Source organism: Mercenaria mercenaria, chromosome 4 (genome assembly GCF_021730395.1).
Source record: "Mercenaria mercenaria strain notata chromosome 4, MADL_Memer_1, whole genome shotgun sequence".
In the NCBI taxonomy this organism is placed as follows: Eukaryota; Metazoa; Mollusca; class Bivalvia; order Venerida; family Veneridae; genus Mercenaria; species Mercenaria mercenaria.
This window is the reverse complement of record NC_069364.1, coordinates 87,249,614-87,321,702: the sequence shown is the minus strand read 5'-3', so window position 1 is coordinate 87,321,702 and position 72,089 is coordinate 87,249,614. Positions and strand designations below refer to the sequence as shown.

The window sequence follows — 72,089 nt, the reverse complement described above, 5'->3', positions numbered from 1 at the left end:
TCAAGAAAGACATCTTTCATAAAATTTGGCTTTTTGTGAATATTTCCTAAAAAATCCACGAAGTTATCTCAAGTACTTTTAAAGTTTCAAGCTATTAAACTGAGGTGACACCTTTATGTCCATGATGCCAAGAACGTCATCGTAACGTCATTACTACGTAACCGTGATTTCATTTTAATAATATGGTATAAAAATAATAATCATATTATCGGACATATTAAATATATACACATAACTAAATGATTAAACAGTACTACCGATGACATGTTTATCAGACTGAATTCGTCATTATCAATGCCAATACCCTAAACCCCCTTTGCCTTTAGGCGGCTCATATCTAATATGTTGTTTAAGAAATAATATATCTCATCCAGTGATTTGTAAAATCATTGTTTGGAATTCAGATGCGAAGGAATAATATCACGAGGGTGCAGCCCGAATAATATGATAATACTTGTTTGCTTTTAATGTTTTACTTTTAGTCTCCTACCGGTTTCCCCGGGTCGGACTATAGGTTTGACTGTCTATCATGAAATTTGGTCCACAATATGTTGTTCAGATTGTGTAGCATTTGATATATGATTTTCCTTACTCAAATCCGTTCATAGGGAATTGCCTGTACAGTATTGTTTTCATTCAGTTGTTTTTTGTCATAAGGTTGTTTGTAAATACAAAGAAAATGTTTTCCTTGCATTTTACTTTTAGTCTTCTACCAGTTATGTCAGCGGAGCGGACCATAAGTTTGACTGTCTCTCATGAAAATGCGTCAAATATACGTTATTCAGGTTCATTTAAATTTATACATATATACAGTTTTTTTGTGGAGTTTCTGATGCAAGTGCCAAAACAAAACTCAAAAAGGTCGAATAACACTTCGTGGTAAACTAATAGTCTTTTTCTTAGTTTGTTATGCCTAATGGACTTTCAAATAGATTTTCAGATAACTAAATTTATTAATATCATTGTATTTAAATTAGAGCGTGTCCCAGTCGCGAGCTGTATTCCGTTGATACCTTCCTTTAAAGTCACAATTTAGGTATCAATGGTCTAATTATATAACGAAGAATTGTAAGATCTCATTTCACCGAAAACACATGTACGGTTTTGGAAACAGTTCATACTAATATTTCTAGGACTGACATGATTATGAACGTTTTGTTTTAGGAAATTCGATTATTCTTTTCGTAACAAGACTTAAAAAAGAACATCTGATTACATTATGCTCTGGCTCCATTGAAATTAATATGAGATATTACCGAATTTTGAACAAAGATACGTAAAATAAATTTAAAATTTCGGGCTCCGTTCTGGAGTTAAAGGTTTTATTCTGCCTGGTGCCCGTAACTCGGTGGTTAGAACGTCTTCCTCAAAATTATAATCGGGGTGTTGAGTGTTAGACCCTGGTGGAATCGCCAGGCCATATTGCAAACGCATATAATTACTATGCTTTAATATTTAAAGTATTTCTGTCTACACATACTGTCGATAGGGTAGAATTAATTGCCAAAACCGAGCAATGACGATTTTACATTATGAAGAAAATTGCCAATTTGCCACAGATCCAGAGTATATCAAAGAATAGTACTAGACGCCAAAGTCTGTAAGCAACTACCTACTTTCTCACATAAAAAAAATCCTAGTCGGTAGCAGGACTCGAACATTTGACGCTCCATCAGTGAGATGTTTCAGATTACAAGTACACGAATATATCTCCTACACTACGGACCCAGACTGTAAATGAACATAATTAGCGTCTAATATGCAACTGGAAGAAGCGATGTGCGCATATATATTACCGTTGTGGCGTAAAAACGATGAAGCATTCTGTAGACAATTACCAGTGTGTATGTACGTATGTATGTTCCATTTTAAAATTTTACTGCCGTAGTGTATAAATGTACACTATTTCAGTCTAGAAAAATCGTAAGTACTAAAAAGCGATTGCAGATCACAATCGATTACCACAATGCAATTTTGTATTTTACTGGAAAAAGTTCAGAATTTCCGTAGTACCACAGTGAAAGTAATAGGAGAGAAGTCTACAAAACGCATCAGTGGCAGATCTGTGGTTTTCAGACTCCTAGAATGCCGGAGCTGCATAATGCAGACGTAGTAAAATAGCTTTAAATACCGTAGCGTAGAAACGAGTAATTAATTAAGTTTTAAAAACTGAGTTTGGTAATTAACGCGACGAGCAACCTTCAGAACTAATTGGTATTTTTGGAGAGTAATGATCACTTAATTGCCTGAAAAGGATTATCTTTTCAACAGTTTGCGATAACAATGACTTTAGAACACTATTGCGCACGAGACGTTTGATATTGTTTTAAATTTTGTGGACACCTGTAATTTGTTGCGTAATACTATTTAATATGTTATATGAATGACTTAACTTATCAGTTTAACGGATTTCATACCGTTTTGTTAATAAAATAAATGAAAGTTTACACTTCAAATGAAATTCTGCAAAAAATAAAGCATTCAAATTCATCCCAAATACAAAGAAAAACTAAAAATTCCCGGTAGTCCTACGCTGTACGATGTCGGTAATGTTGACCTTCGTTTTAACGGTACGTTTTAAGCGTCTGCGGTAGTCGTTCGGTGTATGATAGCGGTAATAGCGACCCCCGTCTTTATGGTACGCATTAGTCAGCTATGGTAGCCGAAAGGCACTGATAAACATTGTTCCAGTTTTTAGTGGTTGTAAACATTGACAGCTATATATATTAAGCCTGTACTATTTTACACCTAATGCATAGTACTATTAATGTGTAAATTTTATGTTTACTTTACTATATGTGGTAACTGTTTAGATTTTCAAGGATGAAATATACCTATGTTAATAATAAGATTATCATTACATGGTATATTGCTTCTACTAAATAGACGTACTTTAAACTATTCGAGGAAGAAGATACGATTTAAAACCATCTTCACTGCACAAAAATATAAGAAAAAAAACGAACATTCAAATGCGTATTCCATATTTATACTTTTTCTTCCAGCTTAAATGTCTGATATATGTGCTTTTAAAATTGTCAAGTAAAAGCATACAATAAATATCCTAAGAATATATCATTTATTTCGAATAACTCATTTGGAATAATGATGAGACATAAATGTTATAAGTCATGTTTAAAACAAAAGAAATATATGAACATACAAAAGAATCAGAAGCAATATGTTTTCGTTACAATACTTAGAGTTTGTAACAACATCGCCAGTCGTAACTAAATATAACATTTTGTTGCTGTCAGTCATAATATGCTGAAGAAAGCTGATAACATCTAGTCAATATTTCGTCTTTGATGTTTCCCTAACTTGACCGGCATTGTGTTTTCATTATCAATTATTTATGACTGATCTATGTGTGAGGAAAGCACTTATGAGAATTTAATGGGTGTACTGTCTGCAAAAAAGCAATACAATGTTAATGAATGACAGCGATTACAGTGAGAAATGGGAAAATAAACTACTCAACATGAATAGAACAAAGGAAACTATTTGATATTAGTTTACCGTTGATAAAATACATGTGCTTGAATAATTTGGCGTGAAATGATTCTTCAAGACGGTAAAGACAGGATACGTCAAATTCGTAATAAAATGAAATACATTATTAGAAAGTTATATCTCCTGTCAGTTCAGTTAAAATTCGTTTTTTATGCAATGCCTCAGAAGTTATAAACGTCCTTTTTAAACTTTTGAATTGTATGTTCTCTAACGTCTCAGGGAACACTATTTCCGTATCAGGTTTCTTTATATGTAATTTCCCCATGTACGGTTCACGAAAAATGGATTAGATATACAGTATACGTACTTTCACTATATTTTGTAATTAAGTATTTTTATTCGACGCTCCTTTAGTAAAGATACTAGAAGAAACCAACATTGAATTGTTTGGAACGATTGTGATATGTCGTGATTCATATGCAACTAAAATACTTTAATGTGTAGAAGGAGGATCGGAAAAAAATAGACAAAGGTATTGAAAACTTGATGTTTAATGCTATGGTTATACTGACGCTTAATGAGGTAGCAAACCATGACATTTAAATGTTCGTATGCCCGACCGGAAGCTAAGGCGAGGATTTACGACAACGTGTACGACAATCTAAATGCGTGTATTCATTCTTGTGAAAAATAACTTTAACCCGTCTCCAACCTGATGCTTAATGTTTTAATAGTGCTGAAATAATAAATACATTACCACAGAAACGCTACAAAACATTGTTGCGTTAAAATGATGATATCGGCGTTATGACGTTACCTGTCAGTTACCTCGTAAAATAAATAGCTTTTATGTTGAAGGTACGTAGTTCTGAGTATTTTTGAGCTATTTCTAAACAGTCATTATTTGCCCGAGATATGATACCAAGATACATTGTAAGGTTGGATAAGAACTGCTCAAGTTAGAAAGCGGACAACTTTAGTGATCACATAATACGTCCCGTTTCGAAGCGGGGGTATGAAATGAGCTATTTCTAAACAGTCATTATTTGTCGAAATACTTGTATTAGTCTTTCACTTTGAATAATGACCAATACTTTGCGTCTTTTATGTACTTATATTTAAATGTCATGCGGATCGAATTTAAGAAAATGATGATGTTAACTGATGTTATTAGGAAAATAGTAAGGTGCAAGTAGTTTACTTTGCTGACTATTGTTAGTTATAATAGTAAAATCAGAATAAGTTCATTTTAGGAAAGAATGGCTAGCGGATTAGGTATTTGTCGAAGCCAAATATTTCATAGAATATTACTGAAAAAAAGTTAGGCGTCAATTTGATCATCGCATTTAGATTATGGCAGGAACTTGCACAATAACTTCTGAAACAAATTTCACGGAACATGATAATTGATAGACGACAAAGATAGGACACGACAGACAATCAGTAATTATTGAATTATTTTCTCGTTGTTATATTAAACATCTGTGGATTAATAAATGAATTACATAATACACGAGTTGTATATATTGCGAATAAGAGACATTTTACTGATCACTTCTGTGTTGTAAACATTTGCTGTCTGTCTGCGCTACTAATAAATCAATACTTGGACACGACAGTAATATAATCGCTTGTGTATAAGGGTTTGACAATGGACTTGTTTTGGTAAAATAAAATATAAATAACACTAAACGAAAATTAATTTTATGTTAACGTTTACTAAGTATGCCAAAAACTTGCTGTATTTAACCAACTGTAGGTGTAGCACCAAGAAAGTATATCTGTCCACAAGGCGGAAGATGTTCATCTTCGACGTCGAAATGGTTACACTCGTCTGACGTATTATTATCTTTATGTTTTGGACCAAGAAGATTAATTTGAGGTTTGACAATCCCAGGCACAACTTAGTAACATAGTATAACTAAGTTCGCGGTATTGCTCCGCTTTGCACTGCCGAGTTTGAAGTACGCGCTTTGAAAGTATTTTAGGTATGTTTTGTTAGCATTCATATTTCTTCAATAGATAGGCTGGTATAAAAAATCTGAACGTGGAAAATCTTCCTCAACTTTTATTCATACAGATTTATCTTTGATATTATGACTATTGTCTGAATTGTAAATACATGGTGTTTAACAAATCTTTACAATTTTGTATTTTTTTTACATGGCCTTACTACATCGTAAAAAATCACAAAGTTAATATTATTTACCTAACTTGAACTGATAAAACTTCCTAGATATATCAGTAAAAGCTATTTCAACACTGAAGATAAACATACATAGAAACTATTCATTGAAATAATAATTTGATTTAACGTAGTTCACGTTTTTCATACAGGGACATGTATTACATAGCGTAGACACAGTCTCGTTTTAATCGATCAATAAATTCATGTCATTGTCCACATGATTTTAAAAAACGAAATTTGGTTCATATTGAATGTTAAAAACAGTTCTGTTTCCAAAGACTATACTTTTTCTATTAAAATATAAAACAAAAGCATCAGCTTTCTATAAACACAGACACAGCGTAATTTTTATGTTTATTGTTTACCATGCAGGAAATAAGCAGCAGAAGCATTATCCTTTAGTTGATTTGTTTGTAATTCAAAACAGCAACCGCTACAGTTTAATCAATTATATATACCATTCAATAACTCAGTCTGACAAGAAGTTCACAGGTTCAGCTGCATTTGTATCATGTGCGGGCTACGGTGTTCCGTCTGGACAATCGTGACTTTTTATTGAATCCTAAACCGCGATGTACGATGGTACGATGACGAAAACGCGATGGTGCGATGGCTCGATGTTGAAACAACGATGGTACGATGGTGAAAACGCGATGGCACGATGATGCAATAGCGATGATGCGGTGGTACGATGGTGAAATGTCGATGTAATATCGCGTTTTCATCATCGTACCATCGCGTTTTCACCATCGTATCATCGCGTTTTCATCATCGTACCATCGCGTTTTCACTATCGTGCCATCGCGTTTTCACCATCGTGCCATCGCGTTTTCATCATCGTACCATTGCATTATCACCATCGTACCATCGCGTTTTCACCATCGTACCATCGCGTGATCACCATCGTACCATCGCATTTTCACCATCTTACCACCGCCTTTCGGTGGTCATGCGAAGCGGTATACTGCAGGCTTGATACAATCTTATTTTCATATTGCACTATGTACCTTCTACATCCTAACAAAAATAAGCTGTGTTTGAATGATATCATGTGACTATTACACCCAGCTTTTTATTTACTTTCATGCGTACATAAAATACAAAGGACGTGGCCTTGAAGATTTTACACATATTTTGTGAGCTGAGCACAGAACATTTTGTAAAACATTTTGCAAAACAGCAGAATCTAAATGGTAAATTTCTCACAAAATACATTGAGATACATTCATCTATTGTTAACAAAAATTCAAGTGCACGGAACTACGCATTTCTTACCGGAAGGCGATGGTACGATGGTGAAAACGCGAATGTACGATGGTGAAAACGCGACGGTACGATGGTGATAACCGCGATGGTACGATGGTGAAACGCGATGGTACGATGGTGATAACGCGATGGCACGATGGTGAAAACACGATGTTACGATAGTGATAACGCGAAGGCACGATGGTAAAAACGCCATGGTACGATGATGAAAACGCGATGGTACGATGATGAAAACGCGATGGCACGATGGTTAAAACGCGTTGGTACGATAATGAAAACGCGATATTACATCGACATTTCACCATCGTATCATCGCACCATCGTGATTTCATCATCGTGCCATCGCGTTCTCACCATCGTACCATCGTTGTTTCATCATCGTGCCATCGCGTTTTCGTCATCGTACCATCGTGCATCCGCGGTTTAGTATTAAATAAAAAGTCACGATTGTCCAAACGGAACACTGTAGCGGGCAGCATGTTTATCTATATATTGATATTTGCAAAGCATACAATGTGCACCTTATCTGATACATATGAAATACTGAGTAAAACGGCATTAATACGAAACAGGAAACATACACTGCACAATAATCATATTGTTTAAGTTTTAAAAGATTTAGTCAACCGAGTCTTCCGTGAGCAAAACTCATGTCGTATGACAACAGTGCTACATGCCTTTCTTTCAGGTTTGATAAATACAAAGCTGCTCAAATGAGGTTTTACATAAGAAACATTATTATATTATCATATCTGCTACATCTGACTACTATCGACATAGCCCTCAGATTTGGAGTGCTTATTTAAATTAGAATGAGATGAATTGCTATTAAACGCAATATAAGAACACACTTTGGAAGGTGTAAGATAGTTCTGAAGAACAATAATATAGTGGTGAAATATTCAAAGAATCACTCTTATGGTAGTGCGGATGAAATACTTATGGTGGTGAGGGGAAGAAGTACTTTAAATCGTTGTCATGCCCTGTACTAAGAATCGATGCATTTAGGTTTTCGTATGTCTTGTAGACAAGCGTAAATACGTTTAGAAACGCAATTTAAAGGAAGCATCCTTTGTTTGAAAAATCAGACCGAACAAACAAACGAAGTGTTTTCGTCATCAAATGGTCTGTCAGTTACCTGTGAAATTAGAACATTAACGTCAACCTCTTTCTGTAGAGAATAACAAATATTCTATATATTTTTATTCAGAAGTAAAATCTGGTATCAAGAGGGGCAAATGTGTTAATTTATAAGTTCTGAAAGAACCTATTAGCTACTCGAATTAAAAGCATCAAATCTATAGCTAGTATTATTTCACATTTATTTAGAACTCTTTTTATTATAAGTATATTTCTGCTGTGCTAAATAGAAATCAGGAAAGACTGATTTCTTTAAAACATACGACAGTTTCGATTTATTGTTTCTCTGGACGAAAATTATAGCTTAACAGGGTAATTTTAGTTTATTTTTTGTATGGTTTTGGAACTTTAAATTATTGAACTTCTAAATATAACGTATGTTTATTATTCTAATACAGTTTCTCTCCAGAAACATGTTGAGTAAATTTATCTGTCAAACATGTAAATAAGTTTATGCCACAGGGTTTTATAATGTTTATAATTCAATTTTATTTACGAGAAAAGACCCCGATATTTAAGATTATACCCAAACTTAGCTCTTAATAGACAGGAAGTTGGCGATATAATAAATTGATATTGCACAAGCCGAGTATTTCTTGTACATATAAACGTATACATTTTAGATGTAAGAAGGCAGAGAGAGGATAAGATAGGAGAGAAGAGAGATGGCTAGAGATAGGCTTATGTTACAGTCAAAATGAAATCAGATACCCTGTCAGTTATATAAAGATAAAAACTGTCGAAAGAACTGTTATAGTATACATAAATTAATGTTGAAACTTTGAAATTTGTGTTTGTGTTACCCTACAAAATATCCTGTTGTGTTTCAGAAAACTCCATTACCCAATTTTACTAATTTAACAAGAAATACCTGATGTAAGTGTTAAGTTTTCTTTGTTTAAAATTTACTAAGAGTCGTAGTTTATTTAGAAAAAGTTCATTATTTTTATTTAATTAATTGTGTCATTTATAAGAACAGATAAACCAGTAAAACTATTGCCAAAATCCACCAATTTGTTCTAACGGAATAGTGCATGTATTTATAATTATTTACTGTATTAATTAATCGCTTTATGAAGTCATTGATATTCCGGTTTTTAAAACATTTAACTATGTGCAAATACATTATTACGAATATGTGCGTCGTCCGTTTTGGTTTAATGTTAGATAAAATACTTGCCACAACTTTTTTTTTTTTTTTTTTTTTTTTTTTTTCTGTATCTAACAAGCAATATAATGTTGATGTATTGTACCATATGTGTTAGGAGATAAACATTCGAATGAAAAGTCATATTACATTCTAGCAAGACAAGTATAACTTAAGACCTTAAGACACTGGTACACTTATGGCAAGCCAATTGTCCAATAATTACATGAACCCCAGTTCACAGTCGAAAAACTAGGATCAACGATCGATAAACCAGGCCCTTCGAAGGTAAAACCAGGTTTTTCAAACACTAACCTATATTTTCGAATGAAAACATCAGATACCGGGCGTAAACCATAGTTTACGCTCGTGAACCCAGGTTTACGTTCGATAAACTAGGTTTCTCGATTGAACGAAGAATTTCGGTCGTTATCCTATGTTTACGACCGCAAACCTCGGCTCACGAACGTGAACCCACGTTTACGAGCGCGAACCATGGTTTACGACGTTATCCTATGTTTTCGCTCGAAAAAATAGGTTAATATTCAAAAAACCTGGTTTATCGAACGTAAACCTAAGTTCACGTTCGTAAACCCAAGTTCACGTTCGTAAACATAGGTTCACGCTCGAAAATACAGGTTCAGGTCCGCAAACCATGGTTCACGGTCGTAAACAACTTTTCATCCCACATTAACTTCGTGAAAATCATTTTGATAATACTGGTATAATACATCAATATTACAAGCTGACATATTGACAATTTAGGCCCTCCCTGAATTACTTCATGTGTACATTTATTCAGTCAATCTCTTTTCAGTATAGTTTCAAAAAATCGATAAAGAAATATATTTCGATAAATAAAGTTCTATCTTACGCCGTAGAAACAAAGTATGGTAAAACCTCTTAATTCAGTCTCTTCGATGTAGATCATATATCATGTATACACATACAGTAAACATCATTAACATGAAATACATTACAATCAATGAATTAGAAAAGACTATGCAATATGCAAAACAAATACAATTCATCCGTAAGTTTACAATTATCTAAAACAGAAAAACAAGGAGAAGCTGCTAGTCGTTGTTTTTTTTTTAAAATTAATTAAGACTTGAAATATATGGATAAAATTTCTAAAAGGAAAAAGGTCGCTAATGCACGATTAAAAAATGTTTTACAAAATCAAATATAAATATCTGCCACTGTCAATTTGTAACGTGAAACGAATTCTCAGTTTTTCCATACAAAGCATCAACAATTACCATCATAGAAATACAAAAGAATATAGTTGTTCTGTGACGCGTCTTTAAGGGTAAGTTTGAAAAGTCGTTAAAATAATCGAAAAATGTGTGTTAAGACTATAAGAAATAATATTGTGTGTTGTGCGTTATAAGAAACTAAATTTGCAATTTGAAAAAAAAATATGAATGAGTGTCATATGTGGTAAGTATTTTAGATAATAAAAAAGGATTATATAAACAACAGCCATTCCAGTCAAATGCAGTCTGAACACAAGCATTCGCTCAAGTTCACATGTATCATTTTCAGAATAAAGTGTCATTTATGTATAATCTAAAACCGAGAAGCGGTTAGGCATCTTTTTTTTTCTTGTCGACTTCTGTAGTCAGTTTGTTTTCCCAATGATTATAGATTAATTGTGTGGAATTGATTAATTACAGCCCAAAATAAGGCACCTTAATTATCTCATAATTACCAAAGTTTTGATAAAAGGGAAATCTTCCACCAGATATTTTTTTTGTCAATTTCATATCAGTAATGATATATAATGAACTTGATACAATGTATTATGTATGATCATTCTTTTTTATACCGTAACAGTAAGATATTAAACAAAATTACAGAGATGGAACAGGTCAGCGTTGGCGAATAAATTGATTTTTGCGCGCATTTAGCTTATTAAAAACTGTCAGTAACGGCAAAGAGTGTCTTTATTTACACGGAAGAAGAAACTAATGTATTTTTTCTTTCAATTCAAATGAAAGATTTTGCTGTTGTTATTTAACCTTTAGCTGCTAAATTTCTAAAATGGACTGGTCCATCTTTCAATTTGGGTAGTACCATTTATTATTCGAAGGGGTGTATGCTGAAAATTTACTGACTGAATAGCGAACAGTGCAGACCATGAAAAGGTCTGCACTGGTTGCAAAGGCAGAACCTCCTGCTACCAGCAGGCTAAAGGTTAACATCCAAATTGATCTGTTTGAAAGGAAATAGTGCTAATACTTAGTGCAAAGTGCACAAATACACTGCTCACACCACGTAAAACTGTATGTTTGTTTGGTAAGTAAAATAAATGGGGATGTGAGAGATTTTAAAAAGTTGACATGCCCTGTTCAAATGCTTTAAAATACACCAAGTTTTTTTTCTTTTAACACGAAACTCAACGATGTTGTTCTTGTAGCAGCATTCGCATATTAATATTTGAAATATATTTTTAACTTGATATCCAAAAAATACCTTACAGTAAATAATTCAACCGTATTATGAACACTTTTCAAATTAAGTGTAAATGAATAAATATCACGTTTTAGTCAGAGCAATACGAGTACAAATTTAATGTATAGAGTATGCAATTTTGAATATTTTATGTCCAAAGCAATACTGTTCTCGTTATCTGCGTTGCGTGCGTCATTTCTTTCTTTAATCTTTAATTATAAGGGGTAGCAGGCGAAAACCGTGTAGATTTGAACTATATACATGCACATTTTATCTAATATTTACACCGCATTCTTAGTATGGCACAGTTGCAGTAGTCCAACATGTGATTTGATACTCCATTTTCAACATGTTTAATATAAGTAAGTTTATAAACAACTTTTAAAACATAGTAGGATTTGTTTTATTATATTATCTTGTCCTTTGGGATCATAGAATCTATTCAACGGAAGTTGTTAACAGATTTTCCACTTCAGCAGATGCTAACGACTATGAGATGTGTTGCATACTTCGTAAAATTCTATGAACAGACTGACTTAATCAAAGCGAGACCAGTGTTTTGAAATGTTGCGTACCTCCGCTTTCATAGGATCGTGTCACCGATTTTAATACTTATCACAACACTAGTCTTCAGCTGCCGTAACATACAGCTTTTAAAAGCATCCCCATAATTTAATTTGGCGTATATATTATTTCTGATCATTTTGGATAATGGAGTTCCTTCCATGTTTTTCATGTTCTGCTTTAACTGGTGTAAGGGGTCTTTAGTGGTGCTGCATATTTCATTTCCTATAAAGGCAGGCCAAATCAAACCAGGTAACTATTTTTTTTTTTGCTAAGTTACGAACTAACCTTTCAAAGCGTTTTCTAACAGAATGTTTTGCAACCTTTATACACTTCCCGATTTATTCAGACTGGCAGTGATGCTTCAAATTCTCATCTGAGTTATTCATACAGGTGGTGACGCTTAAATGCTCGGTAAAGTGTTTTTGGAAACAAAGTCCTTCGGCGTTTAGTTATTATCTGTTTTAAGAGCAATTTAAGAGTATCCGGATAGTAAAATTAAATATTGCATTTGCACCTGTGATCAACACGCAGTCTAATCTATTGATGTAAGTTTTCACACTAATTCTGCACACTCTTGAACGTTAGCAGCCTTTACGGTCTGCACATGTTTTGCAATGAAGCATCTAAACATAATAAAGTACGGCTACACAAGTTTTTCCAAGACAGATGTTCCAGTTATAAAAGAAACGTACCAGCATTTGATTATGAAGTTTAGTTTTAGAACAAAATCTGGTGCATGTTTATGTTCATACTTTCCTGATATAAATAAGCTAAACATTGTAGTAAGCTTCATGTAAACTAGTACGTGGTGATTATGCTATCGACCGTTCTGAATCAATACCCTTGTTTGGATCGTCCTTAATCTTACATAATCTCTTGGAGGGTTTCGTTATAGCAAAAACACTCTAGAATATGTCTGATATCATTTAGAATGTAACCTGAATAAAGGGTTTATACTGTATCCCCAGTATATGTGTTTTAAACTATATAAGATAGAAGATTAATTCCAGACCCCTTCTAGCTACAATATTCCTTCTGTTTCAATAAAGTACATCTCAATCTAGAATGCTCTAGATTCCCTATCCAGAGTATGTTCAATTAAAAACCATACATGCACAATACCGCTTTGTACCAGATCCTCTTTTGAGTAATTGTATCAGAATGTACGATAGGTGAAATTGAATACAAGACGATCAAAAATGACAGGACGATTGAGAGGAGGAGGTCATAATTTAAGTACCCTTTCTTTTGCTTTGGGTTCAACACGTTATTTTTCGTCTTCTACGACAATTGAGTGATGTTGGTTTTTATCGCGTCAGTAAAGTGTTGACTTCATGAGCGAGCCTGCGACATTTTCGTTTTTGTTGTGTTGAGCAACCTGTGGAGTTTCCACTTTTTCTATTTCATAACGATGGCAAATTCATCACAACGATATTTTGAGTAAGATAAATATAACAACAAAAATCTTAAACTGACAAACCAAATGTATATTTATATATTACTCCACCTTGTCTATTTCAGTGTGAACATGTTGTAATAATTACAGGGGAATACATAGCATATTCTTACATTCAGCTGAATGCCAATTATACTTCAGATCACTGAATAAAAAACCAAAACTGAATTACCATTCTATAAAATACGTACAGCATATTATTTAAAAAATACTTTATTAATATTTTTACTTGAAAACATGTTTATAGTTTCTTATTTCGGTACAAAATGAACGTCCATGCATATCGTACAGTACATGATAAATATAAAGATGTCGCATTCCAAAACAGTCACACTTCCTAACATTTCTATGTTAAAGCCGTGTATATGTCCATTACGATCTTAAGTTTTGTTGTTAGCGTGCACTAATGATATAATGTAGTTATATTAAATGCATCTACTCAAGACTATGACTCGGATATGGTTTATAATAATATACATTATTGAACATTGCTACTGTTTAAATAATTTCAATCGCCAAACGAATGTTGTCTGCAGCTTGTTTTCATTAATGTCACTGCAATGATTGACATCTGTCTTGGGGTGTCAGTTACGAGCATTTTTCTGGCTCAGCCATGCTCAGTTTATCTTCTTTCATCTCATACACTGAAAACACATAAAAGTGTTTACACTGTTGTTGATTGAATGTATGCATCAAAACTTGGTGTATATATATATATAAATATTTTATGGTTTCCTGTTCACAGCTTGTTACATGTATTATGAGGGCGGTCATTAGATTCCTCTTGGTAATTCTTCCCACTGGTACGAGATCTTTACTATATCTTAACGCGTAGAACTGAACAACCAATTTTACCGGAAGCGATAAGGTAACATCAGACCAATACATATTTAGTGCATAAAGCATTTCTAGAAAATACATATAGACATGATTCGTGACCAAAGGTGACACTTGATTTTGTTTTCTAAATGAGGAATGTTTCTTTTGGCTGACAGGATGACTGAAAGTCAATAGCACTGATACTGCACAATAACGTAGATTTCACTTTCAATTCAATGCATATCAAATATCCTCTTCAATGACATATGAAAATAGAAATTGGCATTAATTTTAGTAATACGATGAATACTAGTAATATGGATTGTATCGCTTTTTACAAGTTAACGCAAAGCAAAAGTTCCTTCTAGGGCATATCTATATAAATATAAAATGATCATTTTGTAAAATTTTGGTTGCAATGTCTGTTTTATACTGCCAAAAACTTTTAAGTAAGTATTTACGCTAGTTATTTAACATAAATTGTTAAATCAAACAATAAATTAAATCTGTTACCACTTTCAGTAGAGTAAATATGGCAATAAGACATTGACCCGGTTAATCAGTTATGATGTGAATTTGTTGCGCATAATTAGAGGGTCACAATGGGGTTTGTTTTCATATATTAACTATGCATTTCAAGGTAACGATGATATTTAGTTGTTTACATTTAAATTTGCTGATATATGTCTATCTGGTCGACTGAATGTATGTTATGTTCCTCAAGAATGGAGGAAATAATATCCTCGGGTTTAGTAATATGTAATCCACGGAACGCGTTCAGTCAGAGAGTCGCCTCAATTAGAAAAGAATAGTCTAACGTCAGAGGTTATTTCTAAGGTCACAGAGTTTTATCGGCCAGCTTGTAATGACAACAGCTTTCGGTATCAGTAGCTCAGTCAAGTGTGACTTATTGAACTATATTATTCCTTCTCAAGAGAAGGAATAATTAAGTTTTCTATCGGAATAAAGCTTGTAATGAATAGTATTTACTAGTGCGATGTCATTCAAAATGTAGTAGACATTGAAACTGAAACGTAAAAATGTCATGAGCCGTTTTCTTTACGCTTATCTGTCTTTATTCTTAGCAGAAATGAGATGTGTATACATGTAGATTTTGATTATCACAGGAATGCAGTTATAGTCTTTCCCTGTAACTGCTTTTAGTTTATGACATCAATATTGTCATAGACGTTAGATATGTGTTTGTTTTGTTTTGAGTTTAACGCCTCAACAGTATTTCAGTTATGTAGCGGCGGGCAGTTACCTTAACCAGTGTTCCTGGATTCTGTACCAGTACAAACCTATTCTCCGAAAGTAACTTCCAACTTCCCATCATGAATCAGTGGTGGAGAACGTATGATATCAGACACTATGTCTTTTATTAAATCGTCAGGGAGAAAATACGCCCCGTCCGGGGATAGAACCCGCGATCCTTATATCGGCGCCCTCCCTACTGAGCTAAGCGGGAGGGCTTAGACGTTAGATGGAAAGAAACTTATATGTTTTACATGGGAAATAGATGGAAACAGAGGGTAAAGTATATAAAATATCTGGCGATCAGGTATAAAATAAAATCATTCTTATGTATTTTGATCGTCTTACTCGATACCTTTTATAAACAGTCTGCAAACACTTTTAAAGTTACAGTATGAAATACACAAAATAAAACTACTGGTTCCGAGGCATTGTGAAAATAATGTACTAGTATGTGATATTAATATCCTTTCTAGTAATTGTAGTATGCTTGGAAGCCCACAAACACAACTGTCCATTTTGACGTCTGTTTTATTAATATATACATGTATAATACATGTATAATACACTTCTTTAATCATTTCTACATTAATATTGTGTAAACCAATCCAAAGAAATGAATGAAAAGAGAACGTGTTTGGCTATTATATAAAAATCAAACTTTGTTTGACTTGTGCACATCTACCTCGATTAAAGGTTTTTATATCTCATGAATGAATTTCCTCAGTGTTGCATTTACGTACTTCGTTGATACCAGTCTAGTTGGCCTTCAACTCGTCAAATATTTATTCGGCAAAATCATTGTAACAGACAAGACAGATTAAAACGTTAAAATGCTGTATATGCAAGAATATCTCTGTCAAGGGACAGTTTTTGAAGTATATCATTATGTGATGTTTGTCTTAGATAAGATAATGATTTCCCAGATATTAATCTGACCATGACGTTGTACATAGGCACTTCAGCTAGCTTCAGTTGTTTCTAATCTGCATATTATATAGATTATTCAACAGTACTCTACCATTTTTATACTCCCCGAAGTGGAGGGGGTGGTGTGTGTGTGTGGCGGCATATAGTCGCCACCTTGTCCGTCAGTCCCTCTGTCCATCCGTCACACTTCTTGTATGGAGGATAACTAAAAAGTATTGAAGTTACCAAGTTGTAACGTCATTGAGAGAAGGTGCAAAACCATAACTCTAGATGGTCCCATTTTTTTAATTATCTCCCTTTCTTAAAACGAACCTTGTCCGGGTCATAACTCGAATACTATATAAGGTATTGGCTTAATACTTTACTTATTGATAGAGGTCAGTGAGTGGGAGTGTACTGACAAGGAACCATAGAGATGGTCTCGTTTTTTAATTATCTTCCTTTTTGGAAAACCTTGTCCAGGCCATAACTTGATTACTATGTGAGGTATTGACTTCATACATTATGTATTGATAGAAGTTAGTGAGAGGGAGTGAAGTGACAAGGAACCATAACTCTGCGTGGCCCTACTTTTGAAGTATCTCCCTTTTTTGAAAACCTTGTCTATACTATGTAAGGTATTGGCTTGATACTACATATTCATAGAAGTGCAGTGACAAGCAACCATAATCCTAGGTGGTCCTGTTTTTTTTTTTGTTTTTTTTAACCTCAGGGGCATAACTCTAATACTATGTAAGGTATTGGCATGATACTTTACATATTAATAGTGATCAGTGAGAGGGAGTCTAGTGTTAAAGAACCACAACTCTTGCTGACCACATTTCTCCTTATCATAATAACGCAACTTCCTTGACTGAAATTTCCTTTATGATACAGTACTTTCGGGGAGCATCCGTCGTGTTACCGATCGCTTTGTTCCTTAAGTTTCCATTTCTGATCATTGATATTTTTGCCAAAATACTTAATTTGCATTTTCTTAGTTGAGTGTATTTGTAAATCTTTATGTTCTTATTTTAAAATCAAATGGCCTTGACAGAAGTTGTGTAGACAGGTTTTACTGCTGCCCAATGGTTATTTAAACATTCGAATACCATATCAAATTAAAGAAAGAAAGCGTTGTTTCACATGAAATTAAAACAGCATATACAACATGTACATTACTCTACAAAGCAGTTGTCAGTATACTGATATATACATTTAATCCCGGAAAAGCGCTGCATAAAGGGGTCATACTTTCAGACAGTTCAACGCCTTAAACACTTAACATTCTCACTGGACTGTTACGTATCTTCATTGTGATGCATTTGCAATAATGTCCCTGTGCCTAAATTTCACATATTTAGGCGGAACGTAGTTTTCAGCATTTTTTTATTTTTATTTCTTTACAAAGGACATTCATTTTTTAAGGGAGACAACTTTATCAGAATATTTTAAGTATCGGCAGAACATATAATAGTCGGGTAGAGTTGATCATTTATCAAATGTCTGTGTTTTGGTGCTATACTACTAAACTTAAAGTACACAAGATTCATAATAGATAATGTAAAAATATCAAGGTTTAATTGGTTTATAAACTTCGTAAGATTTTTGGTCATGTTAATTTTCCAAATATATTTGTTAAAATTTTATTAAAAGGGGTTACAACCCAACTGTTTTGAGACACACTGATTTGTTTACAGTTGGACACTGCCCTTCCCTCTTTTGATTGTGTCTGACGGAGGAGGGGGAGGACTGATAAGCTGTTTTTAAATCTGAAATGAACTGTTTTGACTTCTGTCTTCTGGCCTGTTTCGTCGGGCCCTTAATGGTGTCTTTTTGATACTCTGCCTTCTGCATTGAGTACATACGTTTTTTTTATTATATAATTATACACGAGCATTTATGTGTTTTACATGTCATGCCTTCTGTTTCCATTGCGTGTGTTAGATATTCCACCTGGCTGGGATTATTTTTATTTACACTATCCCGTGACTTTTGAACATGGTGGGGTGGGGGTGTAAGAGTGAGGTTGGGTGCACACCGATTTAAGCTCCCGAGTGGTGTTTTTGCCGCTGACGGTCCAAGGCGGTGTTCCTATGCTTACAAATGTGTTGTTTCTGCTTTACGGGCCCGTATTACGTCTCCCCGTACATTTAATTAATATTGTTAGATTTTCTTTTTTCAGGGATTGTTATACATGTACATTCTGAACTCTCAACCTCAACCTCAACCGAAGATAATGAGTATGTAAAAGTTGTTTTTGCCACTAAATCTGTTGGCTATTGGACTTGTCTGTTGGATATTTATTTTTGTTTTTACAATTGTCAAAGGCTACAGTTGTTGAAGTCTAATTTGTGCGACCAAACAATGCCATTGATTTTATGACGTTTTCTGTACTTTTGTCGAAATGTGTCCTAAAATAAGCGTATATATTGGGCACCAGTTGGTATAAGAGAACAAATTGACCTGTATAATCTTTTTTACAACAAGGCGTGTCATTTGTTAACAATGAATTTAAACCAGACCTCCTAACTTCCGCACTTCTGACTTCCTCACTTTCGACTTCTAATTTCCAACTTCCACACTTCTTGACTTCTTACTTCCTTCTTCTAACTTCCACACTTCTGACTTCTAACTTCCGACTTCCGCACTTCTGACTTCTAACTTTCCCTCTTTGGAAGTCGGAAGTAAGAAGTGTGGAAGTCAGAAGTGCGGAAGTTAGAAGTCAAAAGTGCGAAAGTTAAAAGAAGGAAGTAAGAAGTCAAGAAGCCGTAAGTAAGAAGTGTGGAAATTGGAATTCAGAAGTCGAAAGTCAGGAAGTTGGAAGTCAGAAGTGCGGAAGTTAGAAGCCAGAAGTGTTGAAGTTAGAAGTAGGAAGTAGGAAGACAAGAAGTTTGAAAAGAGAAGTGCAAAAGTTAGATGTCAGAAGTGGGAAAATACGGAAATGTAAATACATGCTACTCATTAAGAAAGAAAACATAAGATATTTAAACAACTTTTTGGGAGTTCTTTTTTAGAACCAACGACCGAAATCGTCATAAATCCCAATAATAGAATTTGTTCAAACTTTGTATTTGAACACAGTGTCATGTTAGAAACAGAATTTCTGTATTAGATAAACCATCTTTCTGCGACAGAATACTAGAAGTGCTTTTTCCGCTATCGAGAATGCTTATACACATATTTTCATTTTAACCTACTTATAGACTTTTTAAAACAAACATACACTCTTCCCGGCGCTAAAATTACAGAACTGACTTTCCGGAAGTTTCAATTACAAGTATCACGTTTAAGAAATTTTATATTCCGAATCGAAAAATATGTAATACGATCACATGATCCCATATAATAACAATCTATAATATTCTAATTGATCTTTTAGAACAATAGATATATATCTATCCTAGGTTTGAAGAAATCGAGATGTTACTGTTATGAAAATTTACTGAAGTGTTCAACGCACGATTATTTCGTGCTATTTTCAGTTGATATATAGTTGAGTTGAATAGTCAAATAAGTCATTCGAGGTTGTCTGCAATGCTAACACAACACACACTACTTTCATGTACACACACTGGATCCCATCCCGACCACCCATTTTATGTCTGAAAATTGCATCATCTTTAATTGTCCAGTTCAGTAAGGCTTTATATTATGCGTGGTTACAGTGGTTTGAAGGGTACTCACTTGGGGGTTACACAGTTAGAGCCATAAAGTAGACATAGGAAAAAGAGATCAATATAATTGCACCTTTACTTATCCTACCAGGTGTTCTGTATTACAAAAGTGTTTCTATTGTGACATTTCGATACAAGCAAAACTGTATTGTCTGCACTATAAAATACTTACTGGTATTTCATTTTATTATCGGCTTGTTAAAAGTTATTTTTTTACCATAGGTAAGTTGACAAAATCATAGGAACCAGTGGTTCAGGGTTAAATCAACACATATTAATAAATCCTAAACGATTTTGTTGTGCAAAAATGTATATTATTGTGTTTTAAACCGTTTTTGTTTTCTACTCTATTGTGTAATTGCAAGGGAAGTAAACTAATAAATATCTCTGCTTTAAAGTACTAGCCCAAGGCAAGAGTTGACATTCTTTGCGGATCACAACTTTGAATTAAATATTAAAATTTCTGTTATTGATTTTAGCCAAACTATCATACATTGCACATTTGTGAAATCATTTTTGTTAATTTCAAGGACTTGGAAATCAATTTCTAGACTTTATTTAATGTATTTCTATCTATGAAAATGTTAGGGTATATCTCTACATAAAGGGAATTGGTCTAATAGAAAAAGTGGAACGTCTAAGATTGCCCATCACAACATAAAGAAAATCTTATTCATTCAATAATGCTTTCAAATACGTTGATCACTGTTCAGGCCTTTGGCAATTATTGGAGAAAAAAGTTATTGAAAGTAAATTTAGTGAGAAATTAGTGTTTTTTCATGTTCATGGCAGAAGTGTGGCAGCCGCATTGTGAACAAAGGCATTATGTGCCTTTACTGTTATTTCGTATATTAACAGTACATGGCGTCTGACTTGAGCACGACATTGGAATTTCCTGTATATTATATAATGATAAATTCTTCGAATATACATGGCATGTCAAGGAAAGAAATTGGTTATACTAGTGCATGTATCACACTTATACGTGCACTTCTTTTAAGGCGCAGTAGTGGTGCACAATATCTATTGTTTTCATTAAATATAAGCCGAAGTCAAACTAATTTATATGCATTAAAGCGACTAACCCACACATTGTGAATAGTGATTTTTAAAATAATTTATCATCGAAAGGCTAAATGCCGCCACTGTTTCATATATTTACATGAAACATAATGGTTGACCAGTTTATAGTTTCCGGAATTACGTGAACATTCGAGTTTTTGCAGATTTTTTCTCATGAACATTTATAAACCGTTGCAACGCTTTATTTTCATAAAAATTGATAAAAACAGAACAAGACGCGACAGTATTTTTAGACGCTATCATCACGTGGGCAGCAAACCAAAACTGAGCATGCAGTTTGAGGGTTCAATTTATAGACTCGTCTGTCGATTAGGGAAATCAGCATGAGTTTACTTTGCCTTATTTAGGTAAGAACTACTGAACAGCATTACCTAAACAACGGACCGTTCCATTATTAAAAGCAGAAGAACATCACTGGCCTCAAAACCAAACTATAGGTAGAGCAAAGCATTATGGCGTTTTACGATTTAGTCAGTGATTCCTCGTCGGTCGAGCGGTTACGGTATTCGTATTATACCTTTTCGACGGGAATTCGATCTCCATTTTTTTTTCAGTTTTGCATTACATACTTTTTTGTAAGTTTGTTTGTCTCGGGTTTCTAATTTATTGTTTTGTTTCTTATTTTCGTATAAAATTGGTAGTATCTTTAAATCAATCGATCCTGAAATTATGGCCGGGCAATGCTTTTATTAAAATGAAGTGTGAGATTGGTATAAATAATAATTAAACTGATAAAACTAACTCGTACAGTTTTAAAAATATCACAGGTAAGCTTATAAAAACATTAGATCATATTAAAGGTGGAGTGTATTTATATATATTATCATGTGGCACTATCAATTGTGACATACATCATTTTAATGAACATATTAAAACTAGATTTACTAACTCGTTTTGTTTTTATTGAATCGTATTGAAGAAAATGAAATTAAATACAGTTTTAAAAACAAAAAATAACGGGTCTAGGAATCGAACTCACGACGAAAAAGATTAATACGAATACCATAACCGCTCGGCCAACGAGAAATCACTGACAGCATCGTAAACATACTAAGTGTACTGACTTCATTTTATGTTATTGTTTTGTTTGTTTATATTTCAAGACGTCATAATGTGCGATAACTATACGTGTACGCTTTCTCTCACTGTCACATAATGTTTGCAAGGTGCTCGCTGACGGGAATTCCGCTTTTTCATAAACCGGGAAACCCTTTTCAGAAATTGTAGACGAATGTTTGTATCTTACATTTATTAGGAAAACTACAATTTTCAACAGAATTTGATAAAAATACATTGTTCGAACATCAAAAGTTTGATATTTTGTATAATCTGACACCACGATGTTAGGTTAGTCGCTTTAAAAGTCTTAGCAAAATGAAACAATGGAAGAATGCACTTAATGAATGTTTGTTTAACAATTGAACTTAAATGTATTATATCATTTTCATTGAGGGTTATATTTGTCGGCAATAAATTGTGGGGAATGGTATGTCAAGCCACCAGAAGATGATAGCTGATCTTTCCACTCTCCTCTTTCCCCAGCAGCTGCCTCGCAGCACACTGACCGGGAAAATACCCGTGCATAAATTAAAGAATTGATAGTTTATATGACTGAATTTGAGTTGAATGTATTTATAAGATGGCTGTGCACTTTTGCCTTATAGTACAAATACGTACATGTTAAGTTTGAAAAACAATATTAAAGTAAGTACAAGATTGTGTTGGTGCTAAAGCTAGAAAATTTGTTAATTCCCCGTGACGATTTGGTAAAAGACATTGTGTCTGAAATCATTCGTCCTCCACTTCTGATTCATGTGGGGAAGTTGGCATCGTATCGATCCGTAGAACTGCGCTCTCCCTATTGAGCTAAGTGAGCATAATTACATGACGGCGTACCCAGTTGGCATATAACAAAATCTATCACAACCTGGTTGTGGTAAGTATTACTTCGATTCTAATAGTTTTTGTTTGTCACAAGGTTGGATGAAATAGGGCAGCACACTTTCTTGGCCTGTTTTGCACTAAATAATCTGTTACGTAAATTTTTTCATAATTTGATGAAAATGAACGTGGGGTTTTATACTGGAAGTTGTATTATGTATATATGCAGCACATTAACATACATTGGACTACATTTACTTATGTGTTTGAACTGAAACGATTTTGATTTGGTAAACAGAAAATATTAGTTGATTTCAATTAGAACCGAACACTTGCTTTGTTGATTTGATTTTCGTCTGGGAGGGGAAAGGGGAGGGGTGCGTTTTATCAGATTATATCTTTACCTTACTTCTAATGTTTAATCAAAAGATGTTTTCGGTATTATTAAATGCGTTAAACATAACATAACACATATCAAGTTGATCCCATCTCAAAAATGTTCTAGTAAAATACTAAATTTGATTTTATCATTGTACATTTCTATAGATATCCCTACCAATAGCGATAAATCTAAAACATCGATATATTTTATCAAATAAACATTACATGCATAGGTCCTTCCCATTAGAACCTAAGCAATTAAACTGCAAATATTTAGATATTTTTCTAAAAGGGATTATTTTGCTACAATTTTCGCATCATAGATTTCTATAAAGAAGACAACAACATTTAGCTTGACACTTGATATATATTCCGGCGAGCCACTTAGCTAAGGTGTTCCAAGTTCCAATTTGATTTACAGTACCCAGTCATTGTAATCAAGAAAACATCTGGAAAATCGGTCTTTGGAAAATCGGTGCCAAATCCTCGTTTTTCTTCGTACTAATATATCATTAGTTTCCGACATATATAAAATATTTATCTGTAATGAAACGATTTGTAACAATAGCTTCATACATTGTAAAACACCATACAGATGGTAGGGTGCTTCGGCAATGATCCAGGATTTAACAAAAACAAAGTATCTTATTCTGTTTTCTCAACATATTTACAACATTTTCTTTAACGTTCGGCTTTCTATTTCGAGAATACTTTCACATATCATTCTGCGTTTCTAGTACAGATATATTCCTTCCAAAAATCATTTCCAAGCGGTAACGGAAAAGTGTCCTATAACGAATAGCATCTCAGTTTGTTCTGTGCTTATTTTCCTATCAGGCAAACGTTATACCTTATAACTTCTAGACGTATAAATGTTTTTATATGCAGAACAAAAACACTTAAAGTATGTGTGGGAAAAAGATCCCCATTATGTTGGCTTGGAGACAGCGTGATATTTATCTTTAGCCTCAAAAACTCTCTAAACTTTAAATTTGACGTAGTTTACCTCAAAACGATTAACGGTATTTCCTCCGCGAAATAGTTGTAAAGGCTGCTGTCAAGTCATACGAATATGTGATTAAATGCATGTCAATTGATTGTCTGTCGTTGGATCCACTTGCGTAGGTAATCTTTAAAATATTTCAATGCTTTCTGTTGCCGCACATTGAAAGAAGGTTTCTGGCCCCTGTAATTCAAAGTATCCCGTAAGGGCACAATGGAATTTTGGAAGTATTTTTAATTGAAAAGGTAAAGGGAGAGCAAATAAGGTCGATGATTAAGACAATAAAATTTTGAAATTGCTGTAAATGTTTATATCACACAATCTACGGAAAAAAACCCCTTTGGCGGCCTAAACTACACCTGCTAAATAGACAAAATAATTTTACATAATATGCTTTCTTTTTGGTGTAAAACTATTATTATATAAGTTTGTTATTTCGGTATGCCTTTCCATACCATCATCTCCAAAAAATTGAAAATTTGATATTATTTAACATATACTTTAACTGTATTCCTAGGGTAAAACAATAATGCTCGTTTTTGTAAAGAAATAATGCCTGTTCTGTTCAAAGGAGGTAGTATACTTTTACATTTGTATGTACGCATGTCCAACTGAAAGCTAACATGAGGATTTACGATAAAATTTACACCAACTAACTGTATTTGTATAGTCCTTCTTCTGAAACAAATTGATTAACCTGTCTCCGATCTGATGCTAAATGGTTTAATAATGCTGAAATAATGAAAAATTACCACAGAAATGATATAAAACATTGTTGCGTAAAAATGACGTCATCGACATCATGGCGCTACATGTCAGTTACCACACACAATTAATAGCTTTTGTCTTCAAAGTTCGTAGTTCTAGATATTTTTTTTATTTGTGCTATTTTCAAACAGCCGTTTTTGCAGTAATGTTATTATGAGTCTTTCGCTTTAAATAATGATCAATATTTTGCGGCTTTTATGTACTTATATTGAAATTTAATGCGGAATGTAAGAAAATTGTTGTTGGTAACTGATGTTTTAGGAATATAGATGGGTGCAAGGTTATTTATTACGGTCATTTTTTAAATAAACATTTGGCAGTTTTAATTGGAATACCTATTTTTCCGTTTCTATTGATAATTTGGTATCCATTTACTAAAGCTATGCTCTAAAATTGTTCGTATTTCAGCAGACAGTAGTAATATCTTGAACAAAATTAATGTTACCATGGAAACGAATCCCGTGACCTACATATCTAAATGTAAAATTCAAAGGCGTTGACAGTGGTCTATTTGAATTACTCAGCTTCAGCCTTTTATCGGTATTTCAGCACTTTCCATGATAATGCTAATTGCAAGCACAATGTTTTTTTCCTTAAAAATAAGATCTGGAGTACAGCTGTAATTATTTTGTTTGTTTGTTTTGGGTTTAACGCCGTTTTTCAACAGTATTTCAGTCATGTAACGGCGGGCAGTTAACCTAATAAGTGTTCCTGGATTCTGTACCAGTACAAACCTGTTCTCCGCAAGTAACTGCCAACTTCCCCACATGAATCAGAGGTGGAGGACTAATGATTTCAGACACAATGTCGTTTATCAAATAGTCACGGAGAACATACGCCCCGCCCGAGGATCGAACTCGCGACCCCGCGATCCGTAGACCGACGCTCTACCTACTGAGCTGTAATTATTTAAAACTTCGAATTCGCTCAAGTAAATGCAAATAAAACAAACATATTACTTACTTTAAAAATGAAATATTTTGCAGCTACATTAAACGAAAAAGCTATATATTTTTTAATATTTTTCTAAGAAACTACGATAAAATAGAAGATATCAGATATTTTAAACATCTCATTTCACGTGGTTACTTTAAACGTTAAGATAGAGTACCGTGCAATGTGTTTGATACTCTTTTATTAGAATTACCCTAATATTCCACATTGGTCATAATGGCACTGAAACCGTTAGAAAAAAAGGGTTATCATACTTAGTTGTTTAAGCGTGAGAGAAAATGCGTTACCATGGAAACACAAGCCCCGCGACATAAACTGAACATCTGCCATGTCCGGACAGCATCTTAGTCAGCATACATGTTGTCAAAACTTTTGTCTGAAGACTTTTTTCTGACAACATGCTGTATTTACGTCTTCGTTCAGCTCTGATATTTGAAAAAGAACAATGGTAGAAAGTGTATTCATATCCAGAAGGAAATAATGACAAGACTTTATTGAATAGGACTTAAATACCTAGTAGAATCAGTTAATTCGGGTTTTACGTAAGAAATATTATGACACTATTATCTCTGCTAAGTCGAATTACTTTCAACATTTCTTTACGATAGAAGGCTTACCGTTCATTAGATTTAGATAGAATGGCTATAAAACACATTATCAACACATAATTTGGCAAGCTTTCATTGGATAGGTTAGATGCTTCTATTGTTGAAATAAGTGTTGAAATAAATCCCTGCGAAAAAAAGATCTAAAACTTTGAAGATAATAACTTTTATAGCACTGCGGCTATATCTAAATATCGAAGGGATGCTTGAAGTGCTTATGGCAGTGAGGGGAACAGAACCTGTTCTTGAAATTTCTCGTTAGACGTCATGTAAATATAATTTTCTGTAAAGCACTGGGAAGAAAGCTACGTATTGTATTATTTGAAGTATTTAGCCGTATCATGTATTTAGCTTAGCAAAAGGTATATACATATAAGTATATGTTTTTGAGATGCATCCATTATTTGACAATGAAGTATAAATAAGCAGTAACTGAAATACTAATTGAAATATCTGAGTCATCAATTGATCGGACAGACAATTAATGTATCCTTGTATACAACACGACTGACTTTGCCTGAAGGAACTGTTCGAAACATTTTCAAAGCAGTACACATCAATAACATTTGTTTAGATAAATTAAAGACAAATCCAATGATAAAAATATTGAAGTTAATTGTAGATAAAATATTGTAAATTGGCATAGCCAAATATGTTATCCACTATAAATAAAGTCGTTTTTATTATTATTATAATTATTATTATTATTATTATTATTATTATAATTATAAGTTGGCAACATGGGAAATGACACACATGTTTGGAAAGAATAAAAGCATAAATATGCTACAATTGTATGTCTTATGTTTAATTTACATTAACAGCGTAAGCCTAGAGGCAATATGATCCATCAAGATGGCATATTGCCTCATAGATTATGTGAAATTGGGAATCTTTGTTCTGTTACGTTTATACATATCTCTGAAGGCATGTTTTTTTCCTAAATTTATTCCTAAACCTGAGGGTCCGAAATTGTTGACTGGAACGTACATTTTTATTTATGTCCTATTAACAGGCATTGTGCTAAACATATAATGAACTTATAACACACTTAAACACACAATACCAATCTGCTGGGAGGAGTGACCAATAATATTTTATTCTGATATTGAGACATCATGAGCATTTTTTAAAATTCCATTAATATTTTCGGCCCAAGTTTGTTAGAAGCAAAAAATAGTTCGGCAGGAAAAATGTATTAATACACGTAATGGTTGAAATAATGGCGAACATGCAATATTCATTTCTTGCTGTCAGAGTTATATTAATTAATGCTTTAATTTATAACAACATGTGTATGAAAACTGTCGACCTATCAACCTGTCGACCTGTCGGCCTGTCTACCTGTCATCATATCGGAAGTTTTTACCTTTTTTTTTTTACTCATAAGACCGATTTGCTCAATATAAAAGAATTCGAGCAATATATCACATCTTAAGACCGTTGAAAAGCCGACCGACATATTCTATTTTTTTTTTGTTAGAGCTACTTTGATTTTAAATGTAAAGATATCTGTGTAGCAAATGATTGGTAAATTTCTCGGCCCGTCAGATTAACGATCCATAAACTAGTCGAACTGTCCACCTGTCAACTGTCAATCTGGCGACCTGTCGACCCGTCGACCTGTCAACCTGTCAACGTGTCGACCTGTCAACATGTCGGATGTTTTTACTTTTTTCCTCGCAAGACCGAATCACACAGTATAAAAGACCGGATCACTACTGGGTTTACTTGTTGCTTATAAAAAATTGACCCATATTTCCTAAATAACAACAGAGTGTTAGATTTACTCTGTATGCTATTTTAAGAATCTTAGTTTTTTAAGTTGATTATGTTTATTTGCTTTAAATATATGACATACCGTGGGCATAAATAAATGCAAGAACTGTCTATCCGTTGCAAAGATTCTTTTTATTCATTTTAAAGTATTCGATCATTGTTTGGAAGAATTAAGTTCAGCAAGCTAGAAAATGTGAGGTAAATGCATAGAAAATTCCTAATACTTATAATACATTAAATACGTCAGCATCAAATAAACATATAGTATAGCAAATCCGGAAATATAATGTCCGTTACTTTAATACGGAGAAAGCTATCACACTAGAATCTTGCCAGAAGCAGACCAAACAAAATAATCAGCTTAACACAGACCGTTTATGTATAACCTAGCAAAGCAGCAGATTGATGTGTGCTGATTAGCAATGCCTTTTTCTTTAGGATGATGGATTCCATTCTATGTTTTTACTATTGTAGTATTCCACTTAGGCCGGTGCTAGTGGGATCATTTCATTTCCTCTCATTAAGAAACTCTGCAAGTCAACCCATATCTGTTGTTAATTTGGTTCTTTGAGTTCCATGCTTCTAAATGGTCATCTTACAGGTTTTTTCCCCAACAGAATAGAGAGAAAAAGAAGAACTACAAAAGCATTTTGACTTCCTTCTAAATCGTGATGAAATATTTTTTGTTGTAGCTGGACATTTATATATAAAATTTGATAAGTGGACGTGTTAAGTCACTAAAACTTGCACGTAATTATTACTTCAGTTGATTTTAAAGGTTGATGTTTACATAGGAAAAAGTACTATAGGTTTATGCAAACAGCCGCATCTAAACAATGTCAGAGCAAAACTTCTCTAATGTTTTTGCATTTTGTGAACCATTTCATTTGCACTTATCTTACATTAATATACTTTATAGATATGTGATATTTTGGACAGATTTGAAAGTGACTAGCTTACATGATTTATAAAGTAAAGATAATACGTTTCCTATTCAGACAGGTGAGATGCACCTGTTCGTTTAATAAGTTTAACAGATTTTAACAGCAAAATTGTTTATTCAAATCTATGACGTACTGATAAAGCATAACTAAACCTTTTTCAAAAACCAATTATTCCATTTCAACTGATATGTAAACCGTAGGAAATCGAGGTGCTGTACATAATTTCCGCTTGGAAAATATTGAAGTTTATGTTTATATTGGCTATTACTTATTTATACGAAAGACTTTTATTCTAAAACAGGTTATATGAATACTCGTGTTTCTCTGGAAAAAAAAAACATAAATATAGTTTGTTCCAGAGCCATTTTATTATTTCAAAGAACGCTCTTTCAATAGAACTTTTATCAAATAATCGTGTTTGAGCATTAGATAGCTGACAGCGGATGAAAGAAAATGACAAATGTCGAAAAAGAATCTTTGGCTTCTGGTTCTTCACGCCAATATTCGTCTTTTTAGACAACTGTTGATTGGTAAGTAAGCCTGCGTACTAACGGTATTTACATATACTGATGTCACAAATTGAATCTAAAAGAAGATAAATAATGTTCCATTTCAATGATTTTGAAATGAAAATCATTTAAACATGGTGTATTATCTTAAGTTCTGTAAAAGTTTTTATTAATAGTAACTATTAATCGCATGTAACAGAGACAACAATATATTTCATAACACAATGCATTACTTGCCATAATCACTCTTTTAGCAATTAGAAGACAAACAATTATTACATGTAGCTTGCTGAATAGTAAATTTCGATCCTAATTAAAGATATAATTACAAAGACAGACATCTGTCCAAAGACGACTTTTTGAAGCATTTTGTTTTTCAAAGTCTCACTTCCGTCTGCTATACATATATATACTGACCAAATGGTGCTGATTACCTCACGTCATAGGCAAAATAATGCATTTCAGTATCAAATACAATGTGACAATATAATGTCCTGATCGGAGCTTTATACATAAAAAATGAAGTCATTAACAAGATTTCCTTTATATCACATTGTTCCGGTTTTTACTGAGAGTGTTAACGCATACCAGGAGGATTATTCAAACCTGATATAAAAAGAATACGGCCGCGAAACAATAACGTAACATCAGACCAATATATATTCACTACATTACGCATTTCTAGAAAGCAATGCATTCAAAGGCAAGATTTGTGACCAAAGGTGACATTTAATGTTGTTTTCCAAAAAAATGTTTCTTCCGGCAGACAACATGATGGAAAACCAATAGCGACAACGAAGGTTTTACTGTGCATATAACAGATGACACTATGGCATAACCTTACAGTTGATCGCTCTATAGATAAATTGGTGAAGGTTGAAAATACCTTATATAGCTGTGCAGATATAATAATTGTAGCTGAAACATTGTCCAAAAGAATTCAAAGGGTAATGTCAAAGGTACGAGTCATTCACATTAATTTCAAATGAACATAAGAACAAACAACGGAAAATGGTAAAATGTTTAAAAATTATTCCACAGGTATATATTAAAAAGAAAATGTAGATTTGTTTACATGTAGTTTTATATTTCCTTTCACTTGAGTATGTTTTACTTTATGGCATCGTACTAGCATGTGCATTTTCTAAAATCTATACATTACAAATTAATATTTGAAGGTAAAATAGAAAAGTTGAAATTTCACGGGTCCCTCAACACGACAAAAACGAAAATGTTGCAGGCTCGGTTTGATTGAGCCTGTTCATGGACGGTAGTGGAAATGTTCTCTAGCCCCGGGTTGAGCAGAACTCAACATTTACACATGCTAAAAGTACAAAAAGCAATTTAGAGACATCCGCAGATGTATTCAAACGGCGGTGAACATGGAACCTTCAATGATACACGTGTTGAGGCGTGTAATTCCATGAAGAGCGGCGTCTGGTCCCCAGATAAAGTAAAGGGTTTGCCCCAAACGAGCATCTATTATACATTTTTTCTTGATATATACAGTTTTTATAAACTATTAAGTTTACTTATCCATTATATTAAGTAACAACTATACGTAATGATATACTAGACCGATTAAAATGTTCCATTTGTTCAATATATGTTTGCCTCAAACAACCTTCTATGTGAACATTTAGAAATGACAATATTAAAAGCATCTTCAATATAATGATTATTAATCTGACTTAGCCTCTTCACAGTTCTTATTTATGAATAAGAAGCAGTTCTTTAACATTTATTCGTTCAAAAAATCAATTCTTTACTGTCACCTATAATTTATATGATCAGTGACAGTTGCATTTAGCTCACTGATATCTTTTCCTAAACCACACTGCAAAGTTCAACCAAACTTCCCAGAATTGATTGTTGGGTAGTCCTCTACCAAACTTATTCAAAGAAATCCATTCCATGCGGAATTCTAGTTGTCATAGCAAGGAAAGGAAAACGCTAAAATTCTTCTTCTCCTATAAGCCCAAGGCATTTGGCGAGTAAAATTGTTTAGTGGTCATCCACCAGTATATTCAAATAATGACCTTAGGGTCGAAGTTGGCCAAGCCCCTGTATTTATTTGTTGTACAAATATATGGTTTTTAAAAAGTTCTTTTTTTTCTAAAACCGTAATGTCCTGAGCTTTGATATTTGGCAGGTAAAGTATTCTAATAGTTCTTTGCAAAGTTTGCTAAACAAATGCCCCGCGGGTCAAAATTGGCTCCTTCCAGGGCTTCATTTGTTTTACATAAACTTACATAGATAAAACTTGTTAAAACCTTAAGCCCTACATGTTCGATATTTGGCAAGTAGATTTGTGGTGTAGCATTAGCATGTTTGGTGTGTTCTCGTCATTCCTCTGAGGTAAAAACTGGAAGCGCCCGGGCGTCTCTAGTTCAGACACAAAAATGATAAAAATACCTCAAATTCGAACCTTAGATATTTTGCATGTGGCATTTATGTGTCCGTTCTCTACAAAATGTGTTCAAATTTTGCCGCTGAGGTCTGTTTTAGCCTCACCCATGGGTTTTTTTGTTTAACATAGACTAATATAAGAAAAAAAATTAAAGACAAAATATGTTTGAAGGTGCAAGACCAAGAGCTTAGATATTTTGTATGTAGCAAGGTCTAGATGTCCTCAGCCTCACTTCAAGTTAATGAAACAGACTAATATATGACGGAAAACGTGGTGAACTCTTTGTTAGCACACTAGGACTGAGCTACTTTCATATTAATAAGTCTTTTTTTCTGCTTCATCTGGCCCTAAAGTTGTTTCTCTTGTTGATCTGTCTTCTTCGAATTTATATTTTGCATATTGATTTGATTTGTCTTAGTTTTAGGGTCACTCCAACAAGGTTTATGTTCAAGAATCCGATGGTGTAGGATGACCCCAGTTGACCCTCCAGCTATTGTTTCAGGCATAGGCGGAAAGTTTTGCAGACCCACTGACCTTCCTTAAAGCCAGCATGATGGCGATCTTTCATGAAGACTTGCACACCCCAAGTGAGTTTTCAGATTACAATGTCTAAACATAACGCTTGAAAATGGTAACTGCAAGTTTACGCTTGAGCTTCCAGATATAACCTACTAGGTGATATGGGCACGGTTCGTCTTCATAAATGCGCTTGATTTGATATTTTACGAGTGCACGGAAATAAACCGTTTTGCCATTATAAATACGGTAACCTGTGGTGAAATGTGTGAAAAAGAATTTAAATTCCATCCAATACTGAAGTATAAAGATCTTCGATAAAAGTGTTTATGCACATAATAGATTTGTTTATACAACGAAGACAATTGAATACTTGAAACCGAAATCTAATATATATTTTAATGACGATACTGATAACCACCCTTGATGCAATCTACCGCTGTCAGTTCCATCGACAGACTCCAAAATTGTCTGAGCGTTTGTGGAAGATTCTAAGGTCGACGAAGAAGAAACTGTTCCTGATTTCTTGCATGTATATCTGCTAATTTAAATATTTCCTAATTATTTTTCGATATTGGTCATACTTAAAACGTATATAATAAAATATGTGAAAATATCCTTTGGAAGCATAGAACGCAACAAGCAACGTAATAGCAAACTTGGTTTGACTGAGTCTGTTCATGAGAGGTTATGCAACATTTGTGCAACATTTCGTAGGCCCTCTAGTACCGGTTTAAGCGGGTTCTATCATGATAAAACTCAGTGTACTCCATGATTCCAAAGGACCAGAAAATATAATATATGTCGAGCCTCTCTTGTTACTAGTGAACAAATTTAAATACTTTTTGATCCACATTTCAATAACAAGGTTTTTCTTTATTTCTCTTGTAGAAATGAAAAATTCATTCATGACTTCAAGGAGCTCCGAGGATTTTTGTAGGAGTTTTTAAAATTTTCATTATTTCTTATTAGTTCTAATAATGCTAGGAGTTTGCCGATTGTAAATATCCGGCATTTTGGCCATCAAAAAGAAATTAAATTTTCGTTTTTGTTTACGGATTGCAAAATATATTGGTTAGCATAAAAAACATTTTCCTGTAAACAGTTTCCAAAATTGAAATAAATTATTTTTTTTTAACATTTTTCATGAGCCAGAAATTTACACAAGGAAAATGCATTTTTTTTTTGGCAATAAAATTGGCATCTTCAAATATATAAAAAAAATAAATGGTCCTACTAACAAGCAATGAAAGCGTTATTTATGTGTATATCTTGCCCAATAATCGATATTGGCCATAACAAAGATGTTTATGATAAAATTTATGAAAATATTATTTGAAAGCATAGAACGCAACCATAACAGCAAACTAGGTTTAATTGATTCTGTTTATGAGAAGGAATGAAATGCGCAACACCTTTCACGCCCCTTAGCTCCTGCAATTTAGGAAAGACTGTTACGGATTTGGTGTATCAGACAGTTAATATATTTTTGCAACAAAACTATCATTTTAAGTATTTTAGCTATTATTTCTAAAATTTTCTGTAATTTTCTGTAAATTTACATTTTGATCGGGGATTATAGGCACAGAAAAATATATATAACGCAATTTGTTAGCTTGAACGTATTAGCGGAATTCGAACCATGGATTGATAAATCTTGTGTATGTTTTATCAATATCACTGCACACCAATTGTCTATACAGCGAATATATGTATTCATTTAATACCAGTCAATGCATTTCATGTATCATTTATTTTGAAAAAGGTATTTAGGTTGAACAATACTGTCATTTGAAAAAAATATGTTGTAAGATAAGCTCTCACATGTGTACAAGGTTTCAAGTGTGTTTGTATAAGAACAGAGTTAGGTTTCTTCTATGTAAGCCTATATTATATATACATGTCACACACACTTTTGAACCTAGGGCAATAATTTGAACAATTACGGTAGACATTACAAATCTGATATCTCACGCCAAATATCAAGGCTCTAGCTATTATTGACTTAGAGAAGAAGACTTTCAAAGTTTCTAATATAAAAGCCTATAGTTAGTACATGTCAGACACAGGGGCGTAGCCATTTCTTTTTACCTTAGGGCAATAATTTGGACAAGTATGGTATACATAAAAGGAAAAGTGACCACGCCCCCTGACAGCCATGTTTTTTGACGATTCGGAATAATTTGAACAATCTTGGTAGAGGGTCACACAAGGATCATTTGTGTAACATTTTTCTAAAAAATGGCCAGCAGTTTCACACAAGAAGATTTTCAAAGTTTCCGCTATATACATATACGGAAAAGTGACCACGTCCTCTGGCGGCCATGTTTTTTAACGAATCGGAATAACTTGAATAATCTTGGTAGAGGGACACACAAGGATCATTTGTGTAAAATTATTTTAAAATCGGGCCAACAGTTTCACACAAGAAGATATTTAAAGTTTACACTATTATAGATGTAGGGAAAAGTGACCACGACCTCTGGCGGCCATGTTTTTTGACGAATCAAAATAATTTGAACAATTTTGGTAGAGGGTCACACAAGGACCATTGGTGTAAAATTATTTTAAAATCGGGCCAGCAGTTTCACACAAGAAGATTTTAAAATTTCCACTATATACATATAGGGAAAAGTGACAACGCCCTCTGGCGGCCATGTTTTTTGACGAATCAATATAATTTGAACAATCTTGATAGAGGATGAGATAAGGACCATTTGTTTAAAATTATTTTAAAATTGGACCATCGGTTTAGGAGGAGATGTCGTTTGAAGATTTTTCTATTTTTAGCTCTGGGAAACCGTTTGAACAACTTTGGTAGAGGACCATCCAAGGAACATCCGCGCCAAGTTTCATCAAAATCCATTCAGTGGTTATGGAGGAGATGTCTTAAACACAATTGTTGACGACGAACGGACGGACGCGCGACGGACACAGCGTGGTCACAATAGCTCACCCTGAGCAATGCTCAGGTGAGCTTAAAACACACTTCTGTTGTAATGGTATTGTGTGGTACGATATCCGCATGGGTGAAAGTTAAAAATTCAGAAAGAAAATGAAAATTTCTGCTTGGGGCCAGGGGGGGGGGGGGGGGGGGGGTCCGGGGGTGCATGGCTAAGCCCGGAGGCCCCCGGAAGCTCCCATAAATATGCGAATTACCAGGCCTGAAAAATGCATTTTCCAGACACAAAAACTTCGTTTTAAGAGAACAGAAATATCCATCTGTTGTGGTACATAACTAGTCACTATCAATGATGAACTTTAACGGTATTGGGTGGTACGATATCCGCATGGATGAAAGTTAAAAAAATCCGAAAAATAACGGAAAAATTCTGCTGGGGGTCCCCGGTGGGTCCAGGGCAAGGCCCTGGCAAGGGATACAGAGGGCCAGAGGCCCCCGGAAGCTCCCAGAAATATGCGAATTACCAGGAATTGGCGAATAGCAGCGGAAACCCTGGATGTATTTTCTTGCAAGCCTGTGTTCACTACCAGAAAGCATGTATTATTACGAGTTATTTTAAAAATGAAAAGAAAGATGTGCATGGAATCATGTCAGAAAATGACATTGAGTAACTGAGACATTGTGAAAATAACACAAAAAGGACGAATTTAATAAAAAATATACAGAGGAGTACAGTATAACGCCTGCCGGAATATATGGACAATAAAATAAAATGTTTTCATTGTAATATTCAGCTGTTTAATTTTATATTGAGAAGTTACAATGTATTATTGGTATTTCACTGATCCGAATTTGTATTTCCATCTATAAAATATTTGTTTTATCATAGGAGAGTAGCCTGATAATGTGCATCTTAGATAAGTTTGTAAAAAAGAAATTTTCCAATACAGAAATGCAGGAATGGTTTTGTTAAACGGAACCTAGCACGGTGTGACAGCCGATTGACAATGTGATTGGTATTTGCTTTTCAAATCGCATAGCTTAGGACCCTGGGGTAATGAGAATTTGGAAAGAAAAACATGGAAATGGAAATGCATTTTACATCTTTTGGGAAGAAAGATTGATATGTTTTAAAGCAAAAAAAAAAAAAGAACTAAGAGCCGAAATTGTTCAACAATATAATTTTCATTGCAAGTTCTTTTGTATAATCTCATGTTATCTTTGGCAACGGTTTCCTTTCTTGAAGTCTATATATAAAATGTCTGATGTTGAAAATGGTTTGAACGAGGAACTTGATTTAGTCAGCACGTGACTCACTGATAATAATTTGTCATTGCATCTATGTTAAACTGAGTCCATACTGTTTGGCACTAAGCCAACACTGAGGTCAGATCCCAGTTTTAAACATAGTTTGTATTGGTCAGATTATTGAGCCAACATTGCCAGTTAAGTATCTTGGTGCTACTTTGGAACAAAGTTTATCATGTGATTCTATTGCTTGTTCGGTCATTAAGAAAAATGTGGAGAAATGAACTGCAATCAATCAAGAATAGATTATTACGGTCTGTGCTAAATTTAGATTCCAGGATTCATATTGGTTCTGCAGAGTTCATATCTATGAAATGACAACCTGTAACCAAACGAGTTGATTAGATAATCCTGACTCAAGTTTTTAAGGTAGTAGCAGGTACAACACCTGGTTATATGCTGTCCACAACCACAATACAAGGTTCCGGGAGAAAAGTTCTTTTGCAGTGCCAAAGGACAAAGGTCTTGTATTAAATGTTTTGCCTACAGGAATTGTACTTTATGGAATGAATGACCACTTTCCATTGGTAATTTAACAATGCTCCACACCTTCAAGATTGCCATGAAAGATCGCTTGCTTAGTCAAATATAATTTGTAACATTTTTATTATCAAAGTAATACAGTATTAAGTGAATATTCTGTTTTCACAGCTTTCTGTGTTATTCTTACTAGTCGGCCAGGGTGCGTTTTGTCTCCACTTTTACTTGTTACGAGTAGCTATGACTTATTTTTAACTGTCATGCAATCATTGTTTTTCTTCTTATCCAGTTCAATGTCAGCATTATTTTTAAATATGTCTATTTGTGATAATTCATATTTCATGTCTCTCTATGTCATGCAATCATTGCAACAAGGTTCACAGTAGAAAGGGTTTTAACCCCTTTTGTGTTATTCTTGGTACTGAGATGCATGGTATGGTGCTTTACTCATGTCTGTGTATCTAAATTTAAATAATACAGCATGTGTTGTTATTGTAACCACGAATGCCTTTTTATTAATAAAATGATTACTGTTTTGTCAGGGTCACTTTACTACGTACTCCTGAACCAAACTGGTGATTCTGACATTTTTATAAAATATCTCAGCCCCATCCTGAAAAAATATGTGGTAAACTTGTTTAGGACAAAACTTATTTTCCAACGGTATTTAAACATCGACACAGGCTAATTGTATTGTATCATACAATTAGAAACTACTCAATCAATAACACATTTTTGTCTGGATTCTAATCAATGCATCAAAAGTACAGAACGGAAGCTGCAATTATCATGTCTGAGTTTTGAGCCGTAAATGCTATTCAGCTAAAGACACATACAACAAAAAATATGCAGTAAATCAATTCAGTATAAATGCTTCTTAATACCGAATCGGCCAAAATAAAATGCTTTGTTTGCAAAAAAACGAGGATAAATATCCAACAGGGAAAGCCACGTTCCTAAAACGCTGGCTCCACAAACGTTAACCCAGCACGCGGACGCGCATACGACCAACACACACACTCTCACACAAAGCAAACACACTAGGACAAAACGAACCAAAAAAGAAACACAGTGGGGCACCAATTTGGAACGGTCAGTGGCAAAACCACCACTGGGGAGCTTAAACCGGTTTATGGTGACCTAACCTTACTCTTACCCCCACCATGTTGTAAACTCACATGACAATGTAAACAAAAGTTATCCCCGCCAGGTGAAACATGTTATTAAAACACAAAACTGCTCTTGTATGTTTATATAAAGCGCAATCCTTAAGACCCCAATACGAATGTACCCAATGCCTTTGCAAAAAACAGAGCAAAAAGGGAAACACCCTTAAGAGCCCGAAGACAGAAATTAAAATAACTCAGTCCCGTAGGGATTTATGAACGACCTATCATAGGGTGCTCCATCTGTTCCGTCAAAGAATTAAAAAATGAAGAGAAAAACCTTACATTTGATGTGTAGGACAATTATACACAGACATGTGTACAGCGCATTTAAAATCACAAACGTGTATAAGTATAGAAATGCTGTGACAATGTGTATGTAAAACATCCCTCCTCTGAGGTGTTGAAAAGACAACCCTACCTGAAATTAATATTTGTCCAAAGATTAAGTCCTACTTTTTTAGTTTTTAGTCATTTCCTAAATCGAGGGTTTGGTTTCAGACATGTCATACAATGCGCTCATTTTCATGTTTTTATGCTAAAAGTCATTTAAATTAAGTAGCCCGTGACTGTTGTGAGACAAGCGTTTTAAGATATTTATATTTTGTTTAGAGTACTCTGTCTCAGTGAAAGCAAATTGTACGGTATATGCATGTAATTTACTAACTTATTAGCAAGTACAAAAGCATGCCTGTATTGCTGTGTCAAACGAAAGTTTAATATCAACAAAGAAGACAATGAACACGTTTATTTCAGTGCACATGAATAACAAATATGTTCACAACATATATACAAATACTCATAAATATAAATTAAATACTTTGTCAGTAACTTAACAAACGTAATGTAATAAAGTCTTTGGCCCACCTAGCTAAAAGACGACAACATATTCGAAGGTCCTTAATCTGTGATTCAAGATGGGCGGTTGTCAGTTATCGGTATTCGGTATTTGTACAGGATCAAAGATGAACGATTAAACCAAATTACCACTTTAACTTAACTGACATACGGCTAAAAACACATGTTAGGCTTATATCAGCAAAAAAATGCAAATAAAACATGTTTATGAATATGCAAGTATGTAAATGGTACAACAAACAATAAGATAACAACAAGTATAAAAATTGTGAATAAAACATTAAATATCATGACAGTTTAACGGGATATAGAGTTAGAAATTTTGTCAAACACTTTTATTGCCGATATATATTATGCATTAAATAAATTGTAAAAGAAATACTCGCATCATAGAAATAATTGGGACTATGCTTCCTATTATAAATGACTGGCAATGAGTAACTGCAAAAAGTAACTTTAAACTTATGTTTAAAATACACATGTATCATGCTGCAGTTCTGCCCCGTACATAAAAATCATGGACATTAAACAATAACAAATTTAATAAAGATTTACGTAAAGGGATTACATATAATAACTGAATTGCGTTTCCGTTGAGGGCAAAAATCAGACAGAAAAGCTTCAAACATAGGTTAAACAAGTCTTGTTTGATTCTCTTAAATTACTGATAAAGCCCAATTTTTAATCTGAACAAGAAACGAGTATTTTGTTAGACGTATGATTGCACCAGTCTTTGTGAAATGTTCCACTTGAAATGATTTTCAACATTCATGTTCACATAAAATCTAAATATAATTTGCGATATGTGTTAAATCTGTATACCTACAGTGCGGTGAAAAATACTTAGATACTGTTAAGAAATGTATTTAAGAAAATATGTATTGTCATTAAGAAAACAACGTTGTTGCAAAATACATGTATACAGATAAAATGAAGAAAAAAAAAGAGTTGGAAATGGTGATATTTCCATCAAAGCAAATTCAGGAAAAAATTATAAAAAGTGAATTGTATGTATATTAATAAGAGGCAAAAACGATATCAAAAACTTTTGTGTTTTATATGTAAAAAAGCATTGATTAATGTACACTCAAGTTCCTGAACTATGTTCCTGCACTCTCATGAAAATACATTTTTTCAAAGGTTTCAAAAAAGTTTGTCTGAGTTAATGGGCCCAGTTGTTCGAAACTTTAACCGGCTGTTAAACTAACCGCCTGTTAAATTTGTATTCAAATTATTTGTCTTAATGGGAAAGACTAGTATGGCTTTTTGATTTTACTGTGAAGGATTTTTGTTGTTCATAGTCCTTAACTCATAAATTTGTTTTTCAGAGTCTTATAAAATGCCGACATATAGTCTTAAAAAGTATTCAGTCGTTAGCTTAACCGCCTGTTAAAAGTTTCGAACAACACGGTTCTGGTCACAGATTTACAGTGACGGTTCTTGTACAGTTCACTTCTCTCCAATGTACTAAATTTTTAAGCAATCTGAATAAATCGCCTTCGGCACTGAAGAGTTATGTTCAACATAGTAATATATGATAATGGGCGGTGATTAAATATGAAATTAAGGTAGAGTTACAACTCAACTCTTATGCACTGCAATTTCATTCAATGTCATTCATCCTTGTTTGCAAATGAATATAATACCTCAGCACTTACAGAGGTATGCCTCGGACAAGTAAATTTGATAAAGGAAGATAATTTAAAATGTGAAAAAGGCTTATGGTTTGTTTACAATGCACATGCTTATAATGTCCTTTATCCTTGTGTAATGTTTTAAGTTAGCGTTTTTTAATAAAAACAATAAATTGTTTTGTAGGTGTGCTCCGGACAAACGTGCAACGTGTGAAGCAAATGAAAGGGTGTAATTCGAAATAAGCAAAATAGAGTAACAGATCGTGTACACTGCACTTTCTCTTGCTATCCTGTGTAATTCTTTGAATTGTTAACAAAACCCCGGTCATAGTTTTATAGATATGTTCTGGCCAAAAGTGGTATTTGTAAAGAAACACACAGACAATTAAACATGCAGTATAGAGTTATAGGTCTTGTACTCTGATCTTTCCCGAAATGTTCTTTTGGCCTTGGGTGAAGTTACAAAATCGGTTTGTTGTTTTTTCTTACGGTCCGGAAAAATGAGTTAATGATTACTTTGTATATCAAATGAAGAGAAATAATTCAAAAGTAAACAAAAGTTATATTGTTATTATACACTACATTTTCCTTCGAAAGACCCTGTCACTGAAGGAAGCTTTAACACAATACCTTTAATTTTTTCGGAGTTATGCTCCGGACAAAAGAGTAAATCAAGAAGGGGAGGTAATTCAAAAAGTAAGCAAGGTACAGTTTTAATTCTTGTACATTGTACTTGCTCCCGAATGTTCAAAGTTTGAAGAATTAAATAAAAAACACACAGTATGTTTTAAATGTCCTGTACTGTAAAGTAGACAGAAATGCAAAATAGTACACACAATGTTTTCTTACTAAATTCTGAGTTAAAATGTTAAACAAATTTTCAACACATGGATTGAGAATGTACCACTCCGGTGTATGTTGTGCTCCCACGCCTCACAGTACTATTAAAGTTGTACATCGCAGACTGTTCTGCTCCAAGACTACGATACTTAAATTTAGGACAACAACAAAACAAATAACGATTGTAGTATTTTCTAAACTGACTACTTAGAAAATATAAAGCATATGGATTTACACATGAGTATATATAGGTCAAACAGAACGAGATGATCTTGAAAACATGCCAGAACATGTTGTATTCCACGTCGGAGTGGAAATGAATCAAGATTGAGATATGTCGTGGTAACCAGCAGATAATGAAGATGATAACAAAGGACAAAACCACTTTTGCAACTTTCAAACGGGCCTGGACTTGGCGTTTTTGTTGTTGGTTCATGGCGGAATCTTTCATGGACTCGCAGGGCATGTCCCGGCTACTCAAAATTAGAATTCTTGCCATCAGTATATAAAACAACCCTATAATCAGAAGAGGTATGACAAAAAATACGATAAACCTTGTCATAGAATGTACCTTTTGGTACCAATCTGGATAATTCAGCGGATAGATCATACATATTCCCAAGTGAATGTCTGTGCTGGAGGAATTGGTACTATTTTCTCCAAGGAAACCGGACACATATTCCAATTTGCTTGTATATCCATCAGGTACGGCTAACACCATAGATAATGTCCAAATACCCACCACTGTAACAACTGTGATAAGGGTTGGTTTTCCTGTGTGCTTGCTCATTGGGTGAACAATAGCTATATATCTATCGCCACTTAAAGCTGTTAAAGTAAATATTGACACGCCAAGCGATAAAGTCTGCATAAATTCGTTGAACTTGCAGAGTCCTTCTCCGAATGGCCATGACGTTACTGAGTAGAATGTTGAGGAAAATGGTACTGAACATAACAAAAGCAATAAATCACCGATAGACAAACTAACAACGAAAATGTTAGGAGTGTTCCTCATTGATTTATTTCTTAGAACAGTAAAAATCAGAGCGGTATTACCTATAACTCCAACAAGGAAAATAATGGCAAATAATATCGGCACTATTACTGCTTCCGGACGTTCTTCGGCCTCTATAAGTGGTTCTACGACTGTTGTATTTTCTGTGCTCTGCATAACAGCAGTTGAATTGTTTAAATCAGTCGTCTGTTCTGTGTACGATATATTTGACAAAAACGTTGTGGTACTCATGTTTTCAGAAGACATGTTTGTGTTCAGAGAAGCCTGAAAAGATATGACATTATAATTTAAAAGTTTTTATCAACAAGCTATCTTATATGATTTTTATGTTAGCATGAAGATGAACCAGGGAAGCACCATTTCATGGCGCATGAATTGCGCCAAATATAGTAGGCCGACTTATCGTCAACGCATAACGGTGTTTTGAACAGTGTTAAAATACGGGAAGCAACACGTTCCGAGGAATAACCTACGAGTGCGAAGACATGTAATTAACTACTTTTTCGTGAATTAAGTGTCACACTATTCTTTTATATCACTTCGAATTTGAAACATCTTTTATAAAGTAGTAGATCAAATATAGCAGCACATTTTTTGGCGTCTTTATGGCTTTATGACGTCAGATTTCCATGTTTTAACTGAAATGAGTATGGATTTTTCATATCAGAATTTGACTCTTTGTTCTGTCAATGTATTACCTTTAATTCAATTCAAACGAAATTTGTCCCTCTGTAGGAAATATCAAATACTGTCTGAACCTTTTATTCTCAGTTTTTTTCCTTGTCGATTGGCTTATTATATAGTCAGTTTAAAAATGCTAGCAATAGCCTGTACAAGTAAAGCTGATGAATAATAAAGTTTATATATTATCCAAAAAGACCAAGAACCAAGTTTATAAGAGTTAACCATGTTTAAGAAATTTCAGGTTCTTACATCTTTCAATTACAATTATTCAGATTACTCAGGACAATTTCTATTAATTGTAAGCTAGCTTGTTTCGTTATTTATGTAGGCTTGATTACATAGTTGTTTGCGCTTCCCGTGTTAGATGTTGTTTTATAAGATATTGTTAACTTAAAGATAAATTTGGTTTTGTTTAACATTTGTGTTGAAACATTAAAATAATCCCTTAATGCTATATCACTTTCACATCGCATATAACGAGGATTTGCAAACTGAAATTTTATTTAAAAAAAAGGAACAGCAAAAGGTAGCAAATAGATAGCTGGAAAAAAGATCTATCAAAATATATATATGAAATGAAATGAAATTTAGCATATACCTTCCAACATATTTCTCGTTAAAAACAAGTCAAAACCTAAGGTGATAACATCATTAGCATAGCATCATTTGTTTCTACAGGGCAGATAGCAAGATCAAATATGACGCTTTATATATCATTCTAAGAACAAGCTTGGAATGAGTTTTCAAATTCAGAACTTGATTTACTATTCTGAAGCTTTTTAATAAAGAAAACATCTGGAAAATCAGTCGTTGACAAAATCAGTGCCAAATCCTCATTTCACTATGTACTAAAATATCAATAGCGTCCGACAGAAAGAACATTCTTCTGTTTACAAATGATATACCAGTTGTAACAATAGCGCCAGTCATGGTAAAATTGCAAACAAATGGTAGGGGGTTTCGGCAACATTCCAAGATTTAACAATACAAAGCGTTTGACTCTGTTTTTCTCTGCATGATTACAAAACTGTAAGCAACGTTCGTTTGTATATGCCAGACATACTTCAAGTCGTCATTTTTAAGAGGTAATTAAATAGTGCCAGGGAATGAGTATTTACAGCATTTCGTTTTGTCCTGCTCTTGTTTTCTTTTCTTGCCAAAACCCTCCAGAAATAAATTTACTTTCTGATATCAGTGCGTTTCTGCACAGATAAATTACAATCAAAAGAAAGCATGAAAACACAAGTGTTTGTAAAGCAAACGCTTAAATGATAGCCAACGTGTCCTCCGGTCAATGATCGGAAACCGTTTTCAGTTTTAATTTCATTATTCAGTAGTGCTTCGCAATCGTTTTGGTCCGAGAGCTCACGGACTTTTATTGCAACAATTGAGGCCAAAAGAAGTTTATACATTTTTGGAAACACTATTTCATATCCTCCATGAAAACCCATTTCTTAAGTGTCAAAGCCGTGCCTATCTATATTTTGTTCGCTTATGTTTGTGATATGGGAGGTTAAACTCACTTGTAAAAATTTAGGGGGTAGGGTAAAGTTTACGTCTACCAATTTTTTCACTGTTTAATTACAGTAGCTATTTGATTGTCAGTAAATGTATATATGTCAACCAATGTCAGCAAAAAGAAATTCATCAAAAAGGAATGAAGGGCAAACTTGATATTAAAGGTCAAATTTATGTACAAATCACAAAAATTGGCATATTTGAAATTTATTTTTATTCTTAAAAATTAGTTTGTTACCATAAGTCACTCAGTTTTACTTATGAAATGTGTTTATATCAGCCCAAGTCAGAAATGCAAATCTTATTGCAAAACGTCAAAGTCAACCCTGATAATTGAAGGTCAAAGTTCATTTTCATGCACAAATGTCAAAAATGTTACCTTTACTTTTTTAATCTGTTTAATATGTATTCACATTATTAGTCACCGAAGTTAATTTGTTTTAATGTCTGTATGCCAGGCAAAGTCAGCAGTACAAAGGTAACCACACAACTGCCAAGGGTAAAGCTTATATCAAAGGTCAAAGGTCAAATGTCTGTGAAAAATTGCATGAATAGCTTTTTGTTTGAAATATAAATGCTATTTCACATCATTATTTGTAATTGCACGTAATTTATTTTAATGTATATATGTCGCACAATGTCAGTTATAAAGATATAGTCTAAAATAAGACAAGTTCAAATGTGATATTAAAGGTGAAGGTCACTTTCAAGTAAAAGAATGAAAAAAATAGCTCTTTATTTTTTCTTCTTGTTAATGGTATTTTGTCGATATTAATCAACAATATCAGTTCATTTTAATGTATAAAAAGTAGGTGATGTCTGGTATGCACATATTATTCCAAAACATTCAAGGTTAACCATAATTTCAAAGGTCAAAGGTCAAAAAAGTGAATAAAATGTTGCAATAATATCGCCTGTTTGTAATATTTTTATTGTTTAAAAGTATTTGTTTTGTCATTTTAGTAACTGATCGTTTTTCATTTTACTGTATATATGTCAGACGATGTCGTGGAAGAGAAAATAAGTCAAGGTCGAACCTAGTATTAAAGGTCAGGGGTCAGTTTTATGTAAAAGATCAATTTGTAGCATACTTACTCATTACTTTGTTCAAAAATAATAGCTCTTGTTAGAAATTTTTGTTGGCAATTTATTTTAACGTATATATGTCAAGCAAGGTCAGGAATGTAGGTCTTATCCAAAGAAGGCAAAGCAAAACCTATTATCAAAGGTCAAAGGTCAAATTTGCGTGAAAATTAGCCAAAACCCAGTATTTTTGCAACGATTTTTTCATTATATTTTTATGGTATTTAAAAACTATTAACTAATTATTATTCATTTTAATGTATTTATAACAGATGATATCATTCTTGAAATAATAATGAAAAATTAGTCAAGGTCAAATCTGACATTAAAGGTCAAAGAAGAGGGCCTTCAAAAAACTCGCCACTATGAAAATAACTGGCAGGAACAAGCTGGGGAGTAAATGCAAAGATCCTCTGCAAGTCTACACAGGCAACGTACGATACATAGCAGAGTACGCATCAACCTCATTGGTACCTGCTTCCAAAACCAGTAAAAATAAACTGGACAGTGTTAAATTTCATGTCTGAGGATAATCCCGGGGCAATGAAAACAACTCAAATAAAATGAATCGAAAAGACAGCCAACCCTGAACCATTAGAGACAAGACGAGAGTACAAAGCTGTTGTCCATGCAGAGAAGGCAAAGAGACTACCATCCCACCCACTCCACTCAAAATTCGAGAGCAGAACATAGAACATACTGAAAAAACAGAGTCTTATCCACATCGTCAAAAAACTGCCAAAATAGAAAGCAGCAGCACTGGACACAGAGGCAGAGCCGCTCGAGCCCAATGAATGGTTTCCCAGACAATGTGCTCCCAAGATCAGATTTGAGGTGCCAGGAGTAGAAGAAAAGGGAAAGCACCATCAGGCTTACCAACAATCTCTTACGCTAGAAATGATCAATAACCGCTATCCAGCACACTCTTGCATCCAAGAATATACCAATGGATCAGTGGAAAAGGCAGTTCAGAAAGCTTGGGGTGGTGCCTACATCAAATTTTCAGACAGCTCCTCCTTCATACTCTCTCATACAGTCGGCAAGAGATGCTCCAACTACAGATCCAGATGCAAGCCCTCACATCGGCGACACTCGAACAGTATGAGCGAGAAGAAAAGGGACAATATATTCCTAACAGACCCCAAGTCAGCTCTTCAGGCTCTCTCAGCAGGTCCATCAGACAACTTAATCAGACAGCTGTTGAAAAACATCAGTCTCCTGCCTGAGAACAACAATGTAGCATTTCGATAGATAGCTGCACATGTGGGCATAGCTGGAAATGAAGCTAAGCACAAACTTGCAAAGACAGCAACCAGACAAATACAGCCCAAACCTCCAACTTCATACAGAGAAGCTCCGTCTTCTGTGGAAGAACAGCTTTGCGTCAGACTGGAAGAACATAAATGGAAGTTACCCGCCAAAGAATGACTATCTACACAAGCTAAACAGCCAATTAACTGTCTTCCGTCTGCGCACTGAAGACTGTGGCCCGTGAAAACATATGAAGAAGCTAGGATTTGCAGAGAAAGCTAAATGTCAGTGCGGATCAGAGGAACAAACACCGTTTCACATTCTGCAGAGTTGTTCCTATCTGGAAGAAGCACACGGCAGAAAGTTTGGCCAACAGACATCCCATTTGGGATCAAGCCGTGGACAGATATCAGCGACCTGCAGAATACGATGCAGTTCATTGTCGCATCTAATCATAAAATATAAAACGGCCATAAGAAGATGGAAGGCAGTAAGGAAGTAAGGAAGTAAAGGCTAACTTTAAAATGAATTAACATCAAGCTATAACAAGATATGTTTGAACAAAGAAATAAAGTTACAGTGCTATAATTTGCATTTATTACCCGAAAATGAATTTTAAACTTTAACATCAGGGCTGATCTAGACTCATGTCTTATGATATCTCCATTGTAGACATTGACCCATATATAGATATATGTATATACATGTATGAGACTTCAAGTAATAACCATAAGATATTAATAATGACAAAATACTTTTAAACAAGGAAAAGTATTGCAAAAATGCTACTTTTTGCGATCTTTCACGCAAATTTCACCTTTTACCTTTGATATAAGCTTTAACAATCACTGTTTTCGAAATTAGATCTGCATTGCTGACATTGATTTACAAATAAACATAAGACAAAATTGATTTCAATGAACAAAATGACAATATAATTTGTAACGAAGAAGAAATTAAAAATGCTGTATTTTGAATTTTTACATGAAAAAGACCTTTTACCTTTAATGTCAGGTTTGACCTTGACTTACTTTTCATTATTATTTCAACAGTGATATTGTCAGTTGTATATATTTGAAAATGAATACTGATCAGTTTTACTAGAAGTGACAGAAATAACCTACACAATAAAGAATCGAAGCCTTGAAATGTCTGATGGTTGCGGGTTTTTGATAGATTTATTTCCTGTTTAAAATGGCGGTCTATGAATATACATGAATGAAAAACAAATACAAATTTAATGTGCCTCTTATCTAAGATGAAATCTGCCTGACCCAGCTTGTGATGTAACCATGGGCTGGAATACCTTATCATTGAAAGATCTTATATAATCTAAATGGTTAGTGTGAGTGGATACAGGTTGAATAAGAATTGCTTGTTCATTGATAATTCATCGCACTGTGCATGAATGGGACTATTTTGTGTAGCATATGAACATCTTTTGGATGTGATTCTGAATAAAATAAAAATGCTCTGATAGTCAAAAATACACTTTAACTTTGGTAGCGGGATCTTATATAATCTAAATGGTTAGTGTGAGTGGATACAGGTTGAATAAGAATTGCTTGTTCATTGATAATTCATCCGCACTGTGCATGAATGAGACTATTTTGTGTAGCACATGAACATCTTTTGGATGTGATTCTGAATAAAATAAAAATGCTATGATAGTCAAAAATACACTTTAACTTTGGTAGCGAGATTAACCCGCAACCAAAAATCATTGCAAAATTCTTGTTATTTGTGAATTCTTACACAAATTTGACCTTTGACCTTTGATAATAGGTTTGCCTTTGACTTATAAGGATAAGACCTACATTGCTAACCTTGCTTGACATGTATACATTAAAGTAAATTGCTAACAGTGAATTATAACAACAAGCTATTTTTTGATCAAAGTAATGAGTAAGTATGGTAAAGGTTGTGATTTTTTATACAAAAGTGACCCCTGGCCTCCAATACCAGGTTTGACCTTGACTTATTTTCTCTTCTATGACAACGTCTGACATATATACAGTAAAATGAACAACAGTCAGTTACTAAAATGACAAAACAAATACTTTTAAACAATAAAAATCATTACAAATAGGTGATATTTTTGCAACATTTTACTCACTTTTTTGACCTTTGACCTTTGATATTATGGTTGACCTTGAACGTTTTGGAATTATATGTGCATACTAGACATCGCCTAACATTTAATATACATTAAATGAACTGATATCGTTGACTAATATCGACAAAATATTAACAACAAATTAAAGAGCGATTTTTCTTCCTTTTACATGAAAATGACCTTTGACCCTTAATATCACATTTGAACTTTTCTGATTTCAGACGATCTCTTTATTACTGACATTGTGGGACATATATACATTAAAATAAATCACGAGCAATTATTAATAATGATTAGGAATAGCATTTATATTTCAAACATGAAGCTATTCATGCAATTTTTCACTCAAATTGGCCTTTGACCTTTGATATAAGCTTTATCCTTGGCAGTTTTGAGGTTACATCTGCACTGCTGACTTTGCCTGACATACAGACATTAAAACAAATTAACTTCGGTGACTAATAATGTGAATACATATAAACAGATTAAAAAAGTAAAGGTAACATTTTTCACATTTTTGCATGAAAATGAACTTTGACCTTCAATTATCAGGGTTGACTTTGACGTTTTGCAATAAGATTTGCATTTCTGACTTTGGCTGATATAAACACATTACATAAGTAAAACTGAGTGACTTATGATAACAAACTAATTTTTAAGTATAAAAATAAATTTCAAATATGCCAATTTTTGTGATTTATACATAAATTTGACCTTTGACCTTAAATATCAAGTTTGCCCTTCATTCCTTTTTGATGAATTTCTTTTTGCTGACATTGGTTGACATATATACATTTACTGACAATCAAATAGCTACTGTAATTAAACAGTGAAAAAAACTGGTAGACGTAAACTTTACCCTACCCCCTAAATTTTTACAAGTGAGTTTAACCTCCCATACCACAAACATAAGCGAACAAAATATAGATAGGCACGGCTTTGACACTTAAGAAATGGGTTTTCATGGAGGATATGAAATAGTGTTTCCAAAAATGTATAAACTTCTTTTGGCCTCAATTGTTGCAATAAAAGTCAGTGAGCTCTCGGACCATTTGTTTTCCCAATATGACCTTAACATACGACGTAGTTATCCCCAAAATGCTTTTCGCATGCAATCTTAAAAATAATTTTGGAGGTGATTGTCCAATCATTCACTCACTGGACACCAAACAAAAGTACAAAATTTAAAATCACAAATATGATATGCAAATAAATCTATCAAACCTGCCCTCTTATGTTATGAATACTCACACGGAAAGATATCAAATACTAATGACTCATGCTCATGGACAGTAATACATAAAGTTAACCAGCAGTCTAAATGACAATATAAACATTTGATGCACTTATGATGATTTTATATAGGAGTTAAAGTGCCGTTTGGCGGCCAGAAATGACTGTACTTGTAGGTGGTGTTGCTATATTTTCTTGAGCATTTGAAACATTAGTCATTTCAGATATCTGTATACAGATGGTACAATGGAGTTTCTTTAAGTGCCGTGTGGCGGCTGTAAAATATCTCGTACATGGATTCAGTGTTGTTATATCGTTTTCTTTTCCTTTGGGATCATGGAGTCCATTCAATATATTTGTAATAGAGGTCCACTTAAGCCGGTGCTAGGGGGCGCGATAGGTGTTGCATTTTCCATTACCTCCCATGAACAATCAACCGAGTGTGCTATTATTTTGCTTGGTTGCATTTGGTGATTCCACGGGATCTTCTTTTAGATTTTATTATTTCACATTTCATTACCTCTCATGGACAGACTCAACATAAACCAATTCTGATTTTAATTTCTTTCGATACGGTAAATATTTTTAATGATTTTTCTTTTTGTGGTTCAAATCTACTGATTACACTCAAGCAGTCTGTGTAGATTGACAACCATAGATCGACGTGTTTTTAATGATCTAATGGCCAACAGACCGACAGATAAGAACAAACCAGGATAACCCTGACATATGCGCTTTAACCTGCATCTCTAACTAATTTAAATTGTCGTCAATATCCTGGATCTAATTTTGCAAAACATCCTTTTTGTATTCTTCGTTTCGTTTCGGAAGGATGCATGTCGGGATATCTCACCTCTTGTATTTTAATAGTTAAACTGCAAATATACCTTAATCAAGGATTGAGTGAATGTGTGTATATTTGCTTATTATTTCACATTATCGTTAACGTACTGATGTTTTGTGCTGTCTGTACATAAGATTGTATGTTATAAATGTTGTTCTATTTTGATGTGATTATGTTTGTATGTATATCTGTAATTATTGATAGCTCTCCTTGTTGGAGGTAATAAAGAATCTATTTATATCACAACTTTCAGAAACAACTTTCTAAATGTTTCTATTGTTGGAAAATGTTGAAATATACATATTAGGCTTGACAGATACCAGTTTTGGAATATCGTAGTACGATTGTAAAACTGACACTTGCTCTGCAGTTTACAAACATTAGTTTTCAGAAAGGAAAAATTCTACAAAGCTCTTACTCTTATATAACTCCAGTTGAAATCAGTTCGTCGTTTTAAACATCCTCATCTTACCGTGTATGTCTGTCAAACTGAAAATAAGATATATATATACACCTCATTTGGGGCAACCGTAAACTATCTTAAAGGTTCTTTATATTTGGACTTAGTTTTGTAATATTTAGACCAATAGATTCTATTAAAGATATATGGATGAGAGAGCTCCGCAGAAGTAAGTGCTAGGGTCGTAAGAGGTGTTTCACATTTTAATACCTTTCACGAGCAGTCTTAATCAAACCGATGCATTTTCTTAAATTTTATTGTCATACATGAGCATTGTGTTGGATGCAATGGTAATTCAACGCCCCAGTTCATCTCTGTTATTTATTATTTCCATAGACAAGAAAAGGTCTTGCCAATATTAATTTTGTGTCTCAAATTATGAATAAGTATTAAAAGTACATAATTGCAAGTACAAAGAAAGTGTGGAAGCTCACAGTTTCCTATTTTCCAATAACTGTTCACTAATTTCCCATCGAGTGTCAATAACTATCATTATCAGACTGATATTTGGGTATAATAACTCATTTAAAACAACGTATAAAAACACAAGTATACGCCATTTACACTTTATTTACAATATCGGACCGAATATGTAGCACACTTTACAAGATAATGTTCATTTTTCCGCTTGTATTAGCTTTCGAGAAAAGATCTTTTGCTATTTTCTCATAATAGCATGTGGTAAATCATTATTAAAGTAAGTATAATAAATGAGTAACAATGAGAGACTACGTTAATATCTTTTTCAAATCCCAAAGTTATAAAAGCAACATGCTCCACATGTTAGAATTATATGGATTATTATATGTTTCATTCCCACTGATACAAAAAGAATGCATGGTTATTCCATGTTTATATCTACGTGATTAGAAGTGTGCATTAATGAGCAATGATGGTTTATAAACTGTTCAAATAATTAGTATTTTGATTGTACAAAAGGTTTAATGCGCTTATTTATAATACTTGAACACGCCTCAAAATAGTTAATATAAATCGATTGGTTACATAGACACGTTTTTCTTTTAAACAATCATTATTATAATAAACTAAATAAAGCAAATATCAGTAAGTTTTACAAATATTTATATTCAGACTTATAAAACGAAACTGTTGATTTCGATAGTTAAAATCTTACAGATTGCATTGCAGCAAAGTGTTACGTAGGGCGTACAAATTATTTCAAATCAAATTAATGCTTACTTTGCAATCAAAGCAATTAAATGAAATGTACTCGAAAATATCGTGATGTCTTGTCACAATACGGTAGGGTTCACACTGTTCACATCATATCAAATGTGCTTGTTACAACCAGATAAACAAGTAAATTTGATCTTCCCAATTACATCCGCCAGTGTCAGCGCTACATCATTTCCCTAATCATGGAAGAAGGTGTATATAACTTTTACATAAAAATTACTGGATTTCAACAGCTTTTAGTTACTGTAACACATGTAAAGATGCTAATCATTTCAAAAAGCAGGAAATATCTTAAAACAATAAGCAGCTTATTTATATGAACTGTTATAAAAGTATTTCATATCGTTCGAAAATAGCGAAACGCATTGCAAACTAGATATTACAATAATTTTGTTCAAAAGTAACTGCGAAGAAACAAAATACTTTTTCACGTTCTACACAGTTGATACAAACAAATTATTAACGCTGCATGTTCTAAAAGGCGTACAGGTTTTATCACGCAAACATAACACGACTCGTGGTATATTATTAAAATGTTTCCAAATCTGTTTTCTTAAAATATTCAAGAAAATTATAAAAAAATGAATTCCAAAGATATTTGTTTTAATTTTTTTCCTATAGATACTCAAATTTTCAAGTCAGCAATATTTCACATAATTTTATGGGGTTTTATTTTGTTGTCTTTTAATTTCTACCGGTTGTACTCGTATTTCTAGTTACCAATCTTAATAAGATTTGAATAAAATCTGATTTTAAATTAAACGTAGAGAAAACACGAAAACGGGTGTCCAATTTACATGAAAACAAACGAAAATGCACTTGTTTCGTAGATTTTTTTGCATATATTCGAGGATAAAAAATAATATCTCTCCTGAAATTGGACTGTTAGCGAAGCCATGTAGTAGTGGTAACATCAGCTTTGTTTTAAAGAACCACGAGCCAGTGAAATGTTAGAAAGTATGATCGTTTTGTCAAACCTTTCACAATATCTTCTTAAATTCATAAAATGAATATCCCAAAACTTAATAGATGGCAAAGAGAGAATATAATAAAAAAACAATTATTATCGACCATCGGACGTATTGCATTAAATCACATTATAAGTCTTAGCGCAACATAGTAAATAGTTGTTAAACTGGAGATATCTTATAGTTCTTGTGTAAATTTACAATTACTGTCCATCTATTACAAACATATTACTTGGACAGGACTCTGTTGTTATCTTCTACTGTTTGTAAAACTATATACATGTATGCTAATGATTGCAATATATCGCATACTACCTGCTGACTTTCTTTTAGAATTATGTTAATATTCATTATATTTCTGTACGTTCTGAAAGCTTTTTGTCAGGCGGTATGTGTTATTAGCTTGATATTTGCCTTTATTATAAGCAATTTTCATTAAAATAGAGAACTCACTCTTCCAGACAAAAATACAAGGTACTATTTCAGAAAAAAAAATATGAATTTTAGTGGCTATTATGTGAAAAACAGCGAAGCCAAGTGTAAATGCACGGACATATGGCATATAGGAAAGCAACTTACTGCAGTGTGTGTAAAGGTTTCTGAAAACTTAAAATAAGATAAAGAAAAACATATTTCTCTGTAACGAGCTGCTTACCGACTTGTGACAGAGAACATAAAGACTTTTTTCAATGTACAGGAATGTATATCATACATGTACGTTTTCTTAATCTCACATCCTCAGTAACATGGTACAGATAATGCAAAGTGGCCTGAATGTCATAATCTTTTTCCTTATCACATAGCATCATATAAAAGCAGGTACGCTACGGCTGGATCTGACGATACATTAAATTAAAATTTTATCAACATTTGAGTAATAAAAACAAACGGATGTTTATTTGTATTAACAAACAGGTGCACACAAATTGAAGCGAGTTATCAAATCTAAATTGAGTAAGATACATTAGAAATGGTATTTACATGGCATGTGTAACCACCAATCTATTGAAATTTAACATTCCTATCGGCAAATCAATGCGCGTACATATTATTATTTACAAAGAACCTTAGAGAACATAATATTATGTCGTTAATGTAATGTGATAATACTTTACTAATAAATAACAAACGGCTTCGGTTAATAATAGTTTCTTTATTGATGCTACACGATACGTTTAAAACTAAATTAGAGTATGTCATTCAGACAAATATAAATTCTTTATTTTCGTATATGCATAAATAAACATTGTAGTTTCTTTTTTGTTTCAATAGCTTACGCACAATTTGTACTTTAAAACTTTCCAGCAATATCTTTTTTTTCTATACACATATTAACCGCGTTTTATTCTGTTTATTATTTGATGCGATGCGCAGAAAGTACGTACAAGATTCAGATCCAGAAAGATACAGATACGATTTTATTGGACTTCGCTTCTTGTAAAATCAGTTAATTCGGATAAGACTTTCAAATATGATTTTAAGTATGAAGCATTATTACATTATTATCTCCATTACCTTGGATCTATATCAAAATTACCTTACCGGTACCTGTAGACGGAGAGCTTAATTGCATAAGCTTTAGATAAAGTTATTAGAAAACGCATCATCAGTTCATTATTTGGCAGGCTTTCTTTGGAAGCTGAAGATGCTTCTTATTATTCAAATAAGTGCTAAAATGAGTACCTGAGATTATACATTATTATACATCAAACTTCGGATACACATTACAACTAAAGTTAATATACCACTTAAAGGAAAAGCAAAATCTGGTCTCTTATGACAGCATACTTTATTTTTCGGCGACGCCGTCTAAATTCGTTTTCGTTACCTATGCCACGTGACTTCAGTTTGCAAATCAAACTACTTGATAACGCATTATAGATAATTTATCAAAACGGACGATTTATGCAACACTCTGCCTGATTGGACGAGAGTGTCAATTTCTTTCACTCTGTTGATTGTGCTACGCTGAGTGAAATGTAGACAAAGCGTTTATCCTAAACGACGCTGTTCACAGTTTTAAAGCTAACTTTGGCTCAGTATATTTAGCAAGAATATTGATATATCTCAAAATGATAAGTAAGTTTAATAAATATGATAAAAACCTGTTCAAATACCAGCACATATCAAATTAAAGAAAGAGCTGAATACGGTCTGCGTATCACCTGAATAAGGGTCTTTTATGTAGTATATAATTTTATATAATATTATATATGAATATTTTTCTTTAGTATGGTATGCAAATATTGAACTCAGTTGAAATCTGTTTTATTACATATATGCTATATAATGACTGAATCTCATTACACTGAAATTAAGGCACGCTGCATACAGTTTATCTTTGTGATATGACTACGGTCAAACTTTGCTTATGAAACAGAAATATTGAAATAATTACAATTGTATGTTTTGCTTGACCTTCACTTTTTTATGGGTGTGACGTCATTGTCCAAAGATTCATGAGTAGCGGATATGCATTTGTTAAAGCGAGATCAGTTGGCCTATTTTAGAAAGAAATAAAAATTATAAATAAAAAAATCCTTTAATTGATTTTTCTCATGTATTCTTATCAAACTTGATTTGTAGCATCTTTATAAGGCCCGCAGCCAACTTTGTTCAGCTGGGACATTTGACCCATTTTAGGGGCTGCTAGAGCTAAAACTAGAAATGCCTTTATACAGCGTCTCATGAACAGCTTGGTGGATCTTTGTCATACTTGGTCTGGAGCATCATTATAAGGTCCTCTTCCAAATTTATTTATATAGGAACTTGGCCCCTATTAGGGACCACTAAAGCTAAAAGCAGATATGCCTTTCTTCGCATTAACCACTAAAATGTAATGAATTTTTATCAAACTCGATGTGTAACAATATCGTAAGGTCTCCTGCTATTTTGTTACAAATGGGGATAGGGACCAATTTAGCTAAAAATATAAACACGTTTAATGGCCTCTTCTTATGAACCGCTTCATGAATCTTCGTCAAACTACTGCTGTCATTATTCGTCTAAGGATAAACGAAACAAAATTGCAACCCTACGAAACCTTTGCGAAAAATTAAAAGTGAACCATTTAAATTGTTAAAGTGCGGTGTTTAGTTTTGCAATTTGAAAAATGTTAGATGAAAGATGAATGTTAGATGAAAAATTCATAAACTTCTTTCCTTATTACAATTCGCCGACCATCATTTTTAAAGATATTTCTTGTTAAAGGTTGTCTCCTTTTGCAAGAGATCCCTTATAATTAATAGACCTGATTTCTACAGCAAATGTCACTGTTATTAAATACTATAGAGATGCTTGATATGTTTATTGTGGTAAGGAGACCTGAAGGTGTACTTAGGAACTTTGTGTGTAATTGTCATGTAAATGTTGACAATTGTTTATGGTAAAGAAATAGAATTTAAAGCAAGCAAGCGGACATTATTTGACACAGAGGATTAAACTGACATCATTTCATTATGATATCAAGACTTTGGGATCAAAATAATGCACGGTGATTCCAATTAATCTGTTAAAAAAGGTCAGTAACAAAGGTCTCTCAGGGCGATAATGTTTTGATCGTTTCCGATCTATTAAATAAATTTAAAAAAAAAAAACACACACAAAAAACCGATTAAGTGTTAGATTTAATTTGTGGATTGTTTTAAGAACATTATTTTTATCAAGTTTATACTGATCCTGATAAGTTTGTACACCATAAGACATACAACCGACAACATTGAAGGTATAGTTTAACAGTTGCTGATAAAAGTTTGAATAAAAGACATATGGCGTCCATTGCTCGAAAGGTAGATGTATAATACGAGCAGAAGTCATTCCAGACGCATGCCAGATGCAGTCCAAAGAAAACAATTGCATCAAATCACCCCTTTGTTTTCAGTGTTAAACATGATTTATGTAAATCCAAAACAAAACAACAAATTGGATGTGATGCTAAGCTATGTAGTTTTTCTATCATTATTCGTAGGGACTAATTAGACGGTAAGAGAAATCTATTTTGACTTCCTTCTCAAACCAGATGTACTAGTTTTTTCTATTTTTGTTTTGTTTATATTGTTGCAATTCAGCGTGTATTTGTATATGTTGTTATAATTTAACATGTATCTGTATATGTTGCTTAACACATAATCAAGGCCTTCGAGTGGTTTGTCGCCTGATTTATCATGTTTCATGGGTCAGCTGTACAGGAACTGAACCACGAGAACGTTAGCCCGAGTGGTTTAATTCTAGGTATCTGAACGAGGAATCGTGATAAATAAGACAATAAACCACAAGAAGGCCTTGATTGTTTTCATTTTTACATGCTCATGAAATATTTTTATAAAAATTATGCTGGTCTCCATTCATCCGTGTAGAACCGGCATCATGCGGTAATCTGACGTCATAATCGGCGTCATAATGCTCCCTTTGCTGTCCGCGCGTCAACCGTTGTTTATCGCAGAATATATAGGGCTTGACATTCTTCTTTGTTCAACTGGCAAGAAAATCGAGCCATATTAGAACGTAATGTAACATGCATTTGTATGTATTGTTGTAAGTTAACATGTGCATGTATTTGTATATGTTGTTGTAATTTAACATGCATTTGCATGACTGTATTGTTGTAATTTAACAGGTATTTGTAATTTGATGTAATTTATCATGTATGTAAAATAGTGATTAAACTAATGAGTGGACATTTATACGCTGTTTTCTATTTAATCGTTCCTACCGACAATCACATTTTAAAATGTCACAAAATCACAGACAAATGATTGAATTTAGAAACGAGCGAATTTCGTAACAAAGCAGGAAATTCATGACAACAACAAATAACTTCTTTATCCTGTCATTTCCCGTGAATAGATTTAAATTTGGTTTGATATTTGACAATCCATCAGTGAAAGTCAATATGTAAACCCTTGTTTTCCTCTATTCATAAAAATGATGTTTTCGCTTCTTTCTTTTTTTCATAAAATCTCTACTTGTATGGGTAATTGTGTGACTTTCTAAAACGGGACACAAAGATCGTCACATCAATTAAAAGATATGTGAAAATATTTTGTCTACGTTTGTAAGAAAGAGTTTTCCAAAAAGATTAAAGGGCGTTAAGTGTTTCGATTAGTATTATTGTTAATAAACCGTGAAGCAATATCTACAAAATGTAAAAGAAACGCTTTTACTGGAAGAAACCTTTTCGGTGTTCATTTATCATGAATTTAAAACAAAAAAGATCTAAATATTTCGTTATTGAAATAAAATTTTGCATTTGCACCTGTGATCATAAAGCCATCTTATCTGTGTGTGTGGGCATCTAAATATTTCCAGCTTTTAGATTTTGCACATGTTCTACAATCATGAAGGATAATATTAAAAAAAACAGTTTTACATTGAAAACTTTATAAAATCTTTATAAAACACTGCTAAAATACATCAATCTCATCTTTTCCAAGATCGATTATTCAGTTTTAATAGAAACATCGCCTGCAGAAAAAACGATGTGTAGTAAAAACATGTTTATTATTTCGAGGAAAATTGTAAGTTAATATCTAAGCACGTTGTAAAGTTTGTATTATTTTAATTTTGAACGTTTGTTTTTCACTTCAAAAGCGGAGTTGCTGGATGAGAGACCAAGATTTCATTCTATCCATGGGTTCACAGACAGACACATAATTATAATGTCCCCTAATCTCTATCTGAAAGTCATCTAGTCCTGTTTATAATGTATATATTCTGTATTCTCTCTCTCTAACTATAATGTACACGTACACTCCATTGACAACCACCTAATTTTACTTTGTTCCAGAGCTCATTTCGCGCTGCATTATACATGTATTTTTCACTGAATACTATATAATGCTATTTAATTCTAAAACCTCGGTCAAGAGATGTGCAATTGAAGAACATTTACTTTCGTTCCAGAACTTCTATCTCAATACATCTTCATAAGCTATCGTATTAGAACATATGATATCTGACAGCGGATGACAGACAATGGCAAATGAGGACAGGAAGATAGAGTGGAAGGAAGCTATAGGAAGTCATTATTTAAATAAACTCCCTTTACATTAGGTTTATCATGTCAACATTTATCATCTACGACCATTGAGTGAGTTCAGTTTTATGGCGTGTTAGCACGATTTTGGGCAATTGCCTCACATTGCTATTTTAGTTACAACTAGACAGTGATATTGACCATTAAAATGCATATTTTCCAATTTTGGGAATTCTACTAATTTTAGTGTCAACTGGATCTTTTAGTTATAAGGGGTATAAAAACTTTGGTCATATTCAACTGTATGTCATTTTCTTATTCATCGCTTAATAAGAAACAAAAAAAGTATCATTCTGATAACAACCAAAAGTATGTTATAAAAGAGAAAACAATATTACACGTGTACTTGTGGATTAAATAATTTCCATACAAAGTGTCATACTATAATAATGCTCTGGTCAAAGTTTTTATGCATAGATAACGAAGTCAGTAATTAGATTCATCTTTCTTGTCATTGTTACGTTTTCATCAAACATACAACCAACACAACCGAGAAACAATCAAATAACATCAGCCCAATACAAATTCAATTCATAACGCACTTATAGAAAGTAATGCATTGAAAGACAAGATTTGTGACCAAAGGTTTGACATTTAATTTTGTTTTCCGAATACGCAATGTTTCTCCCAGCTGACAGGTTGATAGAAAGTCAATAGCACCGATAATGCACGATAACGCAACATTACTTTCAATAAATTTCAATATATGATCATGTGGGGAAGTTGGCAGTTACTTGCGGAGAACAGGTTTGTACTGGTACAGAACCCAGGAACACTGGTTAGGTTAACTGCCCGCCGCTACATGACTGAAATACTGTTGAAAAAACGGCGTTAAACCCAAAACAAACAAACAAACAAATCAATATATGGAAAGGGTATTTGAAAATATATATTGGTGCTAATTCAATTAATAAAAGGCAAAATATCAGAGTATTGCTATTTGTATTGATTCTTTACAGGTGCGGTATGATTAAAATGTAAAAGCATGCACGAAGCTTGAAGAAAGGAAAAAATCAACACAATTAACAAAAGGACATCAGGGGTCCAATCGTTTCCTTAATGATGAATTTCTGTCAATAGTTTGCTTTTATAAAAGATTTAATGAAAGGTTTGTCATGTGTAAGAATACATATAGACTATTGGATTATCCCATCATTTCAATTGATCTGCCACAACCAAAGAACTTGATTGTTAACTGCGTATTATGCAAACAAATGGTTCTAGGAAATTCAAACGGTACCTAAACTACGAACATATAAAACGTTTAAACATGATTTCAAATGTGACGACCATGTTCTGATGAACTTTAAGAAATGTGAAGTCAATTACGATGTGGAATTTTACCGCTAAGATTAAGAGACAGGTAGATATGTTGGTGAGCGATCCGAAGATAGACTCCGCAGATTATGTAATGCGCGAGTTGTGGAGAACGAATTACACTTTAGTTGTAGCTGTGAACTCTATAACAATATACGAAGTAGATCATTTTGTGATTTATTAAGCAATAGAGATATCACTGATATGACACTGATAGACAAAATGTCCTTTGTGCTTAATTCCTATCCAAGAAAAACCGCTAAATAAGCGAGAGCTTACCTTTATCTAAGAAGGAACGTTATTTACTCATGAATTATTAACTGCATTTATATAGTACAGTGATTCCTTGTCGCCCGTGTATATATACATATTGTATAAACATTTTGTCCCTCTTTTGTATAATCAATGGATTGATGATCAGTTAAAAACTATTTTAGTAAAATTACATAGGATCCTATTAACTTTTGCTGAACACAAATCTCGTAAAGAAATTTAATTCTTGGCTTCTTTTACCAGTAAACACATTATTGTAAGCCATTAATTGTAAACATTATTCTATCACACGAATTTCATTCATTGATGACTTGTAGGCCCACTGGACCGGGTGCTTTTTAATATGTCTGAAATATCGTTATATATATTGATTACGTCACATAGAGCATGGATAATAGTTAAAATGTCTTTAAAACATTATAAAACCATTATTGTAAAAGAAAATTTGATCTGACAACATGTAATTTCATTCGATAAAAAATCAATATTACCAGCGGACGCGTTTTCCCAAGTAATGAGTTAAATGGCTCAAAGCCATTATCATGATTTATAGTCATAAATGAATAATGGCGTTACATAATTTCTTCGTATCATACATGCTTGCTAACGCCAATGAAGGCTCAGGTCAATGAAGTAAATTGTGCAGTTTACTCACAGTTTATCATTAACAGTTTATTTTATTATCCAATATCCGGTAACATTTTAGTTTGACATCTCTGAAATATTGTTATGTAGTATTTAAAATGAATATCCCCCCCCCCCCCCCCCCGGGAATTACTCGTGGCCACGATATCATTCTTATCCTGGTGACATGCAATTTGTTAGCGAAATAATATGTAAAAGATACATATTTCTCCATATAGATAATTCCAAGTTTATTTTATTTTTGTATTTTTGTCTGCCTTGTTTCTGCATTACATTGTATACGTCTTTTCTTCGTAAAAGCCTTCTTTCGAGAAAACGTTGTCTTTAGAAATGAAATAATCGCAAAATAAAACCGCTTCAACAGCATAATGTATAGATTAAATAGGACTATATTCTAAGCAGGTACTTTCCCGGTTAAACTTATAACCCTTTGATTTTTAATCAACAAATCATGTTTTAAGTTTATCTTCCTTTCTGTGATAATTTACCAAAATTCATAAATGTGAGACTTTTCAGAACTATGTTGACGTTAAGTCGGAAATCAGCGAGCAAATAGGTCTTTACCCGAGGAGTAACGTATCGGACGTCATACGGCAATTTGACGTCTAACTGACGTTCTATTGCTGTCTTACCGGTCCGCGCGCTAACCGTTATTTATCGCAGAATATACAGAGCTTAAATTCCTTCTTTGTTTAACTGGAAATCAAACCGAACCATGTTAGAATGGTAATTCTTGCATAAAAACTACTTTTTTCACTGGATCCGCCCATGTATTAACGGGAGAAAAATCGTGTGCAAACAAGGCAATTCACGTGCTGTTAATACCCGATTTTTATTTTTGAAATAGCATTTATTTTCTTACTGATAGAAAATAAAACAGTTATCAAACAGTTATTCGTTCTAAGGATTAAGAATCATTTCTGATCATTTTTCTTTTAGAATAATGTTTTACATTTATATTTTAATGCGTATTTTAATTGTTTTTATACTTTTACAAACTTAATATCTAAAGCAAAACACAATACTTTTCATTAATTTCACATGATGACTGTATCATAAGAATATCAGATATCTAAATACTTAAAGAATGTTATAACGTTCAAGCTTACAAAATGTATCTTTACAAAATAATAGTTTTAATAGCACAAAACTTACGTGTATAAGATATATAGTAACACGTCATTTAAATCATGTAGTAGAAGGTTAAAATTTACCTGCTGCATGTCTTCTTAATGCGACGATTTGCATAATGAAACAGCAGAAATAAAAAATAAAAATAAAATAAAAAAAGGTATAATTTGCTGACTCGACGGTTTCAGGTAGGGATTATGGGTATATTTTGTGCATCAAAACAAGAATTAAATGGTTCAGACCAGTGCATTCCCGTTTTGCGTTAGATTTGATATTTTACGAACATGCAATAATATATAATGTAGTCCACCGTATAACCAATTGCAATTGCAAAGGTATATCGGAAGTATTGCTAAATTTAAATTACAGCATGCTTTCCTGCATATAAGCAAATAATCTTATTTATAAATCGATAATAGGTCCGAACATGGGAGTGTTGGTACTGGCAATAAAAGTTAGCTCCCACAAGAAGAATTATGTGATACAGTGTAATATTTCATATACGTCTTATCGCCAAATTAAATTATTTTAAAACAGCCAGGATACGTATAAAAGTAAATGAATAAGACAACAACCCATTTAAAGAAAGAACATATTCTGCTTAAAAATACTAAAATTTACAGGAGTTACAGCAAAATAACTGTTCGATTATTTCAGAAATACAATTATCTTCAAAATGTAACTCTCAGAAAAATACAAACAACATGAACTGATATTATCATCATGAAAGTGTTATTTCTAAAATGCTTTATACTTAATATCTGATACCATTCCGTGTGTGCCTTATCTAATTTTTTACATAAAATATATAACTAAACAAGATTAATTCGCACACTTAAGTTTCATGTGATATATTTCATTTAAACATTAAAGATGTTCAACATTTTCTAAACGTGTGGATATACAGTATAATCTCAAAATTGTTTCTCTTTTCAATAAATACGACTATCTATCTCCACCGGATATCTATCATTACAGATGCACCATCCTCTCAAGTTAAGCTTTGCTTTTCATAGCAAGTGTTTTATCAACTATAGTTATTTCTCTTTCATAGCAAGTGTTTTATCAACTATAGTTATTTCTCTTTCATAGCAAGTGTTTTATCAACTATAGTTATTTCTCTTTCATAGCAAGTGTTTTATCAACTATACATTCTAGTTATTTCTCTTTCATAGCAAGTGTTTTATCAACTATAGTTGCTTGGCGAAATAATCCTGCAAACAGAAATCTATAGAAGACACCAGTCATGAAAGTTAACGTAGCAAAACCTTTCGTTCAGAAGATTTTCTGTAATACCAAACGTTTCAAAAAAAAGAAAGTTTAGTAAGTACAAACAAAATATTATATTAAACTTTAAATGGTGTTTAATTACTCTGTGTGATTAAATGCAAAGTAAGAATACATGCAATATACAAAATCAGGCAATACAGGCAAGCGATAATATATTAAAGATTGTCATAAATTATCTGCTATTAAGCATCGTCCTTTATAGTAAGACACATCATTTGTTTTAGTGAATCTTCTTATTATATGAATTCATGAAACCTTCCTTCAACGTCTATATATGATTAGATCGGATTACTCTAATGTTTCAAACGTCAGGTTCATTTCACTCAAGTAAGTATGATTTAATTTGCAGAAATATTCAAATTATTTCATCTAGAAATATAAACATATATGAGTACACAGGACTTATTCAATCATTCTGACCTTCGCAAATACAGACATGTTAAGATATAAATTTTACAATATGTTTGTACACAACTGATTTATAACGCTATTCATTTTTCAGTTATTGAACGATTCTGAGAAATCATAAGGATTTTCAGTGTCATTTATAGAAATTGCTATTTTCTCCTCCTCCTCCTCTGGCAATTATTTCAAGACATATATACATAAAAATATGAAAAACAAATAATTAAAAACATTGAAAACAGTCTATCCTAAGCTCTGTTTCGAAGTTCTATTTGCAATATCACGTAAGTTTTGTCTGCAAGCAACACTGGCGTAAATTATAGTGGTAATGCGGGTAAAACGTAAGGAATGTTGAAACACAGCGATGAGATTCACGAAAAGATGAGGTTCAGTGAAAAAAGTTATTACAACCGTGGAAGTACATTAACCGCTACAACGCCGGTGAATTGTCTTTTCACATGTTTTTTTTTGATGTTCCTAGTAAGTGTTTGGCAATGTGTCAAGAAAGGAATGGAAAATTAATTATGTATGAAACAGTACTCCATAAGTAACACAATTACATGTAATGGAAGGGAAACATGGGCGGTATACATTACATGCATGTCATAGCTTCTGTTAATTGTTGTTATAGGTCATAGATGAATATATAGAATCTTTCATTTAAATTAATCACTTAATCTTTGAAAATGATAAAATCAGAAAGCACATCCAATCCAAGTGTAATGAATATGACCATGTCCTGCTAATATGCAAAATTCATGGACATTTGCAATAGTGAATTTTCATTTTTAGATACAATTAATGAATGAAAATTTCATTTAAGATTTCAAAAGAAACGACAAAAAGACTAATAACGAATGAAACAAAAAGGTAAATACACAATTATCATAAAAATGGTCTTTTATACAAAGGTCAATTATTATTTTCTGTAAAACTCATATTCACTGTTACTCGTCTTTCAATTTTTATTATTATTTTTGTCTTTTTAATGTTCTATTATATTTTACAAGCAAGCAAAAGATTCCATTGGTTATGTTTGCTTTAAAAGGTATGTACAAAAATACAAGATGTACAAAAAAAAAAACACGTTAATCTCGGCCAAGAATGTTTCTGATATTTGAACCAATTAATTGACATTTCTTCATACCTGATTGTATTAAGAATGTTACAAAGACAAATACTGTTCTCCGGAAACTAATTTGCTGGCATTCATCCTGCCAGGCGCAAATATGAAGTTAATTAACACCTACCGTTTTATTATCTTAAGATTTGATTTGCGCGTGTCCAGATATGTCACTGCTATTTAGTTTAAAACGTAAAATACCATGGAAAAACAATTCTCTAATGATACATCATTAATTCCAAATAAACATTGCTAGTCATCAATTCAATACCGGTACTAAAAAGGTTATAATCCTCTGTTAATTGTCCTTTTATAGTAATTAAATTTGTAAATATTTCGTTCTTCTAAATTTAACAAGAATTAATATTATTAAAAAACCAGTGAACTTCCAAAAACCGCTATAAAATGGGAAAAAATTCTAACCTGTGCAAATAATCAGCAATCAGTTTCTAGCATTGCTGGATGGTTCGTTACCAGCTCCTGTGATTTTGCTAGATAATCAACGATTGGAGACGTCTTACTTCCAAATACAAAGCTCTCTTCGGAATTTTCAGTCACAAATTCACTAGTTAAACCTTTGCTACAATATTGTCGCGCAACAAATGAAGTAGATATTCTAAGTCAATCTAACAAGTCTGTAGTTAGAACGCGAGTTATGATTATTTAGACAGGCAGAGAGCTTCTACGCAGAAAGCTTCTTCGATAAAAGAAAGCTGCTGATTGGTCAATGATGCGTACGCTGAGATGTTACTTTGCTTGTTACTTTGCTGTTCTTCATCAGAAATTGTTCATTCATGCCTTGTTTAATAACGAAAGGGTTATTGGCGATGGTCAAATTACTAGCCGAAGGCCGCTAACTTTAAATCTCTACAAATTGCGATATATCAAACTCTAAAAAAAAACACGGTTTCAGTACCGTTAAGATGTTTCCAATTTCGTTTTAAACTTTTGTTAAAACAGACATAAATTTAAATTCCTGATATAAAATGTTTATTCATACTTCAATTGTTATAACTTTTAACTCCTTTTGTTGATATATTTATGATAAAATGTAATAAAATGAATGTGTACTCGTATTTAATCACCAATCTAGTGAAAATAACGGTATCATCATCAGGAGAATTTTATTTATAAACGCTTTGAAATAGCACCGGTTGGAACATAATTATAAAATATCAATATTATGACCTAACGGCGGTTCCGCTCTGTGAATGTTGAGATGATTAAGGAATGAAACAAATAATCCAGACACCGAAGTTGACGCTGTTAAAAGTCAATGTCAAATGCCATTTTGTTCATGTTTGTTTGGGGTTTTTTTGCTGTTACGATAGGTGTTTTTTGTTGTCTGTCTACTTTTGATGAAATTTTTCTATTGCAAGCAAAACTCTCAAAGAATACATAGGAAGGCATAATTCGATTAACGGTATTAAAGTTATTTAATCGCAGCTGAACGACGATTTTGAATAGTTATATAAGTATGCCTTTGTTTAGAATCACAATGTAAGCGTAAAATTTGACACGAAATATTTACTGACTTAGATTAAAGTAGAAATTTAATCATATTGAATAAGATAATGATACATTTTCTTAAAGCGCAGTACAAACGCCAGATTATTAGGAAGATAAACAAAGTGTTTTATGATAAAAGTTGTGAAAATAATGTAATAATGTACTAACGTACTGAAAATAAAGAAATATAAAAAGAAATATTGATCGTTTTTCACAAAGCAATTTTCATATGACATTTGACTCTAACATATTCGTCTTTAAAGTAGGAAACTCATAAAATTAACGCGCGCAGGAATTAGAAATGGCGTACGTGACTTAATAATTTCCTTTATCAGTGAAAGATAAATATATCTCGAGTTGTCTTGAGTATTTGTCAAAAATGTGATTGTATCTCCCTCAAACCATTTTCCCGAAGCAACTGCAATAATAATGCAAGAGGGATAGTATCGATCGCCTGCTGATACGTACGTAAAGTAACAACCCTACAAATTAATGATATGTGTATTAGCGTTAATAATAAACAGCGATTTGAAAATGAACAGATCTACAAATCACTTATACGGCAGAGGAAAAATCAATCTGACAGAAAACATTTGATTGTGGTATCTCAACATCTAGACATATCGTATCAGATAAATACCAGTAACAAGACGACTTACGTCATAAACAGAAGAAAAACTAATTAATCTCGCCAATCATTACGCACGACATTAAATTTGTTTATGGTAACTTTCTGTCATCTGCAGATTAATTATTGAAACAATCATGATTTGATACGTGTCAGTAAAGGAACAAACATGACAAAAACAGGAGAAAGGTTTTGATATCATCTCTGTTATCGACAGGTTTGTCTGGATGAATGGCCAGGTCGTTTTGCTAATATAATAAAGGTATATTTTACAGATGTGCTGTGGGTTTAGAACAGCAATTGTTATCTATACAAACCGGAATTCATTAGGAGAAATATGTGTTTTTAATTCAATTTATTTCATTAAAAGTATTATGACATAATTATGGCAATGGCTGGAATTTTTTTTCCAGCAAAATAATATTAAAATGTCATGGCAGATGCTGAAAATATTCCGGTTGCTCTGGTTGATTTTTTTTTTTTTGGAAATTGAAGTCAAGCAGAGGCAGTTATGTAAATTTTGATGACCAAAATATAATAATAATAATAAAAGAATCATGCTTTGTAATTATTGCAAGATTGTAGTTAATGATTTGTCGGCCAGCAGTTAAACGTGTGATGGAGACTTTTAATATTCAGTAGAGTATACTGTAAAATTTATGCCAGGATATTTATTTGTAAAGGAAATATATTTACCGAGTTCTTGGAAATCATTTAATTTCATGGTATATGCAAATCTGGTTATTTCTTAGGGACATGAATTCGTCGATTTTTGTTATTAAAGCTACAACAAAGGTTATTTGTTCGTTGAAATTAAAATTCGTAGAAAAAGAAAGTAAAAAAATAGCTCTTACGGATGTTATGATTCAGTATACAAACATTATAAGGTATTCAGAAACATTTATTTTGTTAATTAGTGTAATAATAAATAGAAATGTCATTAAAAACGAACAGTGTTATGTTTTGATTTAGTGATTTTTGAAATAAAGGGTCTGCGATATTTATGAACTATTTGGAAAGGTACAGTTTTGTCGCTTAGATTTTGAAAATACGTGTCTATACATATGCTTTCAATACGTATATAGTTTATATGGTTAAACCAAATATTGTTAAATTTAGATAGAATACATTAAAGAAATTTTAGAAGCAAACGTATATATCAAGGTAATAAAAATACTTCTCTAGCGACACAAGGCACTTTCAACGATTTTTTAAAGCTATATTAAATAATGAATTGATTTATTTAAATATCTGGGTGATTCTTAATTGTACCTTTTCTTCCAGGACTCCTGTCCCTAGATTGACTAACAATCGCCCATTTAGGAGTTTCGTTCTTAAAAAGAGATATAATTTTGGTATATTTTCATTTTTTAAATTCGTTTTATAAGATTGTAGCAAAAGTTTTTTTGGTTATAGGATGTCATTTTTTAACTCGACGCAAGATTGTGTCAGTTTCTGAGAATCTAAAGAGTGATAAGCAATCTGTATGATGTGGCAAACAACAAACACAAACCACTTGCAGAGAAACCATCATGATATTCTTTCTGAAATTGTATCTATCTATTTGCTTAAAAACCTTGAAAAATTTACATAACATATATTAGGATGGATTATTTTTGTTAGGTTTCCAACTACTCTTTAATGCTTAACCCTTTTAACATCTGACAATAGTCGCAGGTATATAGTTCCTGTCAAAATGGCCTTTTGAAAACAAATTAGTCACTAGAAAATATTCCATCTCCATAATGATACACCAAATGTACATAATTGCAGTTCTATGTTCGGTCTGCTGCAGAACAATTTAGAAAGTCTAACATGATTTGAAGTCAAGCGTGTTGTATTGATCAAACAATCAAGGCTTTTGCGTTGTTTATCCCCTGACTAACCACGGTTTAGAGTTTAGAAGAACTCGACCACTTGGACGTAAGAGCCTGTACAATGGACATATTCATGGTTATGTCTTTGTTTAAGGTAGTACTGCATGTTCGGATCAAAAAGATTTTTCAAAACTGCAAAATATACTTAGAAAATTCAGCAAATAAAAAAGATAGGGTCGTGTGCTTGTTTTCTCTTTTCTTTTTTTTTTTGTTGTTTTTTTTTTTTTTTTTGAGGGGGGGGGGGGGGGGGGGGGGGTTTGCCAGACCGAAATGAAAAGTTTTTCATAATTGGAGTCCATGGGAAAATCACAACTTTCATAACAATTTCACGAAAAGGAAGTTCTCTACAATGTAGATGTTAATAAAACTTCTCACAGTCGTAAACAAACATATTGTCTATGATGTGGTGAAATTAAAACGTATAGCTCCTTTTGCTTATTTTTTTTTGAGATATTTTGCCATGATAAAAGTGAGCCGCACATTTCAAGCTAATTTTCAGATATTATTTTAAATGACTCAATATGCCAGTGTTTTAATATCACATTTTAACTTTAGAAAGTGTCATTGGAATGAATTTACTCAAGGGTTGCCATTATTTCATAAAATGATTTTCGTTTCCGTACGCCGAATCCAGAGTTTATTCTACGTTTTCTGCGATCAACCTGTTAGACGCGAACCGATAAGAGAAAGACATAACGTCAATTTCCACTCAGTGTCTAGCTCATTACTATTATATATACGAATATTTCATGTTAATTTTGAAATTTACGTAATTATTTGTGTCAAATACGTAATGTTTAATGTACAGAAGTAAAACTTTAAGAACATTTGTGAATGAATTTGATTTGTCAAGAAATCTAATTCATAGTTTGCGTCAGTCCTTCGTTCTCATACTTGTATTGAAGTTTATATATGTAAAACATTTTAAAAATCTGTTCGTAGACAAAAAGTTTCTGAAATATCCTTAATCGTCCAGATATTAAGATATAACACGTTTCCAATGTCCTAGCATCTCAGATATGAACCGCGGTAAAACACAAAGACTTTGTTTACTTAAGGAGCTAGGTTACCTTAATATTTGTATGTGCGTATGTCCAACCGGAAGCTAACGTGACGATTTACGACGACGTTTAC

At 33.1% G+C, this 72,089-nt stretch overlaps 1 protein-coding gene across 2 annotated transcripts; it reads right to left on the bottom strand.

Annotated features, from left to right (window-relative positions):
• Window positions 1-39,755: 39,755 nt before the first annotated feature.
• On the bottom strand, window positions 39,756-67,646 carry LOC123552368 (neuropeptide CCHamide-1 receptor-like). 2 transcript variants are annotated; one of them, XM_045341983.2, is made up of 3 exons: window positions 67,365-67,646; window positions 52,517-52,587; window positions 39,756-43,633 (listed from the first exon to the last, which is right to left on the bottom strand). In XM_045341983.2, exon 3 carries the CDS (start codon window positions 43,613-43,615, stop codon window positions 42,395-42,397), a length of 1,221 nt encoding a protein of 406 aa, XP_045197918.2. In that variant the 5' UTR covers window positions 43,616-43,633; window positions 52,517-52,587; window positions 67,365-67,646; the 3' UTR covers window positions 39,756-42,394. The 2 variants fall into 2 exon arrangements, with proteins under 2 accessions (XP_045197918.2, XP_045197919.2); XM_045341984.2 differs by lacking the exon at window positions 52,517-52,587 and having other exon boundaries at window positions 67,365-67,645.
• Between the last annotated feature and the right edge of the window lie 4,443 nt (window positions 67,647-72,089).

Excerpts from the sequence above, each read along its gene's own strand:
- LOC123552368 (XM_045341983.2), bottom strand. The coding sequence starts at position 43,615 with ATGTCTTCTGAAAACATGAGTACCACAACGTTTTTGTCAAATATATCG.